The sequence below is a fragment of the Camellia sinensis genome, chromosome 3 (genome assembly GCF_055761805.1).
Source record: "Camellia sinensis isolate YWXY chromosome 3, ASM5576180v1, whole genome shotgun sequence".
NCBI classification, from domain to species: Eukaryota; Viridiplantae; Streptophyta; class Magnoliopsida; order Ericales; family Theaceae; genus Camellia; species Camellia sinensis.
Window position 1 is genome coordinate 126,122,346 of NC_138963.1, and position 72,089 is coordinate 126,194,434.

Below are 72,089 nucleotides of genomic sequence, written 5' to 3' on the forward strand. Positions count from 1 at the left end.
TATTTTAACTAGTAAAAAGTAGAGGGTATAGCTCGCCAAACACTGCCCCCATATACTCTTCCATCATATGATGGTTATATAAATGAAGCAGCCTCTTTAAAGGGTTAATAGCTATTAATATGCCACTTGTACAAGTTTGAAACACCATCAAATGAGTTAGCTTCATAGAACATAAATGCTAAGAATTATGGATTCAATATATTGAAAATAAATTTCACATCCATATTCCACAACAGGCCCAGCCACACTAATGCACATTTTGACGTACTTTATGGGTGCTGCTTTCAAGCTTAGCAGCTTGTGATAAGCTATCGTTCAGCATCTCTGAAGCTGCCCAAATACCAAATACTAGCATGCTATATCATGAATAAAATAACATGAACCTAATCGTTCGACCCATGTTTAATTTAAAAGAGGTATAGAAGAGCCAAACAAAAACTCAACTCTCCTTCAAAAACAGCCGAAGTCCCGAAGAGTCAAGAGAAGTAAGCAAACAATTAATCATGGAATTTCCTATCAAATTTTTCGTATTACTTTTTCCAAACATGTATGCACTACCACCCTCGTAGGCATAGAACTGTAAGGTATGCCTTTCAGTCAACTCCTCATTTTGAATCATCAAAAGGGAAGTAAATGCACTAACATAAGGCAAAAAAAAAAAACCCCATTTGATCACATCTAGCTCTTCTAGAAACATTAAAATTCTTCGAACAAATGTCATAGCATAAAACAAGTATTTGTCACCCTTTCATATACTATTGAATATCAATCATGAGCCTTTGTCATATATGTATATATATATCTATATCTATATCTATATCTATATTTGCATTCAAGGGAATGAATTTATTTAAATCTGAAGAACAAATCCAAATCAATGTAAATTTTGATCAAAAAGTAAGGATAAAGATTATATACACACAAAAAGGTAAACATTGGAAAATCAAGTACTAAGGAAATTGTACTTGACTCAATGCTACTGTGATCATATTGTTAGGATTAAGGACACGCAAAAATTAATCATACACACAGAAAGGAGACACAAGAGATTTATGTAGTTCGACAATAGCCTACGTCCATGGAGAGATATTTCTCACTATAGAATTATCCAGAAGGGAGATTACAACTCACACCTCACAACCCTCTATAGAATTTACTCTCTTATACACAGATTATACACTCTGTGTTGCTTGATTAACTCAGCTCACAGCTCTCCCTATTTATACACAAACAGGAGAGCTACTTGCCAACAACCAACTACCATTGCCAACCTCTACTTGCTAACAAACAACTACTAACACAGCCACCCTAGGTTTGAAAAAACTTCAGCAAATCTGAAGCCTCCATTCTTGACTTCCATGGTGGTTCACATGGTGTGGAATGCTCAACAATTCTTTCCCTCCACACCTATGGGGAGTAGGATCCTTACTAGTAGTCCATCCCAGCAATGTCCCTGCATACTTCGAGTTTGTCTCTCAAGACCACCTTTGTAAGCATGTTAGCTGGATTTTTATCTGTGTGGGTCTTGACTAGTTCCAATAACTGCTTCTCCATCACTTCGCGTATCCAATGATACCGAACATCAATGTGCTTCGTGCGAGAATGGTACATGGAATTCTTGCTCAGGTCTATAGCACTCTGGCTATCACAATGTATCGTGAACTTTTCCAGCTCTAGTCCTAGTTCTTGGAGAAACCTCTTCAACCACAACATCTATTTCCCAGCTTCCGCTGCGGCAATATACTTTGCCTCGGTTGTGGATAAAGCAACACACTTTTGCAGCTTAGACTGCCAAGACACAACTCCCCTAGCGAAAGTGAACATAAATCCTGATGTAGATTTCCTACCATCAAGATTGCTTGCCATAGCTGAATCAGTATACCTTCCAAGACTGGTTTAGCTCCTCTAAAGCACAAACACATTTTAGATGTACCCTTAAGGTACCTCAGAATCCACTTGACTCTTCCCAATGCTCTTTCCCTGGATTGGAAAGAAATCTGCTTACAACTCTAACAACATGAGCAATATCTGGTCGAGTGGACACCATTACATACATCAAACTTCTTACTGCAGAGGAATAGGGGATTGACTCCATTTCTTTTCTGTCAGAGCTGGTCATGGGACACGAATGCTTTGTCACTTTGAAATGGTTGGCCAGTGGTGTGCTGACTGGCTTGGCATCTTTCATGTTGAACCTTTCAATCACCCGTTCAACATATTTCTCTTGTGATAGCCATATCTTCTTGGCTTTCCTGTCACGAACAATCTTTATGCCCAAAATCTGTTGTGCTAGGCCTAAATTCTTCATGTCAAAATACCGCGACAAGTTTTTTTTTAACTTGTTAATCATAGCAATATCTTGTCCGATGATCAACATATCATCGACATATAACAGTAGGATAATGAAGTTTCCATCCGAAAATCTTTGGAAATATACACACTGGTCTGCTACCGTTCTTATGTACTCGTGATCCACCTTGAATGAATCAAACTTCTTGTACCATGTCTCGACGCTTGCTTTAGGCCGTAGAGACTCTTCTTCAGTTTGCAGACTAGATTTTGTTTCCCTTTAACTTCAAATCCGTCTGGTTGCTCCATATAGATCTTTTCCTTCAAATCACCATGGAGAAAGGAAGTCTTGACATCCATCTGTTCTACTTCCAAATTCAAGCGAGCTCCTAATCCCAAAGTTACTCGAATGGAAGTCATCTTCACAACCGTGGAGAAGATATCATCAAAGTCAATTCCCTTCTTCTGCCCAAAACCTTTGACCACCAAGCGAGCTTTATGCTGCAATAGTTTACCGTTACCATCTTTATTCAACTTATACACCCATTCGTTCTTCAAGACTCTCCTGCCTCTTAGAAGTGGAACAAGCTCATAAGTGTGATTCTTCTGCAAAGAACTCATTTCCTCCTTCATGGCTTGCATCTAACAGTCTTTCTCTGTATGACTCTTTGCTTTCGTGGCTTTTTGTTGTTCCTATTCTAAAACATCTTGTTCGTGAATAGAGAGAACAAGGTCCATTTGTCGTACTTGCAACGATGGTTGTTATGGGCCAGGTTCACAGTTATGACTAGGGTGGCGTTATCACGACCCAAACCAGCCCTTAGCAGTTTAGGCCATGACCGACCAATAATCCCCGATTAGCCGGCCTTAAAGACAAAAACAAATTATTAGTAATCATAAACGGGGCTTGGCGGAAGTAATAACAAAATATAAAAGAAGTCCATTAAGCGGTGCAAACATGACAAATTCATATATATATATATATATTAAACTTCAAACTTCATACATAGATGCAATTACAACAAACTTAAACATCTTTCACAACTTCCAAACATAAACAAGGTTCTTCAAATAACAAAGACAAAAGTAAACAAAAAGAAAGGGTTGACAAGCTTGGCTTCTCTTGAGACCAAGTAACGCTGCATCACGGAGGCACTTCATGAGCAGCTTCACGAAAGGGTGGACTCCCAAGGTAACTCTAGACTTGGCGATGCATTTGCTTACCTACATGTATATAAGGAAGAAAGGGTGAGCTAAAGCCCAGTAAGTAATATCAGAATAAAAGGGTTAGATGAATGATGTCCAGCACAATACAAACATAACTTGTTAATCTCAAAACGAATCACGATTGAGCATTTGTCATATCGAAAATTTAATAATCATACATCATGCGTGGTACATCCAATAGACCAAAGCAAAGGAACCTAAAGGCCAAATCAAAGGGACCATTAAGGTCAACAAAGGGACCATGTAGGTCTAAACAAAGGGTCCACGTAGGTCTAACATCAGAGATCTCTGTAATTCCAATAAACAAAGAGCCATGGTATTGTTTTCCCCAGATGAGGGCCTCACTAAAGGATGCCACAAATACTTTTCAAACCGAACATTCATTCATTCATTCATTCAAATAACATTTCACAAGTATGATTCTTGAAGTAATTCAAAATACATTTGAACATATCTTTATAAAGATACTACTCACAGTGCGCTTGTACAGACATTAGGCTTCGGGTGACCACCTACACAAAACACATAGCAAAGACACACATTGAAACACATGTACTAGACAAACATTATAGCTTTATTCAATTTCTTGAGTGTGTTTCTAACTTACTGCATCATTAATGATGCCTAAACAATGCCCAAGGATGCCTAAAAGAACATGGGGATGAAACCATGCTCATGCGAATATTTTTCAAAAATAGTTCAAAACAGGGTGTTCGCTCGAGTGCACCTTTGGTCGTTCGAGCGGTTTACATGGTCTGCAAAAGTTCTGGATGTTGTCAAAGTAGGCTTGAGCTATCCCTTGGTCGCTCGAGCCAAGTGTAATGGAAAGCTGGGTTCGCTTGAGTGCACACTTGGTCACTTGAGCCAAGTGCAAAGTTTTGTAAAAAAGCTGATTGCATGCAAAGTCCGCTTAAGCGACAACTTTATCGCTCGAGCAAAGTGTTTGAATTCTAAAATTTCCAGAATAGAATTCAAGTCTCAAAACGTGGATTTCTTAGTTCAAAGCTTGCATGGTTGATAGAGACATGTTCAAACACTTTATAACTCTTGAACTCATGATCATTTTCAAACCATAGACCCAAAATCTCTTTCAATTTTCAAAACAAGAACCCAAAACTCCCATAATTCTGCTATGCATGTAAAAGAACCAACTCTTGTCCTTCAACATATGAATATATGACGTGGTGAGTGCAGAATTATGAAGAACCCTTAAGAATAACAAGTTTGAGCTCCATGAATGTAGGAATATTTGGAAAATCAAGCTTAAAGATGATAAAATATGCATGCATGTCCATAATTAACTCATGTTCACTATATTCAAGTTGGTTCTAACATTCTTCTTTACAACACCAAGGATCCTCTAGAGTGATTTTTTCCTAAAGTTTCCTAGAGTGCTACATTGTGTGGTTGAGATTTACTGGCAAGTCACATCAATTTTACAATTATATGAAACTCACTCTAATTACTTCATGAATTCAACACTAGATGGATTATCTACAAAGCTTATGGTTGTAATTCTTACATAAAGCTTGAATTTGAGAATTTGCTAGCTTAATTCCTTCAATTCTTCCTCTCCTCTTCACAATTCTTCTTCTTCTCTCTCTAAAAGTTGAAGCTCTCTACTTATCTCTTTAAAATCTCAGCCACAAAGTGTTGAAGAGTGAACTCAAACACTCTTAATAACACACAAATATATATAATAATAAATTAGGTTAGGCTAATTAAGTAGGCTTAAGTCTTAATTAAACAAGCTTAAATCTAATTAATTTATTCTAATTATTTTAATCTAAATCAATTTTTAATTAAACTTCCCATATGGTTCTAAGGCCTCATTTGGCATGTTATAGTTTTAGCTTAAAAGTCAAAAAGTTACTAAAAAAACTAAAAAGTCACAGATTCCCTTGTCTCTTTACTTTTCACACATTTTTTCGTAAAAAGCTAAAAAGTCATTCCAAACATACTAGTTTTTTTTTACCTCATATTTTAGCTAAAAAACCAAAAAGTTACTAAAATGGCCTGTTCCTAAACAAGGCCCAAATATTCTAATTAGCCTATTGAACTTGCCAATTTTGGTTTCTGAATCTGTTTGAGTTTTCAATTTCTGATTTAAAATATTCTAACAAATATTCCATAAGCAAACAGATATGTACAAAATTAAACACATAGTTATGCAAATTCTATGAATAAAATAATATACAAAAATGACATGCATGTCAGGGTCGTCACAAGCGCAGCCCTCGCCACACTATACGGATACGCGAGTGCCCTTTTATGTAACCAGGGGACTATTATAGGTGGCCATTGGCGCCTCTAGGAGGTACTGCCTTTCTTCACTACCTTTGCATTTCCGTTTTCTTCTCTCATTCTTGTGCTCATTTGCTATTTTGTCATGTAGATGTGATGCTTCGAATACTTCATGGTGCTTGCTCCAGAGATATAGGGTATTACCTCTGAGGTATATCCATGCATTATCTGTTATCACCACCGTTATTAGAGTTGTCTCATCTCTTTTCCACGTTTAGTGAGTGTGGAGCTTTTTTTGACGCTGTCACTTAGCATATGAGTTTTTCTCCCTGTTTCCAGTTTGGTCCTTATTCTTTGATCATCCTATTCCTTATTCTGACTGAACTAATTTCTCTTTAAGGTCATGTGGAGACCTTGGACCGGTGTCAACGTGGCCGACATCAGTTAGTATCTCATTGTATGGGCGATCATTGAGCAACTAATCTTGCTAGAGTGTTTGTACTGCAGGGTATGATATTTGTCTGAACGGGTCTACTGCTAGTGTTTGGAGATGTTGGAGGCCTATATTCTGGTAGAGGTTCCTGAGAGAGTCTTGGGCGTTGACAGTTATACTACAAAGGAAGTAGTCAAGGCGATGTAAGGCATTAATGTTGCAGTTCTACTGGTTGAGGGCGATTACATGGGGTACGTCTGAGATCATCTGATGGGCCCACTAGTTAGACTGGCTCATCTTAGTGGTCTATGTCGTTTTCCCCCGATAGATGTGGGTTAAGACTTAGTTTAGGCCCCAATTGCGGATGTAGGGTAAGATGGAGATATTAGAGCTGTTGCTGCTGTAGAGGGCTTAGCAGTGATGCCTATCGCCATTTCAGTGATGGTAGCTGGTGGTACAGTAGCAATGGACATTCCGGAGCTTGCCATAGTATCTTTTAATCTGCCTACCAAACTTGAACATGTAGCTTTCTTATTTCACTACTCTTATCCCTACATTGTTCTTTGCCTTGTGACTGTATTGATCTAGATTTCCTTTATTGGCATAGGTTCCTCGTAGACATGTTTAGGACTACCATAGGACGATGGCTGACATGATAGTTTTGATCTGAGAGTATGAGTTAGGTGCTCGGGTTCCTAGTCAAGTATCTTTCTTTCCAACTGTACACACCCCATTTTTGACTAGCCTTAGACTTGGGCACTCCCTTTTGAGTTCTCGATGATGAAAATGAGAGGTGTATCTTTGTAAGTTCCACGGTAAGAGTTCTAAGGATCAAGCTTTAAACCCTCAAATGACCTATTTTGGACAAAAAAATTTTTGACCAAAATGGAAACTCTATCAAAATGAGTTTTGGTGGTGCAACTCCAAATGCTACCACAGTGTTTTGAAGCTCATATTTTCAAAATCAAAGCATTGTATTCTTTCAAACAGACAGGGCAAAGAATATAGTGGAAGTGAATGGGAAGGATAAAATCCTCTAAAATACTTGTTTCTTCCTTCAATTCAGGCTAACCTGCTCTTGTTAATCTGACGATGTACCCACTAGCTGACCGGACACCAAATGATGGCCAACCATAAAAGCACTTGGCAGATCACCAAGAAGCTCAGCTAATTGAATGTTCTGGGTACAGAGCATTTTTGAGAATTTTAGTTTTTTTTTGCTTACCTACCACAAATATCTCATATATTTGTGACCTGAGCTCTATATATAGAGCTTGCTAGCTCTTTTCAAAGGGTTGGAAAAAAGCTTGCCTAATGGATAGTAAGGTTTGAGAGCTCTCTCTCATTCTTTTCTTGCCCCCCACCTACCTCCTTCAACCTTAACACTAAATTCTCCATTAAAGCTTGGTCCTAAGCTTTGGACAAAGGACTTTGGATATTAAAGAACACTCTTAGAAACTCTTGAGGGACCTTAAAGAGAGTTTGTGAACAAAAAAAGCCCCATCCTCTTTAAGAGGTGAATCCTTAGCATCTTCAATCTTATTGTCTTGCTTCTGCTTTAATTCTAGCTTTATTTGCATTATGTAATTGTTGTAAGTCCACATGGATGTGGAGGGAGTATGTAGACACCCCATTTTTGACCGACCTTAAGACTCAGACGTCACTGATTGAGCGCTTGGTGATGTTGCATAATGTGCTCGTTCAGAAGTTTCAGAGTTGCGGCCGTGAGCCCTGCCTCCGGACTTCCGAATCCTCTTTTGTGCTTTGCCTCGGTTTGCGAACCAGGCTCAGTTTTCTTTGTTTCTTTTCCTGAGGGGAGGGAGAGGTCCCGTAGACCATCTCTCAGTGGCCGTGGGCTACATTTCGTGGTCGTAGGCCATTTTGCCCATTTCGGAGTCCGGTTTCCGGTTTTTCGGAATCGTTGGCCGTGTGCCTCGGTTCGGGACCGCCTAACCATCTCCGTTTGTTCTGATTTTTGGCATACTTCTTATTTTCTCCCTTTTGAGGGACACTGGGGTCTGAGAAACCCACTTCGTGGCCGAATGCCACTTTCGGTGCTTAACAGCCCATTTTCGGGACCTTGAACTGCGCGTTTTGGTCCCCGAACATTCGTTTTGCAACGGTTTTCGTTCATTTTTGCCAGGTACCTCTGTTTTATCACCGGGGAGGTCACTGAAGGGTGGGAGGCCAGTAATTGTTGCAGCAACTAGTTATACATCCTCCGACGCCCTCCGACGCCCGTTTTTCACACTTCCGGGCTAATGTTGAACACCTTGGGGTCACATTCTTGAACTTTGAACCACATATTTGTGATGTACACACTTGGGAGGATCCTAAAAGTTGGTGGCCGGCCAGTAATTCCACCTGACCCTTTTGAACCCCTCATTCCGGGCTAATGTTGAATACCCTGGGCCCACTTTCTTGAACTTTGAACCACATATTTGTGATGTACACACTTGGGAGGATCCTAAAAGTTGGTGGCCGGCCAGTAATTCCACCTGACCCTTTTGAACCCCTCCTTCCGGGCTAATGTTGAACACCCTTGAGCCACTTTCTTGGACTTTTAACCACAGGGTTGTATTGTACACACATGGGAGGACACCATCATGTGGTGGCCGGCCACTAAATCAGCTTGACCCTTTTGACCCCTAGCCGGCCGGCTAGGGGGTGTGGCCGGCCGGCCACCTGCAACCAAAATAACTGGCCGGCCGAGATCCTTGCACTGTATAGCTTTATCCCCCAGAAAATATCAATATCCGGGGGATATTTTGTGGGGGAAAGTTGGCCTCCTTTTCTCCCACCTTTACACCCCCTTTTTGGTCCTTATAACCAGCAAGCCATATCACATTTAGGGGTTAGAAAATTTGTTCTTCAAGCCTCAAGATCCATATCTCCCTCCATCCTTCTCATTTTCCTAAAAAACCTTAAGTCCTACACCTTGTTTTCTTCATCACCACCAAGCTCTACCATCACCACTTCATTTCCAGCAACAAGGAGGGCTTCTCAAAGGCTAAAGGAGCTGCAAATTGGTCCAAGAAGCAACAAAAGACTTGTCTCCAAGGGTGAGTTACCATTTTCTCTTTTTTGAGCTTTTCTTTGCAATATTTCTTAGCCTCTCCTTCTTATACATTTGAGCTCCGACCAAAACTGAAAGTATCTTTTTTTTTGAGCTCATTTTCATGTCTCATTAAGGGCTCAACCCTGTTTGATCCCTCCATCTTGCACTTGCTTCATTATCCCTCTAAAAGGTCATTTTCTTGCATGATATTTTTAGCTTGTGTGTGATTTATTTTGGAGCATGTTGTAAACTCATAATAGGCTTATTTTGAGCCCCTCTTCAACATTGAAGAAGGGCTCAACACTGTTTGAGACTTCCATGTTATACTTCCCTTTATACTCCTTTTTTGGTCCCATTTTTGCATGCTATGGCAGCCTACCATACTTTTGTTTTTGGCCATTTTACAGTTCTGGAAATAGTCTTATTTTGGTCCATTCTTCATGTTTCATTTAGGGCCTTTCATGGTTTGGGACCTCCATATGCCACTTCATGTTATATCTCTCTTTTATTCCCCATTCTTGCATGTTTAGTTAGCCTATCATGTTTTTGTTTTTGGCCATTTTACAGGCCTAGAGATAGTCTTATTTTGACCTTCTTAACATGCTTCATTAAGGGTCTTTGGCTGTTTGGTGAATATTTTGCATACCTCATGTTATAGCCACTTTTGAGCCTCATTTTTGCATTGCATTTCTAATATATTTGTATACTGTTTTTGGGGCTGCCATAAACTGTAAATAGTCTTATTTTGGGTCCCTCTTCAACATTGTTGAAGGACCCTAACCTGTTTGGGGCCAGCAGCTATGAGTTGCTTCTTAATCCCATGTTTAGGGCCATTTCTTGCATGCTAGTTTTGCCCTATCTTGGTTTGCTGTTTGGCCATGTTTTGTACTGGTAAAATTATAATTTTGGGGCTGCCTTGCTTCTGTCTTTACATTCCATGTCCATATTATGCATGTTTGGTATAGCTATAGGCCATTTCGGGTGCCAAAATTCGCATTTCGGGACTATTCCATGCATTTGATGTCATTTCGCCTCATTTCGGGACTGTTTTACCCCATATTTCATTGCTGAAATTCTATTAGAATGATTGCTTTCCATTTCTACGTCGTTGCATCGCATTCTACCATTGCCTCGGTTTGCGTGCCCGTGTGCACGCATTTCGAGGCACTTCATTTTCATCCACCGGCATCCTATGTGAGTGTGGCTGAGGCTCACTCATGTTGGTATAAGCCCATATCATGTTTTCATGTCATTTGCATCGCATTCTGTCATCGTCTCGGTTTGCGTGCCCGTGTGCACGCATTTCGAGGCACTTTATTTTCATCTATCGGCATCCTATGTGAGTGTGGCTGAGGCTCACTCATGTTGGTATAAGCCCATATCATGTTTTCTATGTCATTTGCATTGCATATATCATCGCCTCGGTTTGCGTGCCCGTGTGCACGCATTTCGAGGCACTTCATTTTCATCTACCAGCTTCTTATGTGAGTGTGGCTGAGGCTCTCTCATGTTAGTATAAGTCCATGTTGCGTTTTCCATGCCATTGCATTGCGTATGCCATTGCCTCGGTTTGCGTGCCCGTGTGCACGCATTTCGAGGCACTTCATTTTCATCCACCGACATCTTATGTGAGTGTGGCTGAGGCTCTCTCATGTTAGTATAAGTCCATGTTGCATTCTATATGCCATTTTCCATGTCATTTGCATTGCGCATGTCATCACCTCGGTTTGCGTGCCCGTGTGCACGCATTTTGAGGCATCTCTTTTTTACAGCATTGTGCATACTAGGTTGTATCTTAGATCACATTCTGTCATTTTCTCGGTTTGCGTGCCCGCGTGCACGTATTTCGAGGCACGTCATTCCATAGCATTGTGTATGTTAGGATTGTATTTTAGTTGCATTTCATGCATGTCATGCATATTGCATCGTGTTCGGGATAGGAGTTAGCCCGAGCACGGGAAACGAGATACATTCCGTACTCCGAGTGACGGGATGTGTCTCAATTTCCCAGTCACCGACATTCCGGATCATCCATGATGGAGTTAGGTTTTATTGTGTTTCATGTGCATTCATCCTATATTGAAATGTGCATTTCGATTCCTCGGCCATCATGCCTCGGTATGCGTGATTGGTGGCACGAGGATCGAGGTATGCATATATTTGTGAAATACATTGCTATGCCCCTTTCCTGCTCTCTGTTGCAGCAAAATCAGGAATCAACAATTTTTCGGGACTTGGCACGCATTTCAAGAATAACTGCTAAACAGAGGCTAATTGGGGCATCCCGGTGGATTTCCGTGCAAGACAACCCGGACATGCATCATCCATCAGAAGCGAGGCAGTCCCTGGCTTGCACGCCAGTTTTATTTACTTTCTTAGTTAATTTGTTAATTAATTAGGAATTTGTATATTATTCGGACTGTAATATTCTTTTATTTGGGACTGTATATTTATTTGGACCCTCTGCGCGAGGGCACAACTGTAATAAGTGTGCGTGAGTGTGATGTATGTCTGCCAACCCCACGTCTTTCTCCCTTTTATTTATCCGCTTATGATGGTTAGATTAGGGCATATTTAAATTAGCATACAGTACGACAGCATGTTTGCATCATTCATCTGTATTGCATGCACCGGGCTCGGCGCATCATACTAACTGCATTTGTATTTCAATTCCAAATTGAATACATGTTAGTTGTAGCATTCCATATGCCATGTTTAGAATAGCCGAGCCTGCTATAGTTGCATTTTTGCATGTGTTGCATTAGGCATTTCTGTATATTTAGGATCATGCATGATTTCTAATAAACTTCTTTTTTTAGCTTGGAGTACTCGGTGAGTTTTATGCTTTAGCATCCTTGCATGCGTGTGAGTGACTGCCATGAATAGCATGCTTACCATGAGGCTATATGTTTATGTGATATAACTGCCTGAATGCCTGTGGGTGAAGGTTGGGTTACTTAAATTGGAATAAATCATCAAATGTTTCAAGCCTACCTGCGAGTAGCGAACCCTCTTTCAAAAACAAACATGAAATGTTTCGTTCCAATTCAGGCGACCCGGTCTATACTTGTATGTTGTGCGTATCACATAGTAACCTAGGCTAATAACCGGTTTAAGGACACACAAAGTTTTCAAAAATTGATATCATGGTTAGTAGAGGCCGGTCTATAACCGGGCGAGCGGGGGTGCTCACGAAGTGACCTTCCCCAATCGTACCCAAGTTCCCGAGCCGAGGCAACTTTGGTGATGACGGACACGTGGCCTTTTGGCACCGAGTCAGGGTTTCCTAAATTTCCCAAAATAAAATATTTAGGTGGCGACTCTGTATCTGGCAAAGCAGTCCATGTTTGGCACTTCTTTCAAAAAAATCTGTTTTCTCAAAAACAATTTGCCAGATTTGGACTCTTTGGTTCAGACTTAGAACCGTGACTACAAAGTCGAGTCCGAGCTGTAGCGAGGTCCCCCGCGGGCTTGTTACAGTTTCTGGCGACTCTGTTGGGGATTTAGAGAACTTGACTCGAACTCGTGATATTTGTTTTTGACTATACTTGTGTGTTTCTTTGCATTGCATTTGCATTGGTGCGCCTAGGACACCGTGTTTGCCATCTGCTATTCCTGAACGGTTTGCCGGAGGCTTGTCTTGTCAAGGCATGACCATAAGGCTGACCGGTTGTGGGCTCTGCCAGTATGGGAACACAAACCCCGGTTTTTCCGGGGCACCCTCTTTGACCTTTCGACCTAGTGCATATTCGGATCCATAGTGACCATTCCAAATTAGGACAGGTTGCTTACCCGTTTATAGGTTGTTTAAAACCGCTGTGTGCGTAGTGAAACCCTAGCTCCTGACAAAATAGGACAGGGAAACCCTACCCCAACATAGGGGTGTTTTGGCTCTCACTTATCTGTTATGTGCTTTAGAGTGCGTCTCTACAGGAATGCATGTATCAGTATATGAGTTTGGACATCAGGCCTGCGGGCATCAGTTCAGTATTGTCAGTATCAGGCCTGCGGGCATCAGTTCAGTATTGTCAGTATCAGGCCTGCGGGCATCAGTTCAGTACATGAGTTTGGGTATCAGGCCTGCGGGCATCAGCCAGTATTTGAGAATTAGTTATCTGCGGATATCAGATTCTGTTTTAGGGGACAGTGATACAGGGATAATAATCAGTGTTTGAGGACAGTGTGTATTCAGCTTATTGACTGTGTGTTGATTATGCCCGGCTGTGTGTCATGCATTTTATTTTAAGCTGTTATGCTGTCCGTTTATCTGTTTATTTATTTCCTTTTCGCTTTATTTATCTTTTGCTAGGTCAGTTCTAGCACAATTGCTTCCAACCCAGCAGGCATTCCCCAAGCACTTTGGGCACGAGATCGTCGACTCCATCGATCTGAGGATCTAATCGATGGACAGCCAGTGTTCCATTCTCTACCCCCTGTTACCAGAAGGAAGCAGAAAAAGCGCAGTGTATCTGAACAAAGATCACCAGAACAGTGGTTTCCCCCATCGGTGGACAGTCGGATTGAGATCCCCATTGAGACAGATCTGCCAGTAGTTCAGACAAATCAAAACAGTATGACGGCACCAACAGGAGTTGAGGAGATGATGCGCCAAATGCAAGAAACCATGCGGGCCATGCAGCAGGATGCCGTTCGCCGAGATGAACTCGCTAAAGCAACAGGCCGAAATTATGACCCAGCAGGCTGAGCTGATTACTAGACTGCAACAACAGAATACAGCATCTGCTTCACAACAAATTCCTCCTCCGGCGAGCGCTCCATTACCTGAGCAGACACCTGTTGTTCAGAACGCTCCTCCAAACACCCAGAATACTGTGCCGACTATCTAGAACCTGCAAGAGGACACGAATCTTCCAACGGGGCCAGCTCCGCCCCCGCTTCCGCCACAATTGTCCAAGGTCCATACACCCAATCACCCGGACTCTCCCCTCGAGGTCGAGGTTGATCATACAGCTCTGAAATTGAGCAAACTGGAGAAGCTCTTCAAGAAATCCCAAGGGGTCAAGGCTATGCCGGATATCGAAGACGGATATACCGAGGAGGCCGTAACACTCCCCGATAGGTTCAAAATGCCACAAATTGACCGCTTTGACGGGTCCGGCGACCCCATGGTCCATCTCCGACTGTTTGCAGACATCTTGCGGCCAATGGGCCTAACACGACCACAGAAGCTTTCACTATTCGGCCGAACCCTGTCGGGTGTGGCCGCCCATTGGTACGCAAAGTTACAAGATGAAGTGAAAAGGAATTGGGATGAAATGGCTGAGGCCTTTGTCGCACAATATTCATACAACACTCAGATCGAGATCACAACTCGTGATCTCGAAACGACAAGGCAAGAGCCCAAAGAAACTTTCTCGGACTTTGTGATCCGATGGAGGGCAAAGGCGTCAATGATGACTTTAAGGCCCACTGACAAAGATCAAATCCGGATGATTGTGCGCAATCTCCACCCAAAGTTGATGCAGAGAATGATTGTAGTCCCCTTCCCTACTTTCGCAGATTTACACGAGATGGGGGTGCAAATCGAAGATGCAATGAAACAAGGTCTGTTTGACCACGACAGAGAACAACCGAGGAGGACTTTCAACCGTAACAACAATGCGGGCCCGAGTGGCGCTGCAAATACGAGAGCCTCGGAAGTTAGTATGGTCACCACCACTCCCCCTCCCCCTCCAAGGCCCATGGCTGCCACACCCTTCTCCGGCGCGTCCGGAAGCAACACACAAACCAACAGATTCCAACCGCGAGGCCAAAGAACCTTTAGCCCACTATATATGCCCCTGACCAAAGTTCTGGGAATATTGATCAGGAAAAATCATTTGAAACCCCTGGAGCCAAAGCCATTACCGAATCCACTCCCCCCCTCTTATGACCCAGCAAAATACTGTGCGTATCACCAACAACACGGTCACGACACCGACCGGTGTTACAGATTGCGTCATGAGATCCAGGATCTTATTGACAAACAGGTGATCGCGCCTCCTGATAAACCCAATGTCACAACCAACCCTCTCCCACCACATAACCAAGCTCCTTCTCCCAATAGAATCAATTTTATCCAGACTGTGGTCGCATCTTACGATCCTAGCATCTATATTACGCCCACCCACCTACCCAAGCCGGAGGTGCTCCTCCCCGACTGCACTGATTTCTTGTGCATGGTGGACATCTCCAAAACCCAACCAGAACCGACGGTGGTGACCGTCGAAGATAGGGCAGGGCAGATTTTGGGAGAGAATGAGATTGTTGAATCTGGGACTGGACAGAATTTTGTTGGGGGAGCCTATGATCCAAGCAAGTACATCCTATCAACGAGCCGAATTGGGCTAGGTATAGAATTGCCAGAGACAGGAGAGTTATGCATGATCCGGGGGGATGGATATGGGCTATGGGCAGATGATCTGACAGCCGTAGAGGAGGACTATGCCAACTTGCAATTTTTCGATGACCAGGAACCGGGGGATGCGTCAATCAACTGGTATGATTATGAGGGATCAGCGGAGGTCACTGGATGGCTCGAGGATCAACCAGATGCAGTGGGGGAAGCCCAACCAGAACAGAGCCCGGCAGGGGCAGAAGTATCAGTTGTGGCCGGAATGGCCGAAAGTCAAGTTGTATCACCGGAGAGCGCCGGTGCTAAGAATTCCGCTCGAGATTTGGGCATTATTGATACGGGAATTGTTGAACAAACAGCTGTACTGATGCAGCTGGAACGAGAAAAGTTTGAGGAGGCTGAGAGAATTAGGAAAGCTAAAGGCCCTGAGGGGACTGAAAGTGCTGTGTGCACGAAGATAGAGAATGCTGCGAGCATGTGGACAGGGAATACTGCGAGTGCAACTAAACCGAAGCCAGACAGGTGTCTGTTGGCTGCCGATGGAATGTGGTGGGAAGACGATGACTTATGTCTTGCCCACACGGATGAAGACTGGGGGAATAATCAACCGGATGACACTTGGTACCTCGATGAGGTTGACCATATGACGAGAAGTGGGCGGTACTTCAAACCCCCACACCTGGACCAACCCGAGGCATCCGGGAAGGATAGAGAAGCGGAGAAACAGAAGGAGAAGCAGATTGAAGAGGAAGCTGTGCTGAAACAGTTAAAAAAGATACAAGCAGACATCTCCATCTGGGGACTGCTAATGGCATCACGAGTACATAGGGAGGCTGTCCTATCTGCCATGGACAAGTCCAAACTCTCCATAGACACCACGCCTGAACAGCTGGTTGGGCTGGTTTTTCCGGGAGGAGGTTCCCCGGCATTAACCTTTTCGGACAAGGAGCTACCGCCTGAGGGCACAAATCATAATAAACCTCTCTATATTTCTGTGGAGTGTAGAGATAAGTGGATACCGGTGGTACTTGTTGATACCGGGTCTGCGATTAATGTCTGCCCGACCAGAACGGCATATGCAATCGGGTTGAAGCCCATGGACTTCGTCCCAACTACCCAAGTGATCAGAGCATACGACAATACCAGCAGAGAAGTGATGGGGACTGTTAAAATTCAAACCAAGGTTGGTCCAGGACAACACAGCATCGAATTTCATATCTTGGACGTTCCCGCAACCTTTAACCTACTTTTGGGGCGACCGTGGTTGCACCAGGTCAAAGCAGTCTCTTCCACTCTACATCAGATGCTAAAGTACCCTCACGGGAAAGGGGTAGCGATCGTTTTTGGGAATTCATCAATCCATCCACCGCCGGAAGTGTCCACACCCGTCTTGGAGGTTGAGCACGGCACGGAGGATGTGTTTTTATCGGGGTTCACTTTGGCGGAGGCCCGAATTGTACAGAATGTCATGGCTGTGAATGAGGGTATGTACGTTAGTGCTCAATCTATCTACCTTATGAACAAGCTAAAACATACTCCCGGGATGGGATTAGGGAGAAGCGGCCGGAAGGGCGTCTCAGTGTTGGCCGAAGTGCCACACAACCCTCACGCCTTTGGACTGGGTTATCTGCCCACAAAAGAGGACTGGGTGAGAAAAGGGAAAGAAATGGCCGGAAGGGCCAGGGCAAAGAAGGCTGGGAAGCCATTTGAGTTAATGCATAGGCCCATCTAGGGTACCCTAAACGGACGCTTCGTCCGGGAGGGGGAAGATTTTCCATTCTGCGGCTTCCCAGAGCCATGGCTGAACGCGGAGAAGAAGCGCGTGCCTGGTTTTGAAATCTTCTTCGACATACAATTATCTGGGGATGACGTTGCCGAAGCGCAGACAGACCCACCAACTGAGGTTGAGCAGTGTAGAACAGTGGATCTTGAGAGCACAGAGCTTGAAATGGGGGTAGCACTGGCGTGTCTACTATCAGATCCTCCGATCGGCCAAGAGTGCTTGGGGGATAACTCTTCGGTTTCTATGATTGGAGATGAAATAGTTGCGGGCTTTCCAGCGCCGATCTTGGATGCATCTATCGCACCTTCTCTCATCTGGCAATATGAAGAAGGCTTTTTATCTAGCAGCTCCGGGTCAGGTAGTGAGCCGGAATCTGATTCCACCGAATCTTGTGCGTCGGAATCAGATTCCAGCTCGACTGAGTCTGAGTCCGGTATTCCTGGGGGTGATAACCCGGATACCACAGTCCTGTCTAGGTCGTCATTTTCATTTTCTTTTGAGTCTGTTGTAACAGAGGAATCTGACGGCTTGGAAATATTTAATGAGAATGATGTGGATGTGGTTTCTGAGTATTTTTCTGTGCCTTTGATTTATTGCTTAAATCAGGATTTTCAAAATTTTGATGAAAACAACGAGGGAAAAATTCCCCCAGTTTTGCAACGGTTAATTGATCAAGAGCAGGAAAGATTTGTTAAACCTTTAATGGATGAAATCACTACTGTGAACTTGGTACTGAGAAGGACCCGCGGCTGGTCCAGATCGGGTCCACGTTGTCTTCAGAGGAGCGCGAGCGCTTAGTCGCTTTATTAAAAGATTTCAAAGATGTTTTCGCGTGGTCCTACGAAGACATGCCTGGAATCGATCCTGAGATTGTACAGCACCGGATCCCTCTTGATCCTGAGGCCCGCCCTGTCAAACAGAAACTCAGAAGGATTCGCCCGGACTGGGCTCTCAAAATTAAGGAAGAGGTCACCAAGCAAATTGACGCAGGGTTCCTGCTGGTATCTGAATACCCAACTTGGTTGGCCAACATTGTTCCGGTGCCAAAGAAGGACGGCAGAATTCGGGTCTGTGTAGACTTCAGAGATTTGAACAGGGCCAGTCCGAAGGACGACTTTCCCTTGCCACACATTGATGAATTGGTGGATTTCACGGCAGGACACGCCTTGCTTTCATTTATGGATGGTTTCTCAGGCTATAATCAGATAGTAATGGCACCCGAAGACCGGGAGAAGACTGCGTTCACTACCCCGTGGGGTACATATTGTTATAGAGTGATGCCATTCGGGTTGAAAAATGCTAGAGCTACGTATCAACGGGCAGCAACTACAATATTGCATGATATGATCCATAAAGAGGTCAAGGTGTATGTGGACGACATGATTGTCAAGTCCAAAGAAAGAGAGGGCCACTACACCGCCTTACAAAAATTCTTTCAAAGGATCAAAGAGTTTCGGCTGCGACTGAATCCCCAGAAATGCACGTTTGGTGTTACAGCGGGGAAGATGCTAGGGTTTCTGATTACACAAAGGGGCATCGAGGTCGACCCTTCCAAAATCAAGGCCATCTTAGAAATGCCACCACCAAGGACTGAAAAGGAGGTGCGAGGCTTTCTGGGTAAAGTGCAATTCATAAGACGGTTTATTTCTAAATTAACCTTGACTTGTGAACCACTTTTTGGTCTCTTGAAGAAAGGAAAGAAATTCCAATGGGACGGCCGATGTCAAGCAGCTTTTGAGCAGATCAAAGAATATCTACAGAACCCGCCCGTGTTGTCACCACCAGAGCCGGGGAGACCGTTGATATTGTACCTTTCGGTAACTGAGACTACCATGGGCTGCATGCTCGCGCAGGAGTCAGAAGACAAAGTGGAAAGAGCCATCTACTATATGAGCAAAAAGATGCTGGATTACGAGACCCGCTATACACCGCTGGAGAAGGCTTGTTTGGCCTTGGTATGGGCAACCAGGAAGCTGCGGCACTACCTGTTAGCTCACTCTGTAATGTTGGTTTCGCGTTTGGATCCCGTCAAATATCTCTTCGAGAAACCAGCACTTACGGGTGGGCTAGCTCGTTGGCTGCTGTTGCTCTCCGAATTTGATTTGAAGTATGTAACGCGCAAGTCAGTAAAAGGGAGAGCGGTAGCGGAGTTCCTTGCCGACCACCCGGTTGAGGGGGATGAAGCGGTTGAGTATCTATTCCCAGATGAAGCCATTCTGCACGTCGAAGATGAAACTTGGACGATGTACTTTGACGGAGCGTCAAACCAGTATGGGTATGGGATAGGGGTGTTGCTAATAGCGCCTGACGATTCCCGTATCCCTTTAGCATTCAAGCTTCGGTTTAAAGTCTCCAACAATGAAGCAGAGTATGAGGCATGTATTGCTGGCCTGGAAGCAGCCCTAGAACTAGGGGTAAGACGGTTGGACGTCATTGGGGACTCGAACCTTGTTGTGTCTCAAGCAAAAGGAGACTGGAAAGTCAAGGAGGAAAGAATGATAATTTACCACCAAACCTTGGATTTGTTAATTCCTCGGTTTGAGAAGCTAAATTTCACCCACCTCATAAGAGAGAACAACAGGTTTGCAGATTCACTAGCAACTCTATCTTCTATGATAGACATCCCGTCCGGAGTCCGGATGCGTCCAGTCATCATTGATCAAAAGTTTGCGCCGGCATACGAGTCGATTTCCGCCATAGATGAGGCTCAAGACGGCAACCCTTGGTATTACGACATCTGGAACTTCTTGGAAAAGGAGGCGTATCCACTAGGGGCAAATGCCAAGGATAAGAGGGCCATCAGAAGAATGGCTGCTCAGTTCATTATCTGCGGGGGAAAGCTGTACAAAAGGGGTCATCTGGGAATGCATAAGCTCTGTGTAGAAGCCGAAGAGTCGAAACGCCTGATGAAAGCCATCCATGGGGGGGAGTGCGGTGCACACATGAATGGAGTAATGCTGGCCAGAAAGATCCTCAGACAGGGCTACTACTGGTCAACCATGGAGGAGGATTGTATTAGTTTTGTTCGGCGATGCCACAAGTGTCAAATTCATGCAAACCGCATGAACATCCCGCCGTCAAAGCTGTACAACATGACTTCGCCATGGCCTTTTTCAGTCTGGGGAATTGATGTGATCGGAGCTGTTACCCCGAAGGGGTCAAACGGGCATGAGTTTATCCTAGTAGCGATAGATTATTTCATAAAGTGGGTCGAGGCCCAATCATATGCGGTGTTGAAGGCGTCGCACGTCGCAAAGTTCATCAGAAACAACATCATCTGTCGCTACGGGGTGCCAAACGAGATAATTTCAGATAATGGTTCCCACTTCAAGAAAGAAGTGATAGACTTGTTGGAAAAATACAATGTGGCTTTCCATAAGTCATCTACATACCGGCCACAGACCAACGGAGCGGTTGAGGCCGCCAACAAGAATATCAAGCATATACTGCAGAAGATGGTGGGAACCTTTCGGGATTGGCCAGACAAGCTGCCATTTGCTCTGTGGGGCTACAGGACTTCAATCAGAACTTCTACTGGGGCGACTCCATATTCATTGGTCTATGGAATGGAGGCTGTTCTACCCATTGAGATTGAGGTTCCGTCGTTACGAGTATTGGCTGAGTGCCAAATAGCCGAAGTAGATTGGCAGCAAAGCAGATTCGAAGAACCCATGCTCTTTGATGAAAGAAGACTGAAAGCACTGTACCACATCCAAGGCTATCAACGCAGAATTGCCCGGGCTTTCAACAAGAAGGTTAAGTCTAGGAACCTGAAAGAAGGAGATTTGGTGCTCAAAGACAACCGAGCTCCCATCCACGACCCAAGGGGCAAGTTCAAACCCAATTGGACTGGTCCTTACATCATCAAAGCTATCTGGTCAGGTGGAGCTGTGGTTCTGATGGATCTAGATGGCTTGGAGTTCTCACAACCGATCAATATGGACAAGTTGAAGAAATATTACCCTTGAGAGGCTCGCTAGGCCGAAAACTCGAAAGGGCGACCTAGGCAAAAGTCAGGTCACAAAAAATTAGAAAATATAAAAACTGAGCTCGCAAGGTTGAAAACCCGCAAAGGGCGGCCTTGGCAAAAGTTAGAGCGCAAAAGGAGAGTGAAAATACTCGAGTGAACCCGGGCCTGAACTACGTAAGGCTTGATTCCCATCTTTGGGATACGTAGGCAACTTCACCTTGAAGTTCAGCCATAAACTTTTCCCCGATCAACTCTGTCCATTTCAATCATCTCAGTCATCTTTATCCATCAGCATTTATCGCGATCTCCGGTACAGTGCTGTTCAAACTAGGGGCAACTTTCCGTTGCCGCGACGGTGCAAAGTTACTCAGACAAGGGGCAACTATCCGTTGCCATGAAGTGCCGCATTGTTCTTCAGACTAGGGGCAACTTTCCAGTTTCAGGGATCTGGGGTTGTGCATCTCAGTGACAGATCTTCGGCGTGTCCAGTTCTGATCCGCATCGAAAATAGTTTTGAAAATTTTTAATAAAAGTCGACTTTGTTCAAATTAATCTTTTTACGACTAAGACCATTTTTGGACCAAAAGCGGAAAATTTTCAGTACCACAACTTTCAATTTCATTGATTTCAAAACCGAGTTCTCCTGCTCTTGCATTACAATCGAGGTTGCCTTTTTAGTACATTCATAAAGAAAACTTGAAAATGCTAAATAAGCAATAAATTTGGGGCATAGTTGAATCAAGTATCTCTGTGTCCCCTCCCAGAGCTGGACGAAGCATCTGATGCCAAGCTAGGACCAACCTGTGCCTCCTCATTGAGCCAATCCAAGCACTCGTCGGACAAAGTGCAACTGAAAGCAGAAGCAGGGGCCAGGAGCTCTCTAGTCCTCCATGCTGTGGCATATCGGGCAAGGTGTGCACCCCGGATCGGGAAAGCGGCTGGGTACTCAATCCCCTCCGGTGGGCAGGTCTGATCATGACCAAACTGACGCAGAAATCGGAACGAAAAATAAAATACGCAGTGGGTTAGACCAATCAATTGGATCCCAATCAGCCGGGACATACTATAGCTCATTACCGGGAGGTTGAGCCAAGGACAACGCCAAGCAATGCCGTCTGCGGACAAATTGCATATCCAATCGAACTACCACCTTTCGTCAAGAGCATTGACTAGGCGCTGTCGAAAGAAGTAGCCTCGAGCTGAATAGGCCGGGCAAGAGTCCACAACCTGCAACTTGTACATTAACCATACCTGGGGGAGGGATGGAAAATGAGAGAATAAAGAACAGAGAGATGTACGATGAGAGAAAAGTAAGACAAGGGTTTTGTGAGAAAAACCGAGCCTGAGGGTCGAGTGATGTGAGCAAATATATATGTGAGGTCGGGTGGGAAACATTACCTGCAGCAGCAGTGAACTCCCAGCAAACCTAGTCGCCTCCCGGCAATAGACAGAATCTAAGCCCATCAGTGTCTCGGCCAAGGTCATGGCAATACAGCTCTTTCCTTCTCTCAAGCCTTGGGCGACTTCAATTAGGCAAATGCTAGCCCCGCCGAAGCCCGAGGAAAGCAGAAAGTGAGACAACAAACACAAGCAGAGGGCGTGTTGCCGGAAACCCTGCCAATAATGGTTGCTGCGGTCACCGGCGTCGGAAAAACGATGGATCAAGCCGAGGATGTCCAGTTCCCCACTGCAGATCAGAGATCGAGCGTCATGCGCCGTGAGCCCACACATCCGCCCTAAGGCCTGAGCATGGCCAAAACGGAGCTGGGGCAAGATCACTTCAGAGCATTCAGACTCCATCAAAACCTGAAAATCTTCGAAAGTGGGACACATCTCTTGGCCGCCAAAGCTAAAAACGTGCGTCACTGGATTCCAGAATCTTACCGCGGCATGGAGAAAAGGGAACTGTAGCGGAGTACGGCTCAGCGTGAATAGTGCATTCAAGCCGAAACCCCGGAAGTTCAGCTTTTCCGAGCCATCTAGAGAAGAGATCCAAGATGTGAGATTTTTCGCGAGAAACGCCTCCATCTTTGTGTAAAACTAAGATGAAATGAATGTTCCCGAAGTTGAGGCTTTTATAGAGGGAAAAACACTATTCACGGGGACACGTGTCAAAAATCAGGTGGCTGCAGGAATAAGTGGCCGGCCGGCCACCTTTTCTGGCTGGCCAGCCATTCTCTTTTTCAAAAATGGCCGGCCAGCTGTCTCTCTCCACAAAATTGGCCGGCCGGCTCCCAAAGGTGGCCGGCAATGCTGCAGTGTATCTCCTTGGCCCTGTTTTACTCTTCGAGGGAAAGTTTCAAGCATTTCCATGCAACGGGAGAGTCAAAGGCCTTCATCTCCCTCCGTTTCGGATGCGTTCCGGTGCCCGGATCGCCCGAAGTACACTCTGTTATTGCTGAGTTTTGTTTATCGAGTTGTTGTTTTGCTTATCGAGTTGTTTGTCGAGCGGACGTGTTTTCGAGTCATTGCGCTCTGTTTAAGCAATCTTTGTTTAAGTCTTGTTTATTTGCGTTGTCAACGTTATTGCATTTTGTTTATCGAGTTGTAAACTTGCTAAAGGTTCTGTTATATCTTAGTAAGTTGAGTTGCTTAGTTTGTTGCGTCGATTCACTACCTGACTTGGTGATTACATAATGCACATTACCATTCAATTTCATTTTTATGCAAAATAAAATGATGCGATACGATGCTAAAGTTTAAAATACAAACACCTTTTCAAAAGCTGTTTCATTCCATCATGCTTTACAACAAACAAAGGTACAAGTTTTACAAAAAATAAAACTGCCTAACAATGTGCAAAGTGCTACAAACTACTAGCAAAAAGAAAAAATAAATCAGGAAACAACAGCATCAATGTCCTCGAGAGCGGGAACGAGAAGCACTCCTCATCCTCTTCTGCGGGACAACCTCTGCACCATCATCATCATCTGAGTCGGAGCTGTCATCCTCAGGATCCCCCTCAGCCTCGCCTCTGTTCCCCGAACCAAGACCGGAGCCCCCCTCCTCAGCAGATGTCTCTGACTGACGGTCGGTAGCCTCCTCCTCCTCCTCAACATCCTCCTCCTCCTCATCAGGCTCCGCCTCTACAACGTGAGCCCTGCGTCTGCGGACAGGCCCTCCTCGAGCTCCTCGAAAAGGTCTAGATGGCCCGGCTCCTCGGAAAGGTCGGGATGGCCCCGCCCCTGAAAAGGCCCGGGTGACCCAACTCCCTAAAAAGGCCCAGATGGCCCAGCTCCCCAAGGAGGCCCAGGTGGCCTGGCCTGCGGCTGACCGGACCATGAAGGCATCTGAAAACAAAAAGTTCAATTCAAATACATCAGTCCAAATATATACATCAGATGCAGATACAAGCAAAGGCTACGTGAAGTGGGTGCATGTAAATACAGTGTACAAGTGGGGTGTGTGTCAGATGTGCTCTACACAAGTAGTCTATCGATGCAGTAGAAATCAGCATGTCATCAGAAGTATGATAAATGCCAGAAAACTGAAAGGTACCTGAATGCCCGCGACAGACAACTGTGCCTCCCTACGCAGGACCATGCCCTCGAGCGTGGCCACCAGTCTAACCACCTCCTCCATGTACCCTCGCGGTGGCTGCAAATATGAGCTCATAATCATCAGTGAACAAAAGAATGTCTAAACATCTGAATGATGAATGAAAAACAGTGGAGCATACCAGCGGTGAGTCAGGATCAATGGCGTATCGATCACTGGGCATCGGAGGCTCTAGCGGGATCGGGGTCGGAGAGATAGCCCCATACTGCCACGCCATCAACTCAGTCGGCATATCTGGCCATCCAGGATGAGGATAAGTCGACGGAATCGGAGGAACCGGTCTACCCCCACCTCTAGATGTACCAGCCCTACTAGTAGAAGGGGCGTCTGCAGCCTGAGCTCGGGCCTGGCCCGAGGATGACATACCGGCAGGCCTCGTCATCGGGGTGCGAGCTCCCGTCAATGGAGGCATCAAATATATGTGACGGTAAGTGGCGTAGTCCCCCTCCTCAAGATATAGTAAAGCATCGCTACCCAGCATAGCGCCGACTACCTCCGAGTAAGAGAGCCTGTCAGCAGTCCGCATACTGACTGGGGGTACTGCGGGAGGATCCTGAGAAAGATACCCCCATACCTGACGCAGAAAGCGTTCCCCCAGGAACCATGCCCTGCCAACCGGCCCTTCGAGCAGGACCCTATACTGGGAGATGTCCGACCCTCCGGTATACTGAAGTCGGAGACCATCACCCAGGGGCGTCCAAGGCTGCCATGAGATCTGCGGATGATAAATGCATAAACCAATCAGAAATCGGGAATATACAGAGCAAATCAAAGATGAAAATGAAAGGAACTGAAAGTTCTGAAGTACCTCTGAATGCCGCACAGTGTCAAAGTACTGTCGCAGGTAAATGAGGGTCTCTCGGGGTCTCGGCCGGTGCGGGCCCTCGAACACTAGTGAGTATGGGGTCATGGGAAGCCCTGCCACCTCTAACTCTGGGGCTAATGCTGGGAAGTATACATAGACCCATAGTTGAGAAAAGCAGTGCAGAATGTAAGTACGAAATGCTGAGAGCAAAATACAGACTGTAAAAGTGCGCTGTGAGTGCAATGTACAAGTAATGAAAAGCAGAAATGTAAATCAAGGGGACAGAAAAGTACCTCCCAGGCTCTCCAGTAGCCACCAAGTAAATCTTCCCGCCCGCGGGAGGTCGCGCTCATATAAAAGTAAAGGGTAGCCAGGCCGGCGCCACCCCAGTCATATCGATGGACCTGTGATAGGTCAACCAGAGCGCTCAGCAGGTATAGCCCGACTGTGTTCCCTCTATCGGCGAACAGGGTAGTCCCGAAGAGGAACATAAGGAAACCACGGGCGTACTGCTCCGTCTCCTCAGGAGTCTCGGGCACCATCTCCGCCCGCCGAAAGTGGGAAGAGAACCAAGTGTATCGGACTCTCCCAGAAACCCTGTCAACAGGCGGGCGAGCCCCCAATAGATACATCCAAGCGGCCTCCCACTCGCCCATATCCTCATCATAGGGGATCGGCCAACCTCCTATGTCCAAGCCAGTCAACACAGCGAAGTCTAGAGGCGTCATGGTCATGTCTCCAGTGGCAGAGAAATGAAAGGAGTTGGTGGTGTCCCACCATCTCTCTACCAATGCTGCCATCAGTGTCCTCCTGGCGGAACAACGTGACAACCCAATGCAGAAGGGCCTGAACCCTGCCAAGTCTACCAAATCTCGGACACCCTCCGGGAGCTCAGCGTACCAGTCCCGCGCGGCGGTGGAACCGTATCCCCGTACACTGCGAGAACCAACCTGTATTTAGAATGAATACATGTGTCAATAACGAAATGAATGGGCTGTGTGCCAATGAGATGAACTGGGCTGCGTGCCAATGGAATGAAATGGGCTGTGTGCCGATGAAGTGAAATAAGCTACATGCAAATTTAATCTGGGCTGCGTGTTCAGAAAATTTGAAGTTTGGGCTGCGTGTTCAACTTTCTATCAGTGTGGGCTGCGTGTTCACTATTCTAATCTGGGCTGCGTGTTCAGAAAATTTAAAGTTTGGGCTGCGTGTTCAACTTTCTATCAGTGTGGGCTGCGTGTTCACTATTTAATCTAGGCTGCGTGTTCAGAAAATTTGAAGTTTGGGCTGCGTGTTCGACTTTCAATCAGTGTGGGCTGCGTGTTCACTATTCAACTGGGCTGCGTGTTCAGAAAATTTAAGTTTGGGCTGCGTGTTCAAATTTCAACTAGTGTGGGCTGCGTGTTCACTATTCTAATCTGGGCTGCGTGTTCAGAAAATTTAAAGTTTGGGCTGCGTGTTCAACTTTCTATCAGTGTGGGCTGCGTGTTCACTATTCTAATCTGGGCTGCGTGTTCAGAAAATTTAAAGTTTGGGCTGCGTGTTCAACTTTCTATCAGTGTGGGCTGCGTGTTCACTATTTAATCTGGGCTGCGTGTTCAGAAAATTTGAAGTTTGGGCTGCGTGTTCGACTTTCAATCAGTGTGGGCTGCGTGTTCACTATTCAACTGGGCTGCGTGTTCAGAAAATTTAAGTTTGGGCTGCGTGTTCAAATTTCAACTAGTGTGGGCTGCGTGTTCACTATTCTAATCTGGGCTGCGTGTTCAGAAAATTTAAAGTTTGGGCTGCGTGTTCAACTTTCTATCAGTGTGGGCTGCGTGTTCACTATTCTAATCTGGGCTGCGTGTTCAGAAAATTTAAAGTTTGGGCTGCGTGTTCAACTTTCTATCAGTGTGGGCTGCGTGTTCACTATTTAATCTGGGCTGCGTGTTCAGAAAATTTGAAGTTTGGGCTGCGTGTTCGACTTTCAATCAGTGTGGGCTGCGTGTTCACTATTTAATCTGGGCTGCGTGTTCAGAAAATTTAAAGTTTGGGCTGCGTGTTCAACTTTCTATCAGTGTGGGCTGCGTGTTCACTATTTAATCTGGGCTGCGTGTTCAGAAAATTTGAAGTTTGGGCTGCGTGTTCGACTTTCAATCAGTGTGGGCTGCGTGTTCACTATTCAACTGGGCTGCGTGTTCAGAAAATTTAAGTTTGGGCTGCGTGTTCAAATTTCAACTAGTGTGGGCTGCGTGTTCAGAAAATTTAAAGTTTGGGCTGCGTGTTCAACTTTCTATCAGTGTGGGCTGCGTGTTCACTATTCTAATCTGGGCTGCGTGTTCAGAAAATTTAAAGTTTGGGCTGCGTGTTCAACTTTCTATCAGTGTGGGCTGCGTGTTCACTATTTAATCTGTGCTGCGTGTTCAGAAAATTTGAAGTTTGGGCTGCGTGTTCGACTTTCAATCAGTGTGGGCTGCGTGTTCACTATTTAATCTGGGCTGCGTATTCAGAAAATTTAAAGTTTGGGCTGCGTGTTCAACTTTCTATCAGTGTGGGCTGCGTGTTCACTATTTAATCTGGACTACGTGTTCAGAAAATTTGAAGTTTGGGCTGCGTGTTCAACTTTCTATCAGTGTGGGCTGCGTGTTCACTATTTAATCTGGGCTGCGTGTTCAGAAAATTTAAAGTTTGGGCTGCGTGTTCAACTTTCTATCAGTGTGGGCTGCGTGTTCACTATTCTAATCTGGGCTGCGTGTTCAGAAAATTTAAAGTGTGGGCTGTGTGTTCACTTTCGAATTCGGGCTGTGTGTTCGACAAATTAGTGTTTGAGCCGTGTGTTCGCCTCTTAACTAATGTGTACTGTGCGTTCGCAATTAATTAATGAGCCAAGTGTTCAGAAATTCGGGTGTTTAAACTACGTGTTCAGGATGCAAGCAAAGTACTATGTCATAAGCTAAACTGCGTGTTCAAGCATGGCAAAGGTGCGAAATGTACGAAAAATGCAGAAAATGAAGTAAATACCTCTCGGGCCTCATGAGAGAGGTGATGCTCTGGCTCTCGGAGAAGCAGATCCCCAGGTGCTCGCTCGTCAAAGCTAGTGAAGTGACGAAAGACGGCACGCGGAATGACATGTGCTGGCGGATTGTACCTCCCGGGAATAAAAGGTCGGGTCCTCGGGGGCAAAGTCATGGGATCAAAATCGTCTCCGGCACCTGGAAAACCTCCGCCGTGGGGAGAATTACCCGCCATTTTCAAAGAATCTGCAAAATGAGCGAAAATGAGCCAAAATTGGAAAAAGTCAACAAAAGTCAACTCTCGGGAAATGAAAAAGTCAACAAAAGTCAACTCCCGAGAAAATCTTCCAAATATTGAGACAAACTTACCTCAAGTGGCGAAAATGAGAAAAGAAGCTCCGAAACCAAAATTTAATCGCTTCAAAGTGTTTAAAACTGAATGTTTTTGCGGAAACAACTTGCGTGGGGCGTTGGAAAACGCGTGTGGAACTCAGATCTGGAGAAGAAAGTGTTGTAGGAGGCAAGAGAGGAAGAAATCTCGGCTGCATTATATAGGCTCCAAGTCATGGGATGAAGGAGCATAAAGAAAGGAGGTGAAAGGACCAAAATGCCCTCGGATTTGGGCATATGGCCGGCCGGCCACCTTTTCTAGCCGGCCAGCCATTTCCTTTTTGGAAAACCGGCCGGCCAGCTATTTGCTTTTTGGAAAACCGGTTGGCCACCTCCCCTTCCCATATAACCGGCCAGCCATGTCCCTCACAGGCTCACCTAGCTCTCTGCAAATTTTGAGGAAGATCGGAGTTCCCGGGACCTGAAAAAGTTTAAGAAAAGTACACTTCCGGTCGCGAAATAGCTCCGCCGGGACTTCAGCTTCAAGTTCTGACATATGTCTCATCATCATTCATTGAAATCGAAGTATATCCTTTTTGAATGAGTTGTAGCCTTTCCGGGAAGCGGATCGGAGGCCGTGATCGAGTTACCTTCGCCGAAACACGCATTTTCGTGCTCGTTACTTCATGACAAATGAACACCCTGATTTATGCTCGTTTTGTACTATCATGCACATAACTTGCATTCTCATGAGCATACTCACATCTTTTATGCACATTTCTTGATATTGGCATACCTCTATGTTTGAGCATACGTTGTCACGCATGTTCCACTCTTGCATTGCGATGCATTCACTCACCAGCGCTGCGTGTGTCAAACTTTCGGAATCACATTAAATATATGTTGGTAGCATATTGTACTTGTTGAAATTTCTCTCTTTTACAGGCACGATATTGTATGTACGGTTCAATTGAGGCTGATGCGACCAGACGAATCGCGCAGGTATCGTATCTTCTCCGAGTGAGACGTGGCGGGGATTGAATAATCCTCCGCATTCTTAACTGCATGAAATGTAGTTGTTGCTTTGCATTCTTGCTTAAAACTGTTGCATCTATTTGCGAATACTTGCTTCATTACAGCTTGCTGCATTTGCATGATCTTTGAGTTATGTTGGGCTTCTTGCATATCGCTTTGCATTTTGCCCCCCCTGCCTACGGGCATGCCTGCGAGCACATCTCTGTTTATTTTGTACGTTTGTCTAAGTCTTCGGCCTTGTCAAAAATGGGTCGTCTCTGGGCTTTGACATTCACTCCCGTCACTTATGACTTTCGAGTTCTGTCAAAGAGGGGCAACTGTAGACACCCCATTTTTGACCGACCTTAAGACTCAAACGTCACTGATTGAGCGCTTGGTGATGTTGCATAATGTGCTCGTTCAGAAGTTTCAGAGTTGCGGCCGTGAGCCCTGCCTCCGGACTTCCGAATCCTCTTTTGTGCTTTGCCTCGGTTTGCGAACCAGGCTCGGTTTTCTTTGTTTCTTTTCCTGAGGGGAGGGAGAGGTCCCGTAGACCATCTCTCAGTGGCCGTGGGCTACATTTCGTGGTCGTAGGCCATTTTGCCCATTTCGGAGTCCGGTTTCCGGTTTTTCGGAATCGTTGGCCGTGTGCCTCGGTTCGGGACCGCCTAACCATCTCCGTTTGTTCTGATTTTTGGCATACTTCCTATTTTCTCCCTTTTGAGGGACACTGGGGTCTAAGAAACCCACTTCGTGGCCGAATGCCACTTTCGGTGCTTAACAGCCCATTTTCGGGACCTCGAACTGCGCGTTTTGGTCCCCGAACATTCGTTTTGCAACGGTTTTCGTTCATTTTTGGCAGGTACCTCTGTTTTATCACCGGGGAGGTCACTGAAGGGTGGGAGGCCAGTAATTGTTGCAGCAACCAGTTATACATCCTCCGACGCCCTTCGACGCCCGTTTTTCACACTTCCGGGCTAATGTTGAACACCTTGGGGTCACATTCTTGAACTTTGAACCACATATTTGTGATGTACACACTTGGGAGGATCCTAAAAGTTGGTGGCCGGCCAGTAATTCCACCTGACCCTTTTGAACCCCTCCTTCCGGGCTAATGTTGAACACCATGGGCCCACTTTCTTGAACTTTGAACCACATATTTGTGATGTACACACTTGGGAGGATCCTAAAAGTTGGTGGCCGGCCAGTAATTCCACCTGACCCTTTTGAACCCCTCCTTCCGGGCTAATGTTGAACACCCTTGAGCCACTTTCTTGGACTTTTAACCACAGGGTTGCATTGTATACACATGGGAGGACACCATCATGTGGTGGCCGACCACTAAATCAGCTTGACCCTTTTGACCCCTAGCCGGCCGGCTAGGGGGTGTGGCCGGCCGGCCACCTGCAACCAAAATAACTGGCCGGCCGAGATCCTTGCACTGTATAGCTTTATCCCCCAGAAAATATCAATATCCGGGGGATATTTTGTGGGGGAAAGTTGGCCTCCTTTTCCCCCACCTTTACACCCCCTTTTTGGTCCTTATAACCAGCAAGCCATATCACATTTAGGGGTTAGAAAATTTGTTATTCAAGCCTCAAGATCCATATCTCCCTCCATCCTTCTCATTTTCCTAAAAAACCTTAAGTCCTACACCTTGTTTTCTTCATCACCACCAAGCTCTACCATCACCACTTCATTTCCAGCAACAAGGAGGGCTTCTCAAAGGCTAAAGGAGCTGCAAATTGGTCCAAGAAGCAACAAAAGACTTGTCTCCAAGGGTGAGTTACCATTTTCTCTTTTTTGAGCTTTTCTTTGCAATATTTCTTAGCCTCTCCTTCTTATACATTTGAGCTCCGACCAAAACTGAAAGTATCTTTTTTTTTTAGCTCATTTTCATGTCTCATTAAGGGCTCAACCCTGTTTGAGCCCTCCATCTTGCACTTGCTTCATTATCCCTCTAAAAGGTCATTTTCTTGCATGATATTTTTAGCTTGTGTGTGATTTATTTTGGAGCATGTTGTAAACTCATAATAGGCTTATTTTGAGCCCCTCTTCAACATTGAAGAAGGGCTCAACACTGTTTGAGACTTCCATGTTATACTTCCCTTTATACTCCTTTTTTGGTCCCATTTTTGCATGCTATGGCAGCCTACCATGCTTTTGTTTTTGGCCATTTTACAGTTCTGGAAATAGTCTTATTTTGGTCCATTCTTCATGTTTCATTTAGGGCCTTTCATGGTTTGGGACCTCCATATGCCACTTCATGTTATATCTCTCTTTTATTCCCCATTCTTGCATGTTTAGTTAGCCTATCATGTTTTTGTTTTTGGCCATTTTACAGGCCTAGAGATAGTCTTATTTTGACCTTCTTAACATGCTTCATTAAGGGTCTTTGGCTGTTTGGTGAATATTTTGCATACCTCATGTTATAGCCACTTTTGAGCCTCATTTTTGCATTGCATTTCTAATATATTTGTATACTGTTTTTGGGGCTGCCATAAACTGTAAATAGTCTTATTTTGGGTCCCTCTTCAACATTGTTGAAGGACCCTAACCTGTTTGGAGCCAGCAGCTATGAGTTGCTTCTTAATCCCATGTTTAGGGCCATTTCTTGCATGCTAGTTTTGCCCTATCTTGGTTTGCTGTTTGGCCATGTTTTGTACTGGTAAAATTATAATTTTGGGGCTGCCTTGCTTCTGTCTTTACATTCCATGTCCATATTATGCATGTTTGGTATAGCTATAGGCCATTTCGGGTGCCAAAATTCGCATTTCGAGACTATTCCATGCATTTGATGTCATTTCGCCTCATTTCGGGACTGTTTTACCCCATATTTCATTGCTGAAATTCTATTAGAATGATTGCTTTCCATTTCTACGTCGTTGCATCGCATTCTACCATTGCCTCGGTTTGCGTGTCCGTGTGCACGCATTTCGAGGCACTTCATTTTCATCCACCGGCATCCTATGTGAGTGTGGCTGAGGCTCACTCATGTTGGTATAAGCCCATATCATGTTTTCATGTCATTTGCATCGCATTCTGCCATTGCCTCGGTTTGCGTGCCCATGTGCACGCATTTCGAGGCACTTCATTTTCATCCACCGGCATCCTATGTGAGTGTGGCTGAGGCTCACTCATGTTGGTATAAGCCCATATCATGTTTTCATGTCATTTTCATCGCATTCTGCCATCGCCTCGGTTTGCGTGCCCGTGTGCACGCATTTCGAGGCACTTCATTTTCATCTATCGGCATCCTATGTGAGTGTGGCTGAGGCTCACTCATGTTGGTATAAGCCCATATCATGTTTTCTATGTCATTTGCATTGCATATATCATCGCCTCGGTTTGCGTGCCCGTGTGCACGCATTTCGAGGCACTTCATTTTCATCTACCAGCTTCTTATGTGAGTGTGGCTGAGGCTCTCTCATGTTAGTATAAGTCCATGTTGCGTTTTTCATGCCATTGCATTGCGTATGCCATTGCCTCGGTTTGCGTGCCCGTGTGCACGCATTTTGAGGCACTTCATTTTCATCCACCGGCATCTTATGTGAGTGTGGCTGAGGCTCTCTCATGTTAGTATAAGTCCATGTTGCATTCTATATGCCATTTTCCATGTCATTTGCATTGCGCATGTCATCACCTCGGTTTGCGTGCCCGTGTGCACGCATTTTGAGGCATCTCTTTTTTACAGCATTGTGCATACTAGGTTGTATCTTAGATCACATTCTGTCATTTTCTCGGTTTGCGTGCCCGCGTGTACGCATTTCGAGGCACGTCATTCCATAGCATTATGTATGTTAGGATTGTATCTTAGTTGCATTTCATGCATGTCATGTATATTGCATCGTGTCCGGGATAGGAGTTAGCCTGAGCACGGGAAACGAGATACATTCCGTACTCCGAGTGACGGGATGTGTCTCAATTTCCCAGTCACCGACATTCTGGATCATCCATGATGGAGTTAGGTTTTATTGTGTTTCATGTGCATTCATCCTATATTGAAATGTGCATTTCGATTCCTCGGCCATCATGCCTCGGTATGCGTGATTGGTGGCACGAGGATCGAGGTATGCATATATTTGTGAAATACATTGCTATGCCCCTTTCCTGCTCTCTGTTGCAGCAAAATCAGGAATCAGCAATTTTTCAGGACTTGGCACGCATTTCAAGAATAACTGCTAAACAGAGGCTAATTGGGGCATCCCGGTGGATTTCCGTGCAAGACAACCCGGACATGCATCATCCATCAGAAGCGAGGCAGTCCCTGGCTTGCACGCCAGTTTTATTTACTTTCTTAGTTAATTTGTTAATTAATTAGGAATTTGTATATTATTCGGACTGCAATATTCTTTTATTTGGGACTGTATATTTATTTGGACCCTCTGCGCGAGGGCACAACTGTAATAAGTGTGCGTGAGTGTGATGTATGTCTTCCAACCCTACGTCTTTCTCCCTTTTATTTATCCGCTTATGATGGTTAGATTAGGGCATATTTAAATTAGCATACAGTACGACAGCATGTTTGCATCATTCATCTGTATTGCATGCACCGGGCTCGGCGCATCATACTAACTGCATTTGTATTTCAATTCCAAATTGAATACATGTTAGTTGTAGCATTCCATATGCCATGTTTAGAATAGCCGAGCCTGCTATAGTTGCATTTTTGCATGTGTTGCATTAGGCATTTCTGTATATTTAGGATCATGCATGATTTCTAATAAACTTCTTTTTTTAGCTTGGAGTACTCGGTGAGTTTTATGCTTTAGCATCCTTGCATGCGTGTGAGTGACTGCCATGAATAGCATGCTTACCATGAGGCTATATGTTTATGTGATATAACTGCCTGAATGCCTGTGGGTGAAGGTTTGGTTACTTAAATTGGAATAAATCATCAAATGTTTCAAGCCTACCTGCGAGTAGCAAACCCTCTTTCAAAAACAAACATGAAATGTTTCGTTCCAATTCAGGCGACCCGGTCTATACTTGTATGTTGTGCGCATCACATAGTAACCTAGGCTAATAACCGGTTTAAGGACACACAAAGTTTTCAAAAATTGATATCATGGTTAGTAGAGGCCGGTCTATGACCGAGCGAGCGGGGGTGCTCACGAAGTGACCTTCCCCAATCGTACCCAAGTTCCCGAGCCGAGGCAACTTTGGTGATGACGGACACGTGGCCTTTTGGCACCGAGTCAGGGTTTCCTAAATTTTCCAAAATAAAATATTTAGGTGGCGACTCTGTATCTGGCAAAGCAGTCCATGTTTGGCACTTCTTTCAAAAAAATCTATTTTCTCAAAAACAATTTGCCAGATTTGGACTCTTTGGTTCAGACTTAGAACCGTGACTAAAAAGTCGAGTCCGAGCTGTAGCGAGGTCCCCCGCGGGCTTGTTACAGAGTAGCCTTAACCATCCATCCATTGAGTTGATACTTTTTCTCAGCTTTCTTGGTTTCATTGGCTCTAACTATCTAGTTCTTATGAATTTTGGACCCTTGTGGATGTGTTTGGGAGTAGTTTTAGCCATCTATTCACAAGTTCATTAAGTATAGTAGCTTTTCTTGTTATTACACCTCTTATCTTCACCCATCCTCTCTCTCAAGTGTGCTAATCTATGTGTTTTAACTCTTTACTCAAAGACAATGTGTGTTAGGGGTTGTTTCATGGGATTGATTGGGTGATCCATGGGATTTGGTGTTGATGAGTGTTGTCTTCTTCTTTTCGTTGAATTTTTGGAAGTAAAACAAGAGATATTGGGTCAAAGGAAGTTGAAACTCCCTTCTCAATCATTTGTGAACATGAAAATGGATGTTATTATCATTGTATTAATCACTTGTATTAAACTACACTCTCCACTTAACAGCATGGATTTGGGTATTAATCTGCCTTTATTTACAAAGAGAAGATGTAGGTTCCTATCTATTTCTTGGGCTTGAATTTGTTCTTAATTTTGATCCATTTAATTTGTTTCTTTAGAAAAATATCTATTGTATGTATCTGTTTATGTCATTGTTGAGGGCTATGGTCCTTTCATTTCCTTCCCAAGTGATCCCCATCAACAAAGGAGGTAGAAGGTGTGAGAGCCCCCCCAGAAAGTCTCCCTTTGGCCCCTGTCCTGAAATCTTGCACTGACCTAATCTCCAGCCGGAGAAGGAATTCGGTCGACTCCTCTAGTGTCTGGCCTGTCATTCTCCCCCAAGAACAGAGCAAATAGTTTCTGGGGAATGCTCCCCTGGGCAGTTCTAGAACCCCTGGATTACTTATTATTATTTTTTTATATAGTATGATTTGTTAAATTCAGCAGTAGTTAGGCTGAATCGATTCATCATTGTAATAATCTCTCTCTTTTCCTATTTTCGTATTTGAGTTGTTATAATAATCTTTCAACCCCTCGTCTTTCTAACCCTTTTTATTTACCTGCTTTCGATACTACATCATGTTTTATCTTTATCATGCCTGTATATTGCATCCACTTTTCATGCATTTGGGCCTGGATTATCTGCATTGATGGGATTTACTATCTTCAAAGATGAATACGTGCATAAATCTATGCATTATGGTGATACTCATACCGCATCTTAGCATCTGGACTCCTAGATAAATTTTTTGCTTGTATTACATTAGTAATTTGCATATATGATCATGCATATTTGTATATATCTGTATATGTCTTGCGACTCGCTTTGGAGTACTAAGTGAGCATTCTTTTTTTAAGTTTTAGCATATTGCATATGTGTGTTCCTTATCATATCTATTGCAGTAGCATGAGGCTAGGTGCTTACGTAAGATATCTGTTTGAATGCCAATGGATGGTGGTTGTGTTATTTATTTTGGAGTGTAGATGATTCTTATGTTGCAGATTTTATCCAAGAAAACACTTTTAAAAATTGCATGAAATCAGAGCATAACCAAAATTTGCGACACAATCTATATTTGAATGTCTCAGATAGTAAGGGTAGCATTATTATTAATTAGAATATGAATTTACATTGATTATAAAAATCACATTATAACTTAGTAGGGGCCGATCTTTGATCGGGTGAGTGGGGTACTCAATTAATGACATTTCTTTCTCATACCTATGTTCCTAAACCAAGATACTTTGGTTATGACGAATGGTGGCCTTTGACACGAGTCACAGGTTTCTTAATTTCTCTAAAAGATTAGGTGGCGGCTCTAAAATCTAGTGATTTAGTCCATTTCTGGCAATGTTTTGCAATAAAATGGATTTTTCTATAAAAGTTGCCAGATTTGGACTCTCATTTTCTGTTTCACATTGCACTAGTGATATCATATTAGAAATCTGGAGTCTGAACTATCGGGCGCACTTGGTAACCCCAAAAAGGCATCCCATACCACCTTTTCTGGTGATCTAATTTATTTTGGATTTCTGACTAATTCTGGGTTTCTTTTGATTCTTCGTAGGGTATTGGCCTATCTGGATATGTTGGAGGGAGCGATTCAAATGACGACTTTGAGCCAAACAGTAATGATGATGATGATGATGATGATCCTCTGGGTTTTGATCAGTGTGCTTTGAAGCGCCCTAGGGGAGGTTGACCGAGGACATCTGCTTAGATTAGGGTTTTTGCTTTTATTTTTGCACTTTTCTTTTTCTTTTTAGAAAATTGATGTATAGGAAGCTCGGGGGATGTCCCCATGTTCTTTGCAAAAGGTTTTGTATAATTTTCAAAACTATAGTGTAAGCAATGAAATTCATTCCTTTCATCTAATCTTTCTAAATTTATTTAATCCATGTGTTTTGCCCATTGAATTTGATAATGACTCTTTACATATGAGTTCACAAATAAGAGTAAGATTATAACTCGAAAAATCTTTACAAGTAACCTAACAGCCTAAGAATCAAAGACCAGACTCTAGAACTGATGATGATATGCCCCATTGCTCTCATATCATCCCGTGTTGTGCCCATGCAATAGCAAAGCCAATTCTTGCCGATCTGCCAACCCTACCTTTGAAGTACGGCTGAACCTTCTCATGTGGCACTCTTCTCTCAGCCATGCATGAAAGTGCGGCCGCACATACTCCCAATGTAGTTTTTCTAGGGTTAGTTTTTTATGCCGTCAAAGCTCTGTTTTGCCTATAAATGCCTTGCTTTTTGTCAGAGTTTCTATACAAACTCTTTTCAAATCAATTCCTAACCTCAAGCCCTTCTTTCTTTCTTCGGTTTTTGGTAGAGAAAATAATTCCATGTGAATCAAAAATGAAAGAACCTAGATCATGTATATCTCTGCATTTTGATAACATAACACCAATTCCTTTCCATCCTAAGTTAAATGAGTGCTCTCTTTGGTTTAAGAGAAAATAACATTTGATATTAGACACCAAATTCTAAAAATGAACAAATGCCTACACATGTTCAGATTAAGGACACACACCTCTCTACAAAATCTATATCTTCAAAAAGCATTTTTGATTTTTGGAACATTCATATTATATTTAATTAAGAAGGGAAAAAAAAAACACCCCGCAAAAAAATAGCTGTCAAATTTTTTCATCACAAATTCCAAACCTTCTCATGAAGTAAAATTATATTAGTCTAGACTCCAAAAACCATATTGTGAATATCACAGTCTGAACCCATTATTTCAACTCATTTTAAGTTAATGAGACAAACTATTGTAGAACCACAGATAAAAAGCATAATCTAAACTTGATCTACCTCCAACCAAGATTACCATAACATGTATTAGTACCACTAGATAAACAACAATTTTCGATGAAGAATAGATGAGATCAGAATCGCAGCCAAAACCCTTCAGATCTCTTCATACTAACTAAATCCTAATCAAACCAACCTAGATTAGGAATTAAAACTAAAAATTACCATTCTTGGCTAGTAGTGTCCCAAGTCCGAGCTTTGGTGACTTTGCCATCAATATTGAAGCTTCTGGTAGCGAACTCAATATCGATTGTAGACTTCGATTTGAGGCTGAACTCATTCGTCACCACTGCCGCTCGTCACTCTTCACCAGTCAAAGAATGGAGACAGTGTCGGCCTATCCAAGGATATGTAGAATACTAGATTAGGATTGAGAGAGAGAGAAAGAGAGAGAGAGAGAGAGAGAGAGAGAGAGGTTTGTAATTTCAAAAGATGAAAAAATGGTTTGTTTGTTTGTGGGGATGGGCTGCTATTGCTGCATGCCAGAGAAGAAGAAAAAAAGGTTTAGAAGTTATGGTGGGGTCAGGTTCAGTGGTTTAGAGGCGGTGAATTCGCCACCTGACCCGCATTCGTCAAATTCAGATTTTTGGATCCGTATCTGTTTGTTTTATATCACGCATCCGCTCAAAATATTTTGGGTTGGGTTGGGTTGGGCTAGTCTGGTTGGGCAAGTCAACAATCACCCCTACTTGCAGGTTATGAATGGGAAAAGCTTTGTTGGGCTAGTCCTGGCTGAGACTTTGCGAGGTTTAGATACAGTGAATGAGGATATGGCTATAGATGTTATTACTTCAGGTACCACCCAACTCACTTGGTTTCCCACCTTTCACATTTCTATTATTTAATCTCTCTTTTTTGTTTTTGCACATCCTAATTCACCTTTTCCCCTCATCTCACACCCGTATATTCTTTTTCTCTATTTTTCTCAGATATGGTTAATGGACAAATTGAATATGAGGGTGGCTTCTATTTGTTACTAGGTGGTCTCCTATCATCCTCGTGCTCAGTTGGTGGGGATGGATTCTATTGAAGGTTGGCATGATTGGATGTGCACTTGTGCTTATAGAGACATTGCCTGGCGTTTCCTTTGGTTGACAGGGAGATGCCCCCATTTTCAGGCATAGAGGTAGTCGGCCTAACTTGCATGGTCCACTACTTTTCTTACCGAATTTTGCGTCAGTTTGAGAGTGAGCAGGTGGCTCATATGGGTTCCCCCTTGTATCCTTCTTCCTTTGCTTTCTAGGCTTCTCACTTGTAGGCAAATGCCAAGGCTTGTTAAGACAAGATACTCATCATAGCAGAAGATAGCTCTAGTTGCTGGCTATCTAGGCCATTCATCGAGTGGCTCGAGCACAAGATCCAGTAGGTTGAGACATATAATGAGAGACATTTCAAGAGGATAAAGACGGAATGATTATGACTTTACTCGTAGTGCCCTAGTTTATAGTTTAAATCCCTTTTCCTTTTTTTTGTTATAGCATTTCAAGACTTTCATTCAATAGAAATTAGTTAGCATTGCTTTGGTTTGTCATGTTTGAAATTATCATCAATAAAATAGTGAAATGAAGTTTATTCATATTTTGAAAATATTGTTAAATGTTCAAACGGAAAGGGAACACCAATCACTCACCCTTCTCATTAAAAACAATTCAAATGACAATTTTGCAAGCTCACTAATCAAATAATTCTACAATTAAATTCAATGTGTTGCACAACTAAAAGCTCCTTCCCTAAATCTTGACATTCAGGTGCTTGGATGGATGACAGGAATTAATGGATGAAGGAATCTGAATGAGACGAGGTCGAACTTCGGGGTGAAGTTGCCTACGTATCCCAAGAGTGGGAATTCGGTTGTCTGTAGTTCAGGGTTAGGTTTGCTCAGGTGTTAACTACTCCCTCTATCCCAAAATATTCGTCCCTTATTTCATTTTTCATTGTCCCAAAATATTAGTCAATTTTCAAAAAATCAAGTACTAAAATAATATGAATTTCCTATCTTGCTCTTCTTTTAAATTTATTAACAACATAAAAAGTACAATGACAATTGATATTCCCCAAAAAATGTAATATCAAAGAATAATTTTGGAAAATCAATTTTTTTTTAAATGCAATAATTGAACTACCAAAAAAAGTTAGATTCACAAAAAGGGACTATTATTTTGGGACGGAGGGAGTATCTCCTTTTGTGCTCTAACTTTTGCCAAGATTGCTCTTCTGAGTATTCAATCTTACGAGTTTCTATTTTTTTTATGTGCTCTAATTTTTGCTTAAGTTTGTGGGCGTCGTGCCTTTTTTGAGTCTAAGCCAAGCATCCCACACCAACTTGCTTTATTAACATAGAGTTGCCACTTAATTTTTAAAGGGGAATTAAAAACCTTTAACAATGAAAACTAAGTTAAGGCCTAGTCTGTCATAACCAAGAACATTCTGGATTTGGGAGCTTAGGTACAAAATGGGAAGGCCATTTGCATGGAAGCACCCTTTTTTGCCCAATCCGAAGATTGACTTTTACTCACTCTCTATTTTATGATTTTAGTGGTTAATTGTTCACAAAAATTCATTTTAGACCTAAATCCCTTAACTAACCTAAAACTATACGATTTGAAGAAAAATGAATATCATGTATTTTAGATTAAATGAATAAAGCCATATTTATATAAAAAATGATTTGTCATTAGAAAAAGTGGATTTTGATAATCCATGACCTTAAACATAAACAAAAATGCACACATTCAAAATAATCAATTTTTATTACAAAGGGCATATAAACTTGGATTATTGAAGAACAATGCACATAACACCCATATGCCAAGGAAGAAAGAAGGACTTACCCAGTTGCACACTTCACGCGTCTTACATGCAATACATAAATTAAATATGACCTAAATGCAACTAGCACGTACAGGATATGAACCTAGGTCCAGTTTGAGACTATTAAATGATAAATATGCATAAAAAGACCAAATAACACATAATGAAAAGAGAAACAATGATATTAGCTATACATGATGATTTAAATCGGGCCTAACACATGAGTTTTAGATGATTAAACGAGCCTAATCATGTTGTTCTAATGTACATAAAAAAAAACATGCGAAATAAAGTGAGAAAATGGATAAAATGGATGACTTACATGATGCTATGATAGACTAACATCCTAGCATGCTTGAATACCAAAGACAAACATAGAATAGGTACTAAAATAGGTAAAATGAGAGAGCTTACCTGTTGGTTTGCTAAAACCAAAGATTACACTAAGAAAAGTGCGCGAAAACCTCAAGTTTCTTGCTTGCAAGCTTCAATCAGGCTTGGAATCTGAGTTAGGGTTGAAGTTCCTCAGTCCTTGGGAGTTTTTGGAGCTCTAGAGTTGCTGTGAGGGTGTATATCTCAGAGCTAGGGCAAGAGGAGAAAGGAGGTGCAGTGTTTTGCTCTCAAAAGATTGAAAAAGGGTTCAAAATTTTTAACCTCCTCAAAGGGAGGGGGAGAGGGCCTTTGTATAGGCAGTGGGAGGTGTGGGAGGCAAGCTATGGCAATATCCATCGCTTCCTCTGCCACCTTCCTTAAAAAATGCACCAAGATTGAGTTTCCATACCTAGCTTTGCGATGCTTTAATATGCGCACGCATAGATCTCGTGTGCATGCACAACGATGGTGCTCACGTACAAACAACATGCACACTCACATCTAATGTGTGCATGCATATTTTTCCTTGATACACGTGCCATGCATGCATGTACAAGTACGTTGCCCTATGTCCTTGGCTTGTTTACATCACAAGTAAGCTCGAATTGCGTCTAATCAATGTTTTTGACAAAAGGGGTCACTAATTTTGGAAAATATGATCAATCAACGTAGAATCGAGCTTTCTAGGGTTAAGAAATGGGTTTTAGGCTAAAAATGGGTTCAGGGGTAAAATGATCATTTTTACAAAAAGTTGATTTTTGGCCAAAACGAGTTTATTACAACATCTTTAAATAACTTTAAACTTTCTAAGGATGAAGTAAGTACCATTTCATCATTAGGAGGCTTGCAAGCATCCAAAGTCTTAGGGTCAGTCAAAATAGGGTGCCTACAAGGTCGCCCTTTCGGGTTTTCAACCTAACGAGCTCTCTCAAGGGTAGTACATTTTTAGTTTGTCTAGGTTAACAGGCTACGTGAATTTTATCCCATCTAGATCCATTAGAATAATTGCTTCACCCAGTCATAATCTTCTTGATGATATGTAGCCCCATCCAGTTTAGCTTCAGTTTTTCTCTTAGGTCATGCACCGGAGTTCGGTTCTCTTTGAGCACTAGGTCCCATTCTTTTAGATTTCTAGCCTTCACCTTTGTTGGTAGCCTTGGACATGATACAATGCTCGCAGCCTTCTTTTTTGTTGAAGAGTATCAATTCCTCAAACCTATTTTTTTGCCGCTCAACCTCTTTAAGTTGACACTCAGCCAACATTCGTACACCTCAATCTCAATAGGTAAGACGACTTCCATCCTGTAGCCTAGATAATAGGAAGTTGCCCCAGTTGAAGTTCAGATTGATGTCTGGTACCCCTACAACATGAATGGCAACTTGTCTAGCCAATCCTTGTATTTATCAATTGTCTTTTGTTGAATGGTCTTAAAAAAATTTTGTTTGCAATTTCAATAGCCCCATTGGTTTGTGGTCGGTATCATGATGACTTATAGAAAGTCACACCATACTTTTCAAGAAAGTTAGCTACCTCTTCTTTGAAATGGGAACCATGATCTAACACTATTTCATTTGGTACTCCATATCTGCAAATGATATTGTTTCTAATGAATTTGGCCACATGTAAGGCTTTGAGTATTTAGAAGGATTCTACTTCGATCCACTTGGTGAAATAATCGATGGTCACTAATATGTATTTATGTCCGTTTGATCCCTTTGGTATGATTGCCCCAATTACATCAATGCCCCAGATTGAGAAAGGTTAGGGCGAGGTCAAGTTGTGCAATTGTGAGGGTGGCACATTCATGAGATTTGCATGAATTTGGCATCTATGACATCTTTTAACAAATCATAAGCAATCACTCTCCATGGTAGACCAGTAATACCCTTGTCTAAGGATCTTCTTCATTAGCATAATCCCATTCACATGGGCTCTACATTCTCCACCATGTACTGATTCCATGATCGTTTCCCTTTCTTCAGCATCTACATATAGCTTGTGCATCACCAAATGACCTATTTTATGTAGCCTTCCTCTGCATAGGATGTATTGGGTAGCTAAACGTTGGATAACTCTTTTGTCTTTCTCCGTTGCACCTTGTAGATAATCCCCATTCTCTATGAAATTCCAGATATCATAGTACCAAGGATATCCATCTTGGACTTCTTCTACTGCAGCAATCAACTCGTGGGCCCACGTATATCTCTGCTCCATGATGATTGGTCTCATTTTGACGCCTTTCGGGATGTCGACCATGGAAGCTAAAGTAGCCAAGGCATCAACAAACCTATTGTTTTTTTCTCAGCGTGTAGGTGAATGTGAATTTCTCAAACCTGGCTAGTAGACAATCTAGAGTCTAGTGGTACATTTTCATCTTTTCTTCATTAACTTTCCAATCATTTTTAGCCTGTGAGACTACCAAGTTTGATTCACCGATAACATTCAACTGCCTTGCCCCTAGCTCAAAGGCTATTTCTAAGCCAGCAATGCAAGCCTTGTACTCCGCTTGATTGTTTAAAACTTCAAAATGAAGGTTGAAAGCCAAAGGCACATGAGACTCATTGGGGGCAATAACAAGAACCCCCATTCCATAGCCAATTTGGTTCAAAGCTCCATTAAGGTACAGTTTCCAAGTTTCTTCCATTATTTGCATGATTTCCTCATCCGAGAACAAGAATTCTATGCTATCTTCTCCACTGACCGGCTGATCTACTAAGAACCCTGCCACTGCTCACCACTGGGTGGGCGAGCAAGTAATGTTGTAACTTCCTAGTGGTCCACACTGATGCGAGATAGGTCTTCTCTAGTGGTGTGTCTCGAGCTTCATAGTCTAACATCTTCTACCAAAGGTAGTAGATGGCCTTTTCTAACTTTGCCTCTGATTCTTGTGCCAACATACATCCCATGGTTAAATCTATTATTGATAAGTATAGTTTCAAGGGCTTCCCAAGTTTTGGAGGTGATAATACCGATAGAGTTTGCAGGTAATGCTTGATTTTCTTAAAGGCGAATTAGTATCTTTCATCCCAATGGAACTTGGTCCCCTTTTTCAAAAGCTTAAATAGTGGTTCACAGGTTGATGTCAATTCTGTAATAAATCGACTTATGAATTGCACTTTGCCTAGAAAGTTTTTCACCTCATTCTCAATCCTTAGTGAAGGCGTTTCTAAGATAGCTTTAATTTTGGATGGATCTACTTCAATGCCCCTCTGTGTGATAAAAAACCACAACATTTTTTTGGTTACCCTAAGGCCATGTTTGTTTTGGTGAACATGTGCTTGGGATTGGACTAATAGTCCAATAAAATTATTAATCCGATGTTTGGTTTAAAATTTGAGGTACAGATTAACAATCCATCTGGATATGGTATCCCACATAAGATGGATTATTCAATCCTACAAAAAGGGGTGAGATATAAATTGGGGGATTAGCCAAAGTCTGGACTAACTCATCAAATGACCAAATTAACTCTCACTATATATCTATATTTGTTGATTATCTTATTCCACAACCTTCACTCTTCTTCGACATTGTTGTAACGAGATGCGAGTCTTCAAAGTTCGTTGCCGATCTTGAGCCACTAATCACTGATTTGGAGCCACCATTTACAAATCTGGAGCAACTGTTCATCGGTTTGGATCCACCATTGGTTGATTGGCTGATCTCAACAAAGCATTTGTTCATCGATTTGGATCCACCATTTGTTGATTCGCTAATCTCAACAAATTTCAGTGAGTAAATTTTTTTTTTCCATTGATGTTCGGTTTGAATTAAGGTGCTATTACATGGTTTGATTTTCTATGAATCTTTGTTTTACATTGGTGTTGTTATAGTTATTGCTCTTTCTCTCTCTTCATCTTCATAGATCCATATGTAGGGTTATGAGTTTTTCACTCACATTAAAATCTCAGATTTGTTGTTTGTGGCTTCATATTGTTAGATTTGTATGTCTTTCTAGAACCAGTGTTAAATTGTGTTGTTTATCTGTGATTCGATTAAGTGATTTATTATGAGCATTTTTGAATTTTGTGTTTCCAGAAATAAATAGTAGCCTTATAATGTTTGGAAAACTTGAATATGCAAATTCATAGTGGGAGTGACTAGAGTTACAGGCAATTTTTTATTGACTGTGGATAGACACAACACTTGACAGATGTTTCTAATTGCTTATTGGGGTTATAACTTGTATTGAATACCTTGCTAGAAAATCTTAGGGCTTGTTTGGAAGTTTATAGCTTTAGCCAAACAAAAAATGTGATTTTGTTCTTGAAGAGGAATCACTTGTCACTTACACCTTGTATAGATGTTCATCTCTAAAAAAACATAAGCAAATTGAAGGAATACATCCTTTTGAGGTGCTTATGTTTCTTTGGGAAGAAAATCATCATGGCAATTCTATAGAGTCACCAGAAATTAGGTGGCAGTTTGACCCTAGTGACCCAATCTCTATTGCTGATATCTGATAATGTTCATCACATCATCATATATTGTCAAAATAGTTTTTAACTCTATATAAAATAAAAATAAAAATGGACATATATAATAACAAATTGTTGTGACAATTTGTAAGTGGAACTTGTAATTGACTCTGGTATCAAGTGTGGATATGTTTCTAAAATGTCAGACTCATCTAATTTCCAACAAAAAGATGAGGACTCTCACATTATGGTGGGGCAAATTATAAGTGAATGCTTTATGCTCAGTTTTCTTGACCCAACAAAACTGCTAATAGAACACATTCAGAACTAAAACAATGTAGCAGCTAAGTCATATAAACACCAAGCATAACAAGAAAAAATGATCATGTTTTTACCAAACTGAAGTCATCTCTATTAGCATACAAATCCCAAAACTTCAAGATATTCCCAAAATATTAAGGGCCTCCCTTGTGCAATTTGTAGGTGAGCACGAAGTTTTGGCAAAGATTGAAAATCCAATACCTGGTAAAGTATGTAAATTGAAGTTAACTTACCCTAACTAATTGCTGCAACCTTGACAAACATGAACCATATGCAGCAGATACTGGATATAAGCCTCTCTCGGCACCAATTATTGAGGTCAAAAATACAATGGATCCTCTTGGTTTGTAATCTGGCATTCTTTTATGAGTATGCATAGTATGTGGTTTCTCAATTACTATTGTGCACGTGATATGACCCCTTGGGGTTGACTAGTAAGAAGATTAGGAAGCATGTGGGAAATGTATATGGATATCATTAGATCATACTTCCTACTTCATTATAATCTGTTGGTCCTTTTAGAGATTGTTATTCTCATATGTTCTACATTATTATTATTATTGTTGTTGTTGTTTTGTTAATTTTTTTGGAATTATGAAGTTTTCTTGTACTCTAATATATTGATGTGCATCACTATTTGCATAGATGGATTACAATTTCGATGGTTTTCGAGATGAGAGTAATGAGGAGCTTAAGCTTTATGTAGTGTTGCAAGTTGTAATGAAAGAATTGTACGCCTTATGCATTGTAGCAAATATTGCCATTGAAATTGTCTTGAAAAGGTACATTCATAAGTATCCTCGTACCATTATTCGAGGGCCCAATTGATTGCAAGAACAAATGGACCACATTAATCTGCTAGTGAGAGATAGCGACATTACATGCATTGAACAACTTCGTATGGATAGGCATTGTTTTATGACATTATGTCATATGGTTCGTACAATAGGCGGGTTGGGGCATTCAAAACATGTTACCTTAGAAGAGAAGATGGCCTTGTTCCTCTATGTCTTGGCACATGACCTGAAAATACGAAAACTTAAGTTCAATTTCTTTAGGTTCGGAGAGACTGTAAGTCGACATTTCAATGATGTCTTAAAAGCTATGTTGCGCCTTCAAGGCCACTTACTTTGGACACCAAATCTTATAACACAAGCATGCACTGATCCAAGGTGGAATTGTTTCTAGGTAAATGTAGTTTGCAAAACATTTAATAAAATACATTACACACATTTTTTTTTTACAATTCATAATTATTACAATGTCTTCTACGTATTAGAATTGTCTTGGAGCACTTGATCGAACCTATATTAAAGTTTGTGTACCAGTGGTTTACCAAGCACGGTATAGAACACGAAAGGGGGAGATTGCTACCAATGCTCTAGGAGTTTGCTCCTAGGACATGAACTTCATATATGTGTTGCTAGGATGGGAAGGGTCAGCTGCAGACTCTAGGGTTTTGAGGGATGCGATTAATCGACCCAATGGCTTAAGAATTCCAACTGGTAATTAATAAATAATTAACTTTGCTTAATGGAATTACTAAGTTTTATTTAATAATAGATTCTAATATATAACATCTCATACAGGGTACTACTATCTAGTAGGTGCCGGGTATACAAATGGACAAGGATTCCTAGCACCTTATCGGGGCCAACGATACCATTTGTCTGTTTGGAGAGCAGGAGCCACTCCAACTAATTATCAAGAATTTTTTAATATGAAACATGCATCAGCCCGAAATGTCATAGAAAGGTGTTTTGGATTATTGAAAATAAGATGAACAATACTTCGTTGTGCATCATACTACCCCATTAGAACTCAAAACCGTATCATCGCAGTATGTTGTTTGTTACACAACCTCATTCGTCAGGAGATGCCTATTGACCCAATAGAAGATAGGCTAAATAATGACATAGAAGATCAACCTCAATTGGGAGATGATTTTGTTGACACTGTTGAGACGTCTAATGAGTAGACTGGGTGGCGGGATACACTTGCAATGTAACTATACAACAATTGGTTGGCTAGTAGGGATACAAGACAAGGATAGTTTCAATATTTGTAAAAGTACTTGTTACATGTATGATGTAGTTTCATTCATTTGTACTTGGAACTTGTATTAGCTTGTGGATGTTAAACCATTTTTTGCAAAAATTGTATGGTTTTTGTTGGTGATTGCATATTTTTTAAGCGACGATATTTTTTTGTCTTATGGATTTGTTACATGTATGTATGGGTATGAAATATTTTTGATTATTGAAATTCATTTATGTATTGACTTGTTTTGGCATGTTAATAGGTTGATAATCATATAATGGAGGCTAACATGCACACTTTTCTTTGTTCTTCTTTGCAAGGCATGGATAGTGAAGTGTCTAATTCTCGTAAAAAAGTAAAGAAGAAAGTTGATCCATCAAAACCAAGGCGATTGTGGAGCCTACAAGAAGATGAATGTCTTATTAATGCTTTGATGCACATTGTCAACAATGGAATGAAAACAGGACAATGCCTTCAAGGCTGACTACCTTATGAAATTAGAGGAGAAATTGTTGGAGATGTGTCGACACCCCATTTTGGACGTCACCACTTGCACACTCAATGATGAATGTGTATATGCTTGTTGAGTGCTCAGAAGTCTTCAATAGAATGTCACAACTTTGAGCCTTTAAACCCTATACACCTCTTGCCTTGTTTTGGGCCACAAACATAGATTTTCAAGCTTGAAAACCCTTGGAACCTGCCTGCCACCACCTTTGGCTGCTAGCCACTGATCTTGGCTGCCGGCTACAAGTGTGTTTTGCAGATATTTTTTGCTAGCTGTTGTCACAGATGCATGCACTTGCTTACACATGTATGTATTGATATTTTTGAGGGAGTTTGATGTTTGTTTATATATAGAGGACCTCCCTTTTGCTTTCAAGGTTAGAAAATTTTGGATCAAATTATTTTCTCTCTCTACAATTCTCTCTCTCTCTCTCTTTCTCTCTCTCTCTCACAAATTTCTTGAACCTTTGCCTATACACTCTAAACCAAACCTTGCCATTTTTGAGCTGAGGTACTTTTGAGCCTACTTTGAGCTCTTGAGGTTGTGTTTGTGTTGAATTGTTGCTTGGAAGTGTTCACCTCTTTAAGAGGTATAAGGCTTGACTTGTCTTCTTGCTTTATTTGCTTTGTTTCCTACTATTTTTCTACTGTTTTTGGACCGTATAAACTCTATAATTTTGGGCTGAAACTTGTGGTTTAAGGCCTTAAACGGTGGAGGGGTGGTTCACCTTTCTTTCCACTTTGCTTTTCTAGCCTTTGCCCTTGTGTTTCCCACTTTTATACTATCTTTTTTTGAGCTTTTAAACACTGATTTTTAGAGCTTTTTTAGTGGCTAAAATATTGTTTTGAAGTCCAAAAATGGAGGGGGTAGCTTCCCCTCCTTGTGTTTTGTTTACTAGCTTATATAGCTCTGTGTTTTAGCTTATTGTTCTAACTATTTTTGTCTTAATTCCAGCATGTTTTAGGATTTAATTAGCACTATTTTAGGACTGTTTTTAGTGGTTCATTGCATTTGAGCTTTTGTATTACATGCTTGTAGTGTAATTGTCCTCGTAGGCTTGGTGGTTTAGGCCTTAGCCATCAACCTATTTGAGTTGATAGTATTTATTTATAGCTTTCCATACTTGTGATCTCCTCTAATCACTTCTGAAACCTCCTTCCTTTCTTGGCTTTTTCTTTTCTTTGAAAGTTGGCTCAAACTAGTTGCTTGTTTAAAGCATGAGATTGAGGTCTTGTGCTTAATGGTTTAATCCTTTTGGAGGTTCATTACCAATGGTATGACACTTCTCTCATGCCTAAAACAACTCTTGGTTTGATGCTTTTTTCCAATAGAGGACTTAAAGCTCACCTTTGGACTTAATTTACTAAGGAATGGTTGGTAATTAAAATGGAAGTAATGAAATGAGGACTAAAAATGATGCAAGATAATAACTTGGTTAGGGTTCAATCGAACGTTAATTGAACCCTTGAGTCTTGAATCGTTTCATACTTGTTAGTGATGTAAACGATTTAAGAGTCATTGTCAACTACGTCCCTTAATCATCCATGATAGGGAGGGGGTTCAAGAGTCTTTATTTGTTGCATTTATTGAACTTGCACCCTTTGGTTCATAGGACATCATGCAATAAAATTGCATCCATTTATGGTTTGTGAATCAAATTTACTACTTCTTTGAACAATGATGATAACGAGATATAAGTTGTGTAAACAACCCTTGAGAATATCCTGCTCTTGCTCTGTTTGCTCTCTGTTGCAGCAGGAAGAACCAGGCATCAGCGGCCGACAGGCCACCACTTCTAGCCTGCCGGCCACCTTTGCAAAACCCAGCAGTGTCTTTTTGACATGGAACAGAGTTGGTTTTGAGGTGAAAAACAGTGCAAGTGTTCTACTGTGCAATAGAGGCTTCTTGGCAGCAGAACAGTGGCTTTTTCGGGTGGAAATCCACGCGCATGCATGAGCACTCCTCACTTCCTGAGGCTGTTTAGTTTAATTCGCTTAGATTTTGTTGTAATTAATTAGTTGTAGCTAGTTGATTTTGTAAACTGTTGTAAATAATTAGCTAACTAGACTAGTTATTTAATTTTGTCTTTTAAACATTTAGTTAATTAGCTAGAATAGTTTATTAATTTGTTGTTGTAATAATTAGTTAAGTAGAGGAGTTACACCCATTTTATACACATGTGTAATGTGTATAATTTTGCAGCCACCTTTTTCAATACATCTTTCATGAAGCCAACTTAACGAGTTAATTTCTTATTCAAATCTTAATGGTTTTTGATTTTTTTTTTTCCTGTGGTGTAAAAATTTCATTACAAAGAATCTCAGCCCACTTTAATCCACCTCAATTGAGGACTGGCACTCACTTTAATATTGCATTAAAGTCACCAAAAAATCATTACTTTTCCAACAATTATTTCTCATCTTTTAAATAGAACAACATTTGTTTTGTGCTTTATTTTTCATGTGTATAAATGTGATTTTTTTATGATTGGATATATATGCACAAGATCACAATAGAAAAGGAAAGCACCAACTTAGGGGAAGAAATAATTCTATTAAACCCCTTTGACATGACCTCTTTATGAAAGAAAATTGATGTCTGAAAACGTTTCCAACTCATGAATCCAAGGTATGTTTCCTACTACCCTTCCAAGCTCTTGTGATAAATTTCATATGATTTCTTATATCCTTTGAACTGCCATTTTCTTTACACTGATATGAAAGAGTTTGATTATTCATACTGTTTAAATTTGCATCATATGATTTGTAATATATATGAAGGAAGATAAATATGCTCTTTCCAAAAAGGGAGGGGGGGGGGAATGCTTATGCTTAAATATGTGTTATAAGTTGATTTCATGATTTTCTTAACATATGAACTGATTATACTTTGGACATGCTTCAATTGTGGAATTACTTTAGCTCTGTGAGATTATAATAAAATTAAGTTATTATGAGCTATAATTGGTATTCTACATAATGCTTATGCTATGATTGTTAAATCTTCTAGATTGCGTATTAGTATCCTATTGGTATCATTAGGAGAAACATTTCAGTTCCGAGCTTCTCCTCATCTCCTATTGCTCTTATGAATGTAATAGGGGAATAATTTCACTATGTTAAACTTGAAATCCCCTCAGATTGCATGTTGTTTATGGTATCAAACTTATGGGCTTGCACCTACAAACTATTATTATCTTTTTGCCCATTATTAACAAATTGGTATTGGTATAAGCTTGAAATGTATTATCAATCTACCTTTCAGTAATATTGATATGGATGATTATTTGCAATACAATGACACATTCCATTATTTTTCATCATCTCATATTGCTAAGTAGTGCCAAATTTCCTCGTTCTTGATAATGTTGATAATGTTACAGGGGGAGAGAAAGAGTTGATTGTTTTTGATATCTTAATTCTTACAAACATGATCTTCGAGCTTATTAGTTGTTGATAATGTAAGAGTAAAATGTTTTTCTCAAAGTTGTTTATTTAGTTTTTGATAATGTCACACAGTGAGAGAATGGATGTTTGTCAATATGAATTGACTTTGTCCGAGGGAGAAAATTAAGGAGAGCATGCCTTGAGGAGAAGTTTTTCATCATTCTAAACAAATCAAAACATCCTTGTGTGCAATCATCAAAAAGGGGAAATTGTTAGTTAAAACATGAATAACATGGATTTTAATGATTTTGTTTTGATTTATTTGGAAGAGTTAAATTGTTTGAAATCTTATAATTAATCTAACATCATAATTCACCCTCTCTACATCTTATTTATGTTCTTTGGAGACCATAATTGAAGCTTAATTAGGCAAAGAACAAAGCAACCAAAGTAGCAAATAGCAGCATAGAGCAACAAAGTAGGAATTCCAGCTGCAAGGACGTTCGAGGGACATCCGGGTGGACGTCTAGGTGGATGACCACCAAGCTCTGCTCCAGTTGTCACATGGACAGTATGCTCGACAACTGCGGTCATCATACCTCTCGACCGGGACTTGATGGGACGTCCGGCTGGACTACCGGGTGGATGACCACCAAGTGCAAAGTTTCACTCAAGACGTCTGAAGGACATCCCGATGGATGACCACCAAGTGCAAAGTATCACTTAAGATCTCCAGTGGATGTCCTCTCTATGTAATGCTCACTGAATACGTCAAATGCTGAGAGTATAAAAGAAGTGATTCTAAATGTTTCCCCCATCATTCAACAGGCAAGTCTCGCATGGGCTAGAGACAACTTCGGAGCATTGTTTTATCTATTATCTCAGCCATCACATCCTGCCTCCTCAATAGGAAGAAAAAGATGGGCTTGTCAGACAAAACGCATAACAAAGAACTGAGCTTTGCTTGAATAGAGCTCTTATATACAAAGCTCCAGGCAGTGAAAAAGATAAAGTGAGAACAGAGACAACGAGCCAAACATTTTCACATCTTTCATCACTGACATATTCCATTTTCTCGGAGTTATCTAAAAAGGTCTTCATCTGTGTTTCTTTTTTCCTTCAGAAAAACATACACTGTGCTCCTAGCCTTAAGCTTATCTACTTGTGAGAGGTTATTAGAAAAATCAGAAAGACTTGAGTCAATAAAATTTCTTTAATTCTACCATCAGTCTAAAACTCATCCTTAGAGTTATTTGCAGTATTCTCCATTCTTGTTTAATTCATTTTCTTCATAAAACACACACTAAGCCTAAGCCATATGCCTATTTTCCTTTGAGAGGTTTTACAAAAGTTTCTGAGAGTTTAATTTTTGTATCTAACTGTGAGCGGTTATTCATTGTAGCTTTCTTTGAAAGCAAAAACACCTTCATTACAATCTTGTAAGAGTGTAGTACACTCAGTGTTCTTGATTCCTTGAGAGTGATTGAGAATCACCTTAGGAGTACAAGGTTTTATACTTGGAAAGTCTATGCAAAATCTGTTGAAGATTGCTCCGTGTTTGAGAGGTTGCTAGCACCCCTGTGAAGCTAGAAGCTAGTGGAAAATCTCAAGTGAAACTTGAGAAGTGAATGTAGGCTTGGTTGAAGTAAACCACTATAAATCTGTTTGCCTCATCTTCTCTAATCTCTTTACTTAATTGATATAGCTATTTGATATCTTAACCTTCATTTACTGTGATAGCTAAATCCATTGCTAAATTATCAAAATCATAATCTGTTATTTATTGTCTTAAGCTTCAAATTATCTGATATACTCACTGTGATTAGCTACCTCAATATTAAGTTCATCATTGTGCTTAATCATTTACTGTTATTCTTCTATTTATCATCAGTTAATTATTTGTTGTGCTAATTATCCCCCCTCTTGGATTGCCTTTTGGGTAACTATTGTAAATATCATATTGTATATAGCTTTTTGTTGTTAACTAATGGTTGAGGCCTATTTACCCCTTCCTTGAGTGTCTTTGAGAAAGAAAGGATAAGCACCCTTTAGAAGGTGTGTTGTTGTTTTGTTTTGGCTCTATTATACCAAAACAAAGTTTCTCTTGGATCTTTCATCCGATTGGCCAAGAAACAATCTGGCCAACAAAACTTCAATTCAACCAGCTAACCTTTCTTTAGGCAAAACAAAGCAGCTTTTGGAGGGTGATCTCTTGGGTTCTTGAGGATTTTGTACGCTACCTCATGCCTTGAGATGATTTACATGTCACGTATTAGTAACCTAATTCGTAGTTGCATTTTTTTGTATGTATTGCATTAGCTATTTGTATATAGGATCGTGCATATGTATATAGCATCTTATTTTTGGCTTGCCATAGATGAATGCTAGGTGAGCATTTCCAGTTTTAGCATTTTGATTGTGTATGTTACTACTATGTCTAGTATCTTACTATGCAGCTATATGCTTAAGTAATATATCTTCATGAATGCCAGCGGATGGAGGTTATGTTGCTCGAGCTGGAATGTTATTGATGGTTATATATGTGAACTCAGTTTTGTTTGAGTTGTACAAAAAGGGTTTTATAAATATATGAAGTCAAAGCATAACCAAAATGAGCAGCATGATCCATACTTTGCTTCACACAGTAATGTTACATTATTTAATAATCGGAACACAAGCATATTGTAACAACCTCGACCCATGATTAAAATTAATCCATGCTTAATTATGCCCAATGAGTAATTAAAGTAAAATTTTGCATCATGTGCTGCCTTATTTGTGTTTATATCTGTTTAATGTAGGAAGATCTGTTCATGTTTTCGTTTCGATTGCGAAATTGAAGGCCTTATCGGCATCTGATTCAGAAATTGACTTGATTTATGTGTTAATTAGAATTTTATGGTAGGTTTAATTAAAATTCGGTTCGGAATGATTAAATTAAAATAATTTAATGCCTACTTGATTAACTTGATCAACAAATAATTACACTTTTGCCCAAGCCTATATAAGGCTTCTATATACATCTCAACTCTCTTTTCTTCACCATTTCTGTTTTTTTGTTGATGTTAACTGTGAGAGTGAGAGAGAGGGGGAGAGATTGGAGTCAATTTGAGGCCAAGCTAGCAATTATTATAGGAATTGAAAGGAATTGGAGGGATTAAGCAAGAGAACATTAGCATTTGAGGAACTGAGGACTCTAGGTAAGGAATCAAACTCTTAGTTGTGTAATTGAGTTAGATTTTACAAGAATTCAAGTGAGAGAAATGGATTGACAAGGGAATTAAGTTAGAATTCGAGAATTGTAAGTCATTCCATATATGCATGTGTATTTATAGCATTTTGAAGTTTGTTTTCAAAGATTTTCTCCATGCACGTTGTAATTCTAGCATAAGTTGAAGAATTCATAACATTTCTCATCAATGGATCACATTTGATCATGTTCTAGAAGCCATGAACTCAAGTGAAAACATACATGTCATGTTCATACCATGTTTTTATATTTCAAGTTGAATTTTTGTATGTTTGACATACTTTTGGGCCTTGATTTCATGAAATGATCTTCAAACCATGATATTTTACAAGTTCCTAGATGTTTTCCAAAATTTTGGCCCAAGAGGATGAGTTTTGAAATGTGGAATTCGAGCTTGGAACTTGGGAGTGCAATCTGGAAATTCGAGATTTTGCACTTCCGCTCGAACGTCAGATTCTATGCTCGAGCAGAGACTCTGTGATCCTGCACTTCCGCTTGAGCGACCAGAAGTTCACTCGACCATGAAATGCATGCTCCCAGAAGTTCATGTGTTTTGCAGATCGCTCGAGCGGTACCAGTCACGCTCGAGCGAAGGTTTGAGTCTGACGCTCGAGCGGGGGGTCAAGCGTCCGTTGAGCGTGAAAATCAAGCAACCAGTACTTTTCTCAAAGTTTCCAGACCACTCGAGCGAGGGAAGTTGCGCTCGAGCGGACCCTCACATTTTGCATGTTCACTCGAGCTAGGAAAGCCACGCTCGAGCGTGGACCCCGTTTTCAACAAGTTTTGAAAAATATTTTCAAGTATATTTTTGCATCCTCATTCCATCCTAGGCGAATAGGCCAAGATTAAAACACTATAATGAGGATAAAGGCTAGAAACACACTTGGGACAAAGGAAATGAGTTATGTACAATTTGTGCTTGTGTTTCAATGTATGTCTCTGTCATGTTATGTAGGTCACGCACCTTGAGTTAAGTGAATTATCTACTCTACCCGTCTACTTGGAGCCATCTGTTAATTGTGAGTAATAACTCTGTAAAGCTATGTTTAATTACAAGTATTTTCTGATTGATATGATACGATCTATTTTCTGAAATGCTATTTTATGAATTATGAATGAATGTCTATTTTTCTGAAATGTACTTGTGGCATCCTTAGTTCACGTGGCCCTCGCCCAAGGGTAACAATACTGTGGCCAATATGCACGTGGCCCTCGCCCAGGGGTAACAATACTGTGGCTTATATTCACGTAGCCCTTGTCCGGGGGTAACAAAACCGGGGCCTATATTCACGAGGCCCTTGCCTGGGGGCAACAATACCATGGCTACTTGCGTGCAAGATATGGACCTTTATAGTTGTCGGTACCGACTATACATGTGAGTCTCAGGACCAAGTTGCTATGATAGCTAATGGATGTACCACATATGATCTGATGCAAAGTCCGAATATGAATATGAATATGAGTATGAACACGTATATGATCCTATTTCTGATTTGGAAATTTAAATATACATAAAACCCTGTTTCTGATATAAACTCTAATTTCTAACTCCGTGATGGACATCATTCGTTAAAAACCCTTTACCTTGTTATTATTCACTGGGCTCTCGCTCACTATTCCTTTTATGTATGTAGGTAACCAGGCACGTAATTAGGGCCAGAGTTGATAGCCTAGAGTTTCCTTTTGTCAGCCACCCTTTGCGCCTCCCGCGGAGGTTCCAGACCAAGTCATGTATAATGGCTACGTTTTGTGAATGTATAAGACTTTACTTCTTTTGGTTTTACAAACAAGTTTTCTGTTGTAACTGTCATGTAAACACTGTATTAAGCTTTGGTAACACAAGTATATGTTTATAAAATTTAAAATTATTTTGTCCCATGTATGTCTACACAACTCAATGGATGTTGTCTTTTGTATAATTGCTTCCCAGCCCCTTGATTATATACTATTTCATTCAGAGGCCTTTGGTAATCCAAGGATTCCTGGGCCGGTTACGATGCTAAACCTATAGGGGCGGGTTTGGGTCATGACACATATAGTGTCTACAAAACTTATATCATGGCTTAGCAGAGGCCGATCTTTTGATCAAGTGAGTAGGGGTGCTCGATTTATGACCTTCCCCCCCTTATACTTAAGGTTCTGAACCGAGGCATCTTTGGTTATGAGGAATAGTGGCCTTTGGCACGAATAATGGGTTTCCTAATTTTCCCAAAAAGATTAGGTGGCAACTCTAAGATCTAATGATGTAGTCCATTTCGGGCATATTTTGCAATAAACGAATTTTCTATAAAGTTGTTAGATCTGTACTCTCATTTTTTTGTTTCGCGCTGCACTAGTGATATCATATTAGAAATCGGGAGTTTGAATCGTTCGGCATGCTCAAGTACCCCTAGGACACCCACACCTAAGTATCTATTTGCTTGACCAAATTTTTGTGGTGCCGAATAACGGTATAGTGAGCCCTATTTTCGTGGATGTGTCTAGACAAATTAGGGACGGGAAAAGCTTTGTTGGGTTAGTTCTAGTAGAGAGTTCATTGGGTTTAAATAAGGTTCATAAGGGCAAGGCTATAGATTTTGCTGGTAGTCCGCTAATGCTTTAGGTACTACCCATTCACTTGGTTTCTCACCTTTCTTCTCTCGATTCTTTTATCTCTCTTTCTGTTTTTGCACACTCCAATTTACTTTTTCCTCTCATTTCATACCTCTATTCTTTTGTCTCTCTTTTCTTCTTCTCTCTTTTCCTTAGATATGGCTTATGGACAACTTGAAGGTGCGCGCAGCCCCGACCTGTCAGTCGGTAATTTCATACCACACTCATGCCCAGCTAGTGAGGATGGATATTGTTGAGGGTTGGCATACTTGGATGAGTTCCCGAACTCATAGAGATGTCGCTTGGCGTTGTCCCGAGTTGGCACTTCCGGCTATTACTCCGGAGATGCCCCCCTTCGTAGGAGTAGAGGTGGTAGGTTTGACCTTCATGGCCTACTATTTTTCTCATTGGATTCTACGACAGTTCGAGTGTAAGTAAATAGCTCATTTTTGTCCTCCTTCTAACTACATTCCTTTGCTTTTCGAGCTCCACATTTGAAGGCAAATGTCAAGGATTGGTGAGATAGAACACTTAGGATGGCGAGTGAGGGTTTTAATTGCAGGTTACTAAGTGTTTACATTTGATGGCTAGAGCATGAGATCCAATGGGTAGAAACATACACAGAGAGAGAGAACATTCAAGAGAATAAAAACTGAGTGACTTGACTCAACTCGTGGTGCCCCTAGTTTAGAGGTTCTTTATTTCCACATTCTTTTAGTTTGGCATTTCAAGACTTTCATTGAATTGGAATTAGTTAGCGTTGCTTTCATTTGTTATGTTTGAGATTATTATCAATTAAACAGTGCAATGAAGTTTATTCCTTTATTTTCAAAACATTTTATTCAATTGGTCAATTAGAAATGAACCGAAATCACTCACTGTTCTCATTAAAAACAATTCAAAATACATTTTGCAAACTCACTAATTAGACAAATCTATAATAAAATCCATGAGTTGTATAACTAAAATTCCCCAATGCTTCGAAATCCGATGCTAGATGCTAATGATTGACACTAGCAAAGGATAGAATCTGAACAAGATAAGGTCAAACTCTAATGTAAAGTTACCTACATATCCCAAGAGTGAGAATCAAGCCATTCATAATTCAGGTTATGGTTTACTCGGGTGTTAACTCTCTCTTTTTGCATTCTAATTTTTGCCAAGGCTTCATTTTGTAGGTTTTCAACCTTGCGAGCTTTATTTCTTTTTTTTTTTTGTATGCTCTATATTTTGCTTAAGTAGCCCTTTCAGGTTTTCGGCCTAATGAGCTCTCTCAAGGATAGTACTTTTTTAGTTTTTCCAAGTTAACAGATTATATGAATTCTATCCCATCAGAACAACTGTTCCCCCTATCGTGATCTTTTTGATGATATATGGCCTCCTCCAGTTTTGCTTGAATTTTCTTCTTGGGTCATGCACTGGAGCTCGGTTCTCTTTGAGCACTAGATCCCCATCTTTTAGATTTCTAACTTTCACTTTCTTATTAAATGCCCGAGTAATTCTTCGTTAGTAACCTTGGACATAGTACAATGCTTACAATCTTCTTTCGTCAAAGAGCATCAATTTCTCAAATCTGCTCTTTTGCCACTCTGCTTCTTCAATTTGACATTGAGCCAACACTTATAGTGTAGGGATTTCAATTTCAATGGGTAGGACAGCTTCCGTCCTATAAATTAAGAAATAAGGAGTCGCCACAGTTGAAGTTCTTATTGATGTTCGATATCCCTACAATGCCAATGCCAACTTGTCTGGCCAATCCTTGTATTTGTCAATTGTCTTCTACAGAATGGTTTTGACATTCTTGTTTGTAGGTTCAACAGCCCCATTGTTTTATGGCCAATATGGTGATGACTTGTGAAATTTCACCTTGGACTTCTCTAGCAAATTAGCTACCTCTCATTTGATGTAGGAACCATGATCTAACACTATCTCATTTAGCACTCCATATCTACAGATGATGTGTGAGGCTTTAAGCATCTTGCATGACGCTGCTTTAACCCACTTTGTGAAATAGTCAATGGCTACCAGTATATACTCATGTCCATTTGATCCTTTTGGCATGACTGCCTCAATTACATTAATGCTCCAATAAGGCCAATATGAAGTCAAGTGTGTAACTGTAAGGGCGAGACATTCATGAGATTAGCATGAACTTGGCATTTATGACACTTTTTGACAAACTATATACAGTCGTTTTCCATGGTTGACCAATAGCACCCCTGTCGAAGAATCTTCCTTGCAAGCATAAACCCATTCATGTGAGCTCCACATTCTTCCCCATGCACTAATTCTATGATCCTTTCCCCTTCTTGTGCATCAACACACAGCTTGTCCATCCCCAAGTGTCCTCCTTTTGTACAGTTTTCCTCTACATAGGATGTATTGGGTGGCTAGGCATTAGATGGTTCTCTTGTTTTTCTTTGTTGACACCTTCCGGAACGTCAAAAGCTAAGGTGGCTAAAGTGTCGGCAAACCGATTGTTTTCTCTCAACATATAGGTGAATGTGACTTTTTCAAACCTAGGTAACAGACAATCTAGAGTTTCGTGATATACCTTCATTATTTCTTCTTTGACCTTCCAATCTTCTCTAGCTTATGAGACCACCAAGTTTGAGCCAATCTTCTTTGGATTATGAGACCGCCAAGTTTGAGTCATCTATAACATCTAACTGACTTGCCCCTAGTTCAAGGGTTGCTTCTAGTCCATTGACGCAAGTTTCATATTCTACTTGATTGTTTGAAACTTCAAAGTGAAGTTGAAAGCCAAAGGCATATGAGACTCATCAAGGGCAATAAGAATGACCCTTATCCCATAGCCGATTCCATTGAAGTATAGTTTCTATTTTTCTTCCATTACTTATATGATCTCCTTGTCTAGAAATAGGAACTCTAAGCTGCCTTCTCTACTGATTAGTTGATCTGCTAGGAACTCTGCCATTGCTCTGCCTTTTACAGATTTTCTGGTTATGTGCTTCAAATCAAACTCAGCAAGAAGTAACAACCAACATACTAGCCTACCAATTAGTGTTGGTTTCTCTAAAATATATTTGATACAGTCTAATCTTGAAACAGACACCATTGAGTAGGAAACAAGTAATGTCGTAACTTCTTAGTAGCTCATACCAATGCAAGACAGGTCTTCACTAGTGGTGTGTTTTTAGGGCTTTATAGCATAACATCTTCTTATTAAGGTAGTAGATGGCTCTTTCTACCTTTGCTTCTGATTCTTGTGCTAACATACATCCCATGGTTGAATCTGTCACTGATAAATACAAAATCAGGGGTTTCTTGGGTTCTAGTGGCAACATCACAGGTAGGGTTTGCAAGTAGTGCTTGATTTGCTCAAATGTGAATTAGCATCTCTCGTCCCATTAGAACTTGGTCCCTTCTTCAAAAGCTTAAATGGTGGTTTACAAGTCGATGTCAATTTTGCAATGAATTGACTTATGAATTACGCTTTGCCTAGAAAGCTTCTCACATCGTTTTCAGTCCTTGGTGGAGGCATTACTAGGATAGCTGTGATTTTGAAAGGATCTAGTAGAGGTGGATGTAGGTTCTTCACAGTAGTTCTTATTTGATCTTTTTCATCAAGTCGGTTGGTCATTCTGGTCGCCTTAGCTCTTCATCTCATGACAAAGTCACTGAAGCCTTCATTTGGTTCTTGTTTGGTTGTTTCATATTCCCTTATGGTCACTTCCAGCTGAGTGTTGTAGGAGTATTAGACAGCAAATGTTTCGGCTAGCTCATCCCACTTCTACTTGATTTCATTGTCGAGTTTGAGATACTAGTTGGCTGCCACTTCAGACAAGATTTAGCTAAACAAAGATAGGGTCAATTGGCCACTGAGTCCTATGGGCCTCAAGATGTCAGCAAAAAGTCGGACATGCACCATAGGGTCTCCCAAGCCATCAAACCTATCAATGTGTGACATTTTAAATTTCTCAAAGAGGTAGACAATCATCTCTCCCAAGCCAACATCCAAGTCCGAAATGCAGTCAGGACCTTAGGTCTTTTTTAATGCCTTCTCTAGCTTGGCTATTCTATCAGTGTTGATATTAAGATTTAGGATCTCAACCTTTGGTTCATCTTTTGGTTGGTCTAGTGCAGGTATGAAGATGGCCAACACTTCATCTCTTTGGACTTGTTGTTGTTCTAGTGGCGGTAGGGGTGGTGCAGTTGATTTAATGTTTGGGCTTGAGCATCCACAATTACTGACAAGGTGCCTACAAACCTCTAGATTGCCTGGATCAGATTAGTCAATTCTTAGGCTTGGGCCATAGAGATTTTCAATTTTGGGCTCAGAAACCTGAAGTGTTCTAGACAAGAAGGAGTTATCAAATGCGGGCTACCATCTTATATATCAACTAACTCTGGGTCAGGCTGAGTTGTTCGGATGGGCTTGGGCTTTTGCTTGCCGATCTTCTTTCTGGTGACTTAATTAAGACTAGCATGGGCTTTCCGTCAGTTATTTCTTGAGTACGAGATAATCGGTTGAGTGCCTACTTAACTAGAGAAACTTCCATTCTAGGAGCGATGTTTGCAAACAAACCTAAGAATAGGAAGATGAATTGAAACTTTTTTATTATAAAGTTCTGTTTGGTTTTGTTTTCGGAGTCTATTTTCAGAAAATTTTTCTAAGAAACTAAAAATTAAATTGGTGAAAAAAAAATTAAAACACAGCATTTTTATATAATTTTATCTTTTGGGTGGGTAGAAATATTTTTTTAAAATAATTTTTTTTGATATTTTATTTTGTTAAATTACTTTTTATTTTTTCAAAAGTCAAAAATGACGACAATTTTGATGTCATCATTAAACCAATCCATTAAATCAAAAAATCCAAAACTAAAAACATTTCATATATTAAAATATATCAATTATACATTAAAAGTCTAATAATTATCCATTACATGATACCATCCAAAAATATCTATTAATAACAAATACAACCACCTAGTACATGATAACCATCCAAAAATATTAACAAAAACAACCACCCATTACTTGATCATTATCCAAACACGTAATAAAAATTAATTTGAAAAAAAATAAAAAAATAAAAAATTTATCATTTTTATATAACTTTATCTTTATCTTTGGTGAGTACAAATAATTTTTAAAAATTTAAAAATAATTTGTTGTCATTCATTTTTGTCAAACTAGTATATATTTTATCAAACTGACAACTTTGCCCTTGAAATGGAGTAACAATGCCTTCACTTGTCCTTATTTGAATAAGATTTAAAATCCATGGTCAAATGTATCACAATTGAAAGATTAGGGACCAAAGTGACACATGACCTAAACTACAGGGACCGTTAGTGTAATTCGCCCTTTATTCAATTAAACATTTTCCATAATTTCCAAAACTCTACTCAAATTTTATTTGCAAATCATTCCAAGGATTTTCGGATTTTATTCTAAGAAATTAATCAAATAATCATCTCATGGTTAAATACATTTTAGCAGAATTAAAATGTTATTCAAAATAGAAGATTTGGTTACCACTTTCTCATCCAACATTTTTCTATAAAATCAAAATTTCCTACAAAGTTAATAATTCAAAGATTTTTATTCAATTAAACACTTTTCATAATTTCCAAAACTCTACTTAGAATAGATTTTTTTTTTTTTTTTTTCATCCTTATCTTTTTTGCTTTTAGAAGTTGTACATATATTTTCTTTTAGAATAGGAAGTTTACTTAAATTCCATGTTGGAAAGACAATCATATTTAATTGCTCAGTAAGGTAAGATTCCAAATTCAAAACCCAAATTCAAAACTCAAATTCCTTAAATTAGGAAACCATTTCTTAGTTCACCACTGATTGCCAAAATTGTAATTAGAATCAAATCAGTGCCTACAATAGTCTCAGATTTCCAAGAATCGTCTCAGATTTCCTAGAATCGAATCAGTGCCCCCAAATAACCTCTAATTTCCTGAATCAAACCATTAACTTTCTGGCCACTGCTTTTAGAATCCAATCATATCATTTCCATTCAAGACAAAATATCACATAAGCACATAATTTGCATTCATGCCTATTTGGGGTAGGCTTACCCTGTTCTAACTTGGAAAGTTCTATGGATTCACTAAATCATACAAAAAGGAAACAATTTAATCCTGAAAAGAGAAGTTTCCTGTCCTAATTTGAAAGGTGCTAAAGCTTTACATATGTAAATGTAGGTTTAGTCAAGAGGTACATCAGCTATGACTATCAATATACCTCTCATGCTGCCTTGGAGTGCAAGGGGATGATTAAACGGTACTAATAGCAAATTCTGACACTTGCTTGTTGATATTAACATGGCTTGCGAATGTCATTTAGGATTATTAATCAACGAAGATATTTTTCCGAGCCCACAATGATGCAATGCAATTTTAATAATTAAAACATTAATCTTATAAAATAGAAACTTTCAAGTCTAACTCACTTAATTCCCCAATAGAGCCGTAAATTGTGGATGCCGTGCCTTTTTTAGTATAAGGCACGTTTCCACCTGATGTTGTGCCAACTTACTTTATCTCATATCAAAAGAGTTGCCACCTAATTTTTATGGGGAATTAAGAAACCTTTAACATTATTCACCCAAAAAAAAAAAAAAAAAGAAACCTTTAACAATGAAAACTAAATGAAAGACCTGATCCGTCGTAGCAACAGAATTTCAGATTTGAGAGCTAAGGTACAAAAGCACCCTCTTTTACCCAATCATGGGATAGGTTTTTTAGTAGAACCCTTATAGGTCCGTTCCTTGCTCCTAAGCAAGAGACCGGCATCGTTTTTGGCCAATGTACTATTCCTGGGATAGGTTTTCTTAGGAGAACTCTCATAGGTCCATTCCTTGCTTCTAAGCAAGAGATCGACATCATTTTTGGCCGATGTACTATCCTTGGGATAGGTCTTCTTAGGAGAACCCTCATAGGTCCGCTCCTTGCTCCTAAGCAAGAGATCGGTATCGTTTTTTGCCAATGTACTATCCTTGGGATAGGTTTTCTTAAGAGAACCCTCATCGGTCCATTCCTTGCTCCTAAGCAAGAGATCGACATCGTTTTTGGCTGATGTACTATCCCTGGGATAGGTTTTCTTAGGAGAACCCTCATAGGTCTGTTCCATGCTTCTAAGCAAAAGATCGGCATCATTTTTGGCTGATGTACTATCCCTGGGATAGGTTTTTTTAGGGTTTTGGGGGCTCTAATTTTTTATGCACTTACATCACTTGGACACGTGTCAGTGATTCAAAACACCTATCAGTATTCGACATTAAATGCGAGGGCATGTTATTTGAACAAAGCGATATGCGTGTTGGAAGGATGCACCATTTCTCTTTCCTTTACACGTATAGAGGTATAAATCATTTGCATTGATATTTGGGATATTTGCTTCGACAACATTTTCGACCAAAACAACGTCTAGTGCTAACATCTGTTCTCGTGCTGTCGTTTAAAACACCTCCCCTGGGTATCCTCTTCTGTTTATCATAAGTTTTTATTTTTTATTTTTTATTCCACCTCTTATTGTTTTAGCTTCCATAGATTCGTGTAGAGTTGGAGAAATATGCTTATTTGGTTAGTAGCCCAGAGGGTATAGCTTACTTTCAAATGACTTGTGATATTCTTGATAGTGTGAATATAGAACCGCTCGCCCAAATGATAATTTCTTGTTTCCTACTGACGATAGGGTTCCTTGGTTAGTTTCGGCCGTAGTAGATGGTAGCGTTAGGTCTCTTCATTCTCGTCTTCGTGAGATCCTATCGCACTATGGAGTTCCTTCGTTTATGCTTAATACGATTTTTTTCAAAATTGTGAATGTGATGCTTGTTTAAACAACATGCTAAAGCTAGATTTAGTCTTGAAAGAGCTACAATACTATTATAGCCTCTATCAATCCCGTTTAGGAGCATTTTTTCTTGTAATTATGCTTATCATATCTTAAACAACATCATTTTTTCACCATTTTTTCTGCAATACTCTATTGCCTCCTTTTGCCTCTAGCCAAAGTGCTAATAGATCAGTTCCTTTCCTGAATAACTATTACTCTGTCACCTCTTCTTGCCCCCCTGTCTTGCTGCGGAGGTGCCTAAAAAGCCTCAAGAGGAAGGGTCGTTGCTACCTCTGTTATTAGCAGTAGTGAACCAACAAGGGGAAGATAGTCAGCAACCAAAACTGATTCTTGTGCTAACAAATTCATCAGAAGCTTCAGTACTAGAAATGTCAGGAAGACATCATCTAACGAGGAAATCAAAGGCTGCGTAGAGAGCCCATTAGGAGGCCGACACATATAGCCTACACATATCGATAGACCATCCACCAAGAGAAGCACTGTCATCATTAAGTCTCCCGCATATCTGAGCAAGTGAAGAGCAGATGGCGAATGTTGGAAAGGGGCCGATCGAGTATGTATTTTAGCTGATGATAAGAGATCGGTCGTTGAACACAAGAGATTCCGTGTTTTCGGACATCGGGGTTGCCTTAGCCATGTGTAGACGTCCCCGAACGCCCCAGGAGGATGAGTCCCGTTCTGTTCGTATGTGGGCTCACTACAGTTCGGACTCTCAAATTGTCACAATTCGTAATCTGAACCAAAGAGTCCAAATCCAGCAAATCGTTTTGAGAAACAGATTTTAGAAAAGAAGTGCCAAACATGGACTGTTTTGCTAGATACAGAGTCGCCACCCAAATATTTTTTATGGGGAATTTAGGAAACCCTGACTCGGTGCCAAAGGCCACGTATCCGTCATCACCAAAGTTGCCTCTGCTCGGGAACTTGGGTACGATTGGGGAAGGTCAGCTATGAGCACCCCCTCTCGCCCGATTAAAGATCGGCCTCTACTAACCGTGATATCCAATTTTGAAAACGTTACGTGTTCTTATTCCATTTATTAGCCTAGAATTACTATGTTATGCGTGCAACAAACAAGTATAGACCAAATCGCCTAAATTGGAACAAAACATTACATGTTCGTTTTGAAGATGGTTTGCTACTCGTAAGTAGGCTAAAATGCAGGTTTTGCCACCCTCGAGTGGGCTTTTAGAAAAGATGGTTTTGCCACCATCTAGTGGGCTTAAAACTCACAGTTTTAATGCATTATTCCAATTTAGGTAATTCAACCTCCATCCACAGGAATTCAAGCTGTTATATCACATAAGCAGCTAGCCTCATGGTAATCATGCTGTCATGGCAACACTCACACGCATGCAAGGATGCTAAAACATAAATGCTCACTGAGTACTCCAAGCCAAAATAGAAACTAGTTAGTAATCATATGCATGATCCTAGTTCATGTTAAGATGGCTAATGCAACACATGCAAAATGCAACTAAGATAGGCTCGGCTAATCTACAATGACATGTGAGATGCTACAACTAGCACGTATTCAACTTGGAATTGAAATACAATGCAGTTAGTATGATGCGTTGAGCCCGGTGCATGCAAGACAAATGTATGGATGCACGCATGCATAGCATAAGGTATGCTAATTTAAATATGCCCTAATACTAACCATCAAAAGCATGTAAGTAAAAGGGAGAAAGAAGTGGGGGTTGGAAAACATGCACACACGCACCCACACTTATTACAAATTCGCCCTCGCTCGGAGGGACCAAAAGAATAATACAATTAATTAACTACGAGCTAACTAATTATTACAGTCCGTTAACTAGTTAAGCAAGCTAACTAATCTAGGAAAACAGTAAACAGCCTTGGAAAGAGGGCCCCATGCAATGTATGCGCGGTTCCGCTCGAAAAGTCACAGCCATGCACAAGTTGCCTCCACTTTGACTGTTATCCTCCTCTGAAGACTGCACAAGTCCCAGGGTTGTTTCTCTGAATGCTTAGGAACATCACCGGCTAAGGGGATTTGCCACCGGCCATGGAAAATGACCACCGGCCTCTGATTGAGATATCGGCCACGGATGGATGGCCGGTCGGCACTGCATATGGCCGGTCGGCCAAATCTTCCTGCAGAATCTGTTCTGACAGCAGCAGAGGGCAAAACATGGCATGGCAATGCATTTCAAGCAATGTTTGCACCAACCACACTCCTTATCATGTTTATGACTCAAAGGAGGATGGTGCTTGACCCTCGGACCACCAATCACGCATTTCAATGCGTGATGGCCCAAGAAACCAAGTTGTGCATTTTGATTTCAAATGACATGCAAACCAATTAAACACATAAAGCCCAACCTCTATCATACTCAATTCAAGAGGCAAAGCATGCATGCTCTATGCAATGCAACCTAGGCATGGAGGCTAAGTATGCAACATGAACATGAGGACAAGTATGCAAGTTAGCAAACATGCAAAGTGTAATCTTAACCATGCACACATGCAAGGCATGTAACATGTTAGGAAACTTAGCAAGAAATGCATGCCAAATGCAACACCATTTAAACATGCAACAAAATGTCATGAGCCAAGTACCTAAGCATACAAACATGCATGCAAACATGGTTGAATACCTAAGCATATAGAGGCAACTTTCAAGCACACTTAAAAGGGGCAAACATTGGCATATAGTATACATAATAAGCTTTGAAAAACATGTAGAAGATGATGCCAAATCAACCTACCAATGCAAGCAAAGCATGCATCCAAGCCCAAGGACTTAAACTATGATCATATGACACACGAAGCAAATGATCAAAGTGAATCAAAACAGTCCCAAATCATGCCAAATTAAGGTCAAAGACACACCTAGATGGCATCTAAATGGCCTATACATGGAAGCATACAAAAGGGGCCAAACATAGAGCATAAGATACCAACCTCTTAAAGCATTAAAGGAGCATCAAATGCAAGCATACAAGCATGCTATAAGGACTGAAATGGCATGATAAGTGGTTCCAAACCACCGAAACAAAGCAAGCATGCTAGGGGGGTCAACACTCAAGGCCTACAAGGGAGATTGCATGGTAGCTATACAAAGCAAAGCATGGATGACCCAAATGACCAAAAAACAGACCTTAAGCACACTAAAACATGCATAAAAGCTTCACAAAGCTAAGCCAAAACAAGTAAGCATAGTGGTCTAAATGCTAGATACATGTTAAGGCAGTTTCATGGCATTACAAGACAAGTATGCAAAGCAAGCATGGTGTGTCTAAACCAAGTAAAAACAGTGCTATATCATGGCAAAATAAGCGCAAATAACACTTCAGACATGGCCAACATGAACTTAAAAATGGTGCTCACACATGAGGCTAAAATGGCACTTTTTGAAGACAACAAGGAGAGGGGATGGCCCTCTCCTTTTTAGGACCTTAAGACACCATTCTCACCACTGAAATCCCTCAAGATTTCAGTGGTGAGGAGGCCCAAACAAGGTGGTCCCGAAGCTCACCAAAAATAGCACAAAATGGGGCCAAACAAGGCCTAAGAGGGGGTAAACGACCCCAAACACAAAAGTGACCTTAATAAAGTATCTTAAACACAAAAAAAAAAATAGAACTTTTTTATGTTATACACAAAGCCCAAATCCGCAAGCAAGACAGGCTAAAAGGGTGTGCAAAAACGGGGAATAAAAGGGAAAAAGGGGTTACCTTTGAAGACCAGCAAGAACCAGCAGCCTTTAGACCCAAAAATGCAACCCTCAACCTCTGAAAACAAGCTCCAAGAACCTCCAAGTGATGATCGAAGTGTGTGGCTATGAAGTGGTGTGCAATAGGCCAAGAACAAGACCCTTTTGGACCCTCTAACCCACACAAATGTAGAGAGAGAGGGAGATATAGAGAGGGAGTGATATATATATCATATATATCTGATTTTTCTAACCCTCTAAAGGGGAGGAGAGGCCCTCTTTTTATAGAGAAACCAAGGGGGCAAAGCTTCTCTTGGAAGCTTTGAGCAAAAAGGCCAAGCTTCTTTTAGAAGCTTGGATCAAAAGGGCCAAGCTTCTTGGAGAAGCTAGGCAAAGGGGTCAAGAGGTTCAAGTTTCTTGGAGAAGCTAAAAAAAGGATCAAGCTTCTTGGAGAAGCCAAAAAAGGGTCAAGCTTCTTGGAGAAGCTAAAAAGGTTCAAGCTTTCTCAAGAAGCTAAAAAAAGGTTCAAAAGGGTCAAGCTCCCTTAAGAAAAGGTCTCGGCCAGGAAAAGTGGCCGATTGATTAGAAACAGTGGCCGGCCGACCAAACATAATGCCGACCGACCATCAATAGTGCCGACCGGCCATCACCAATGGCCGGTGGCAAGGAAACAAGGCCGGTGGCCTCAAGACATGGCCGGTGAGGTGTGGGGATGGCCTACAAGCTACTTCCCACCCTCAGAAGCAAAACAATAAGTGTTTGATGCAAAACCAAACACAAAACAAACAAGTCGAGAGATCCTGAGGCAAGGTGCATAGCCGAGGCCTCCGAGAACTCAGGACGAACACGAACAAGGGTAATCATCGAGTGTTCAAACGATGACGTCCAAATCTTAAGGACGGTCAAAAATGGGGTGTCTACACCATGGCACAAGGTATGTAGATTTTGAAGGACATTTGTTGTTTAGAGGGACAATATAACTAACAAATTTTTTGGTCATGGGATTCAGAACTTAGTTATGGTAAGATAACAACTTGCCTCCTTTTGATTTTAGTCATTGTTCTAATTATGATATGATAAGCATTTTTGATGATACATGAGGTAAATCAATTCATAGAGGCAAGAGTCAAGCTAACCAAAGAGAGAGATCATCAAGACAAAGAGAGACGAAAGATTGAAGAAGAAGAGAGAAGATTGATTACCGAGGAAAGAAAGCAAATGGCAGCCAAAAAGGATCATTTTTGAGAAAACTTGACACGAGCCGAAAGTAGGGTCACGACAGCGGAGTCGAGTTAGATATCGGCTGAAGAAAACTTTGAGGCTACGACCTGGAAACTTGATAAGCTGAGGTCGAATCATGAGGCGTTAAAAAGTACTATGGAAGCAATGAAGAGCGAACGAGACATAGATTTGAAGGCAAATACTGAGGCCACATAAAATGAAGCAAACGCTGCTTATCTTAACCAGATGAACAAGATGGAAAACTGTTTCTTTAGAGAGGGATGGAGGGCGGTGATGAAGAAGGTGTGAGTAGCCGAATCATCTGCAATATACTCCCAAATACCCCAACCGAACCTTGATATCCCTATTCCGGCTGAACTAGACAGTTTGTAAAGTCCTAGCTACTCCTTGGTTACCTTTCTTGTTTATTTTTGTGTGTGTGTGTGGCATTTTTTTTTTTTTAGATCGATCGGCTATATGACTGTTATAAATTGTCGTTCATACTAGTTGTAAAGTTTTTGACAGCTAATGAAACAAGAACATCCTTCAAAAATAAATAACGCAACCTTGTGTTTATTCATTATGTTTTATGTCCAAGCACTATTACATAATAGCTACAAGGTTAATGATAATATTTTCTCAAATGCATCAAATTCTAAGGCCTCGGGAGCACGTTTCCCCATTGGTCGGTGATTTTATACGCCAGTTTCCCTACCAAACCTGTGACTTGATATGGTCCGTCCCAATTTGGCCCTAGTTTTTCTTCGGCCGCCTTGTGGTCGCTCGAGTGGACCTTCATTAGGACTAGTTTTTCGATCGTGTACCACTGATGTTTCACACACTTATTGTAGGCCCGAGCTATTTCTTGTTGGTATCTCGCTAACTGAAGTGATGCCCTCTCGCGTC

The 72,089-nt window shown here is 41.2% G+C and overlaps 1 protein-coding gene and 1 long non-coding RNA gene across 2 annotated transcripts; both read right to left on the reverse strand.

Moving 5' to 3' along the window:
- Nucleotides 1-3,245: 3,245 nt before the first annotated feature.
- Nucleotides 3,246-39,213, reverse strand: LOC145821125 (uncharacterized). The gene is made up of 2 exons (XR_014363164.1): nt 38,911-39,213; nt 3,246-3,513 (listed from the first exon to the last, which is right to left on the reverse strand). It is a non-coding gene; the product is annotated as an uncharacterized LOC145821125 (long non-coding RNA).
- Nucleotides 24,778-25,624, reverse strand: LOC145821124 (uncharacterized). The gene is made up of 2 exons (XM_082917695.1): nt 25,039-25,624; nt 24,778-24,956 (listed from the first exon to the last, which is right to left on the reverse strand). Exons 1-2 carry the CDS (start codon nt 25,441-25,443, stop codon nt 24,810-24,812), a joined length of 552 nt encoding a protein of 183 aa, XP_082773821.1. The 5' UTR covers nt 25,444-25,624; the 3' UTR covers nt 24,778-24,809.
- Nucleotides 39,214-72,089: the final 32,876 nt, after the last annotated feature.

Coding starts and splice junctions, on each gene's coding strand:
- LOC145821124 (XM_082917695.1), bottom strand. CDS start 25,443: ATGCGGACTGCTGACAGGCTCTCTTACTCGGAGGTAGTCGGCGCTATG. Junction 24,957..25,038: donor TTGATCCTGACTCACCGCTG/GTATGCTCCACT, acceptor TCATATTTGCAG/CCACCGCGAGGGTACATGGA.